Consider the following 72,089-nt stretch of genomic DNA (forward strand, 5'->3'; position numbering starts at 1 on the left):
AGTGGGATCTTACATAATGCCAGCGCTTGTGACGTCTACAAGATACACTACACGACCAAGGTACCCATGTACATGTCAAAATACTTCCCAAAGGTCAGTGAATACCACGATCACAACACCAGAGGGAGCTCCACAAATCATGTTAAACCCAGATTCGGCTCAAATAAGGGACTAAACACGTTTCGCAATTATGCCACATCAATGTGGAACGCCCTACCCAAAGCTGTAAAGGAATGTGGATCACTACCCACTTTCAAAACCTCTCTCAAGGGACACCTACGGGAGACTGCAATTCAACACTGGCCCCTGTAAATATCCTAACCCAACCCCCTCCAATGTACAGTCATTTACCTAGTATGGTTTTGTCAATAGTTCAATGTACAATTGTGTTTGTTTGTACAGTGTCTCCTCCCCCCCCCCCTCAATGTACAGTGTTACTTGTTTATACAGTGTGCCCCCCGGCCCCCCCCCCCCCCCCCCCCCCACCTCCAATGTAAATTACCCAGTATGGTTGTCAATATCCCAATGTACCCAACCCCCCCCACCCAACCTCCTCCAATGTACAGTTTCTACGTCAAATGTATATACTCCCTTTTCTTGACTCCTTCTGTATCACAAACAGTACTGTATTTGCAAATCTGGTATGTCATAAATGTATAGATGTAGCAGTACTGACTATCTGTATGTCATGTATGTCATATATGTCTATATGAATTGAAAATGGGGGACCCTGATGGAAACAAGACAAACGTCTTTCTCAGGTCTGCATCCCCTTAACAATTGTATGTATTGAGCCGTACTGTATTGTACCCATTCTGCAATCTGTTAAATAAAGTTTTCATTCATTCATTCATTCTTGTTGCCATCCCCTCACCTCTCTGGAGGGACGTGTGGAGTCTGATTGCTCTGCTTCTGCCCTGTGGGGTATGAGATTAGATGCTAGTGCACATACCTAGACCCTGTAGCCTTTTCACTGTAGCCTATGTGGTTATATGCAGAATGCATATGTGTGTTAACATGTGAACAGTTCAGCAGATGCGGTCATGTCAGGTAGCACTTGACTGTATCTTGGCTGGACGGGAAACACAGAGACTGAGAGACTGAGTGAGTATAACAGAGAGACATGGTGTAACAGAGAGACAGAGTGAGTATAACAGAGAAAGAGACTAGGGTAAGTATAACAGAGAGAGTAAGTATAATCGAGAGAGGCGGAGTGAGTATAACAGAGACAATAGTATAACAGAGAAGAGACAAGAGTATAACAGAGAGAGGGATACATAATAGTTAGTATTGTACCTAAATTGCACCTCGTCCCATTTCTCCATTTCTGCCTTGCACTATATAGTATTGTATATTAGTACACTGCACAGTATTGTATATTGTATGGTAACTACGTCTATTCTGCATCGAACATTGTACATATGTCTAAACTGAACACTGTGACCTCATTTTTTTTACTTCTAATTTTACTATGTTATTTTATTTCATACTTATCTTGTCTTGCACAGTCTCTGGAGCGCAACAGTAAGAAGCATTTTGTATAAAAGTATTCTGTACTTCTGTATGACAACTATTAAAGAAACTTGAAACTTGAAACTTGAAACTTGTATAACAGAAAGAGAGAGATAGTATGTATAATAGAGAGATAGGGAGAGACAGAGTGAGTATAACAGAGACAAGATTATAACAGAGAGGGAGAGAGTAAGTATAATAGACAGAGGGAGTATAACAGAGATATTGCGTATAACAGAGAGAGGGAGAGAGTAGGTATAATATAGAGAGGGAGTATAACAGAGAGAGGGAGAGAGTAAGTATAATAGAGAGAGGGAGTATAACAGAGAGAGGGAGAGAGTAGGTATAATATAGAGAGGGAGTATAACAGAGAGAGGGAGAGAGTAAGTATAATAGAGAGAGGGAGTATAACAGAGAGAGGGAGAGAGTATGTTACCTTCCTTCTGTTCAGCCACGTCATCCCCAACTCATTCATGGTCCTCTTCCTCCACCTGCTGGACAATTCCCTTCACCTCCCCTTGGACTACCCTCACTGGTGCATCCCCTCCTGGTGCACTGGTGGTTCTTTAATGTTTCCATGTTCCTCTGTGTCCTTCCCCTGTTACTGTGTCTCCCAGTGTGTCTCTTGCCCTGCATGTTCCCCTGTTAGTGTTATGTTCCTGTGGTGTTAGATTCCTTGTGTTGATGTTATGTTCTTGTGTTACACTTGTCTAGTGTTCAGTCTTGTCTTGTATTTAGTGTCACATTTAGTTCTTGTCAGTCTGTTCCCATCCCAGGTGTCTCTCGTTGTAATCAGTCCTCTTGTGTCTCGTTTGTCAATTAGCCGTGTGTATTTAAGTTCTGTGTTTCCTTGTGTCCTGGTCGGTTCTTTATTCTGTTTCCTGTCGTATTCGTGTTAGTGGATGTTCCTGTGCTTTAGCTGTTAGCTAATGAATTAGTTTTCATCCTGTAGTCCTTGCCTACCATGCATGTCTTTATGGTGTGGGAGGAAACCAGAGTACCTGGAGGAAACCCACGCAAACACGGGGAGAACATGCAAACTCCACACAGAAATGCCCCCTGCTGGGGTTCGAACCCAGGACCTTCTTGCTGTGAGGCAGCAGTGCTAACCACTGAGCCACAGTGCCTCCGTATAAAAGAGAGGGAGAGACAGAGTGAGTATAACAGAGAGAGGGAGAGACAGAGTGAGTATAACAGAGAGAGGGAGAGACAGAGTGAGTATAACAGAGTGGGAGAGACAAAGGGAGTATAACAGAGAGGGAGAGAGTAAGTATAATAGAGAGACAGAGTGAGTATAACAGAAAGGGTGAGAGAGAGATGGAAAGACAGAGGGAGTATAACAGAGAGGGAGAGACAGTGATTATAACAGAGAGGGGGAGAGACAGAATGAGTATAACCGAGAGAGAGTAAGTATAATAGAGAGAGGGATAGACGGAGTGAGTATAACAGAGACATGAGTATAACAAAGAGATGGAGAGAGAGTAAGTATAATAGAGAGAGGGGAGTATAGCAGAGAGGAAGAGACATATTAAGTATAACAGCGAGATGGGGAGATACAATGACACAGAGAGGGAAAGACTGATTGAGTGTAACAGAGAGTGAATCTTCCTGAGTGAGCAAGAGAGAAAGTTCTCGACTGGTGCCAGATAGAGCAGCTGGTCTGGATTATGGACGGCAGAATGGTCAGGATGTCGGATAGCAGGGCGGTGGCGAAGGCTGCATGGCTGTGGGTCTGACTCAGACCGCCTGAGGACAATCCAGACAGGCGTTCCACGCGATGCTGCGGCCGCACGCAGACCGACGGACAGCAGTGGTTCGTAAACGCGAGAGTAGAGCAGTGGGGGGGGGGGGGCAGGTGCAAATACTGTGGCCGAAACTCTGCTGCCACCGGGCCGACGGTCAGCTCGTGGATTGATTCCTCCTCACTATGTTATTGTCGAGTGGCTGCGAGTGTATGGTGGGTGGGTGGCAGATTTGGGTGAGGGGTTACGAGGTGAGAGGTTGTTCTGACTCAGCTCTCGCAGCCGTGGCGCCTCGGGAGATGTACAAATGGAAAGAGGGAAACAAGCGAGTCATCTCGTGGTTAGCTTACTCACACCGATTACCGAGAGGGGCGCGCGCGCAGCTGCTGGGAAAGCGCGCGCGTGTGGGGGTGTTTATAAACACGTTTGTGAGCCCGTGTGTGTGTGTGTACTGTGTACACATGCCTGTTTGTGTGCGCGAACGTGCCTGACTGCCTGTGTGTGTATAATGGATGACCGTGCCTTTGGTGTTTGACAGAGGCACCATTATGCTGTTTCCTGTCACACAAATGGAATGCAGGAGCCGGATTCCTGTTTTGTGAGTCGTAGCCACTCACCTGCCGTCACCATACGGATCCCATTTCATTCGCTCTGCCGGGGACTTTCCCCGCTCGTGTGGTCTCAAGATGATGGTGGAATTCACTTTGTGGAAGTGCGTGTAGAGCATGGTGCGCGTGTGTGTGTGTGTGTGTGTGTGTGAGTGAGATATGAAGTAGGCCTACTATATTCTTTATTCATGCCACCAGTCTATGTGTCTTACATGTGTTGTGGTTGTCAAGAGGGCTGCCAACACACGCGCATCTTCAGTGTTTGTCATTGCGATTTGCGTAAATTTACAGACACAAATAGATCATCCAAATATAAGTGCGTGCGTGCGTGCGTGTGTGTGTGTGTGTGTACAGCCAATAGCATAATGTGATGCAGACTGTTGACTCACAGCAGGGAGGGTATAATAATGACTCTGTCAGCGCAGTGGGTGAACTAGTCAGACTTACTGTAAAGGAGAGAGCGGCGAGGGGCTGTGCTCTCACTGACCACCTCCATCTCATAACTCCTCCGTCTCCCATTGGGTTCATACACACACAGAGATGGACTCCTGAGGGCTAACAGTGCAGTGTGGTATGAAGACGGGCGCGTGGACAGATCACTTCTCAGTTTGATCAGCGTGCGTGAAGATGTCTGAGGGAGCTATCAGTGTGGTATGTGAATGACAATTTGCAACAGGTTAGTGTTTGTTTTATTACTGAATGTAGTATATGCAGTTTGTATACATTTCTCAAGTATTTCGTGACTAAAAAGGCTGCATTTAGGTTCAACTGTTATTAAAGCAATTCATGTTATATGACATAATGTATGTGGCTCTATGAAAAGTTATTTACTATTGTTATATAACATATTTATATGTGACTATGAAAAGTGATTAACCAAATAATGTTATATTACATATTTATATGTGACTCTATATGAAAAGTAATTTACTTTATAAGTAATATTGTAATATTTAATTTAAGTTTCATGTTCAAGTTTCTTTATTAGTTGTCATACAAAAATACAGAATACTTTTATATGAAATGCTTTTTTCTGTTATGCTCCTGAGAGTGCGCTTGATAAAAGTATGTAAACAAAGTGTAAACAAAAATGTTCAGTCAATATACATATACAATATATATAATTTAAGTTATATTGCTTATTTATATGTGACTATGAAAATTGATTTACCAGTAAATGTTCGTGAATTATTTCATTCACATCTTACTGTATATACCAAAGTAGCATTGTAGGGGGGTCTGCACCTGTATGTTTTCTCTTGCTTGTTTAGTTGACAAACGCAATGTGATGGGGGCTTAATTTATAGACTGTTGAAGACTAATTTATTTGGATGTTTGCAAGCCACCAGTACTTAAGCCACTAGTTTATAAATCAGTGGTGTCCTGATATGGAAATAGTTATACTGTTACCAGGGAGGAGGGTGCACAGTGACTTCACACCTCCAATGAAAGTCAATGGTAATTAGGCTGATAGGTGTGTGTGTCTTTTGGAACAGTCTGCCCAGTGACCGGAAAATCGTAGACAATGCTGTTAGATTCAAGTCCAGCCTGAAGACATGGCTCAAAAGGGACTATACTTAACCTAGACACTCAGCAAAAGGCACCCTTGCATGTTTATGAGTCTGTTATGTATATAAATGTTAAATGGTATATGTGATGTGTTGTGATGTCATGTCTGTATGATGCATGTCTAAGCATCACACTCCCCCACCCCCCTACAAGGACCACAATGGAAATAAGCTCTGAGCTATTTTGTGTTCATCCTTGGCAGTATCTCCTGACTGTGCTTTCTGTCACATGTTATTTTTATATTGTCAAATAAAGTCATTCATTCATTCGTATTCCCAGAGAAAGGGGTGTGTATTTACCATGCATCCTCTCGGCTACGCCTCTGCTATATTTCAATCTCGTATTTTCTGCCATGTCATGGAAAGCCTGCACTCTGGACCTTTTGACGTTTCACAAACATTTGTCATGAATAGCAGTCATCAGAAACGCCTAACCACAGCCATCAACACTGCCCTGTTTTTTTTGTTAAATATACTTCCTGCCTGGTGCTAGAATAATGAGACCAGGATGGATCAGTGCTGTCATAGAAACCGCTCAAAAATGGCTTCCACTTTACCACCAGGAGTATAAGGAGACAAATTGTGCTGTCAGAGCCAGCGTTGTCTCTCCCAGTGCTGAACTACTTCTGGGAGAACATCGGGGCTGCTTGGGTCCCGTCCTCAGCACATATCGTTCTCGGTCCTGCGTGTCAGGAGGCAAGTAACCTACTCTTCTCTCCTCCCACATGTTCCACAAAGGCAGAGATACCAAGGTATTGTCCTCGCTAGGAGGCTGTCTGATGATCTCATACACAGTGACACACATACTCACACACTCCTGTCCTGAATGTATACTGTAACTTCAAAGACTAACGCGCCCCACACACACACACTCACACTTAACTCCCCCCCCCCCCCCTCTCTCTCTCTCTCTCTCTCTCTCTCTCTCTCTCTCTCTCTCTCTCTCTCTCTCTCTCTCTCTCTCTCTCTCTCTCTCTCTCTCTCTCTCTCTCTCACACACACACACTATCAGCTGTTTCCTCAGCTCTCCATTGTATACATCAACAGTATTATGAACATGTACATATCTGTCTTTACACTGTACAGATATGGAGGGGTGTCTCTTTCAGTCTTTGGTCCCCCTGGTGTCCTCTCTCTTGTCTCTTACGTGTAGCCTATTGCTACTGTCTTGCATTTTGACGATTTTCATGTTTTTACATTAATTGAAACTTGACATTGTTTTCTGAAAATGTTTACTGACCCTAAAGGTTGTGAAACTGATTCAAAACCCAATGTATCATTTGAAGAATGCATGGAGGTCGGGCAGTTTAAAAATGGGGTGGTTTTCTAATTCCTGAAAAGTGTTTCCTTTTGGAGGTATGATGTTTTCGCCTGATCACAGCGATATGTGAGTGCCAGGTGACCACACCTGGGTTCTGTCCTACATCTGCAATGTCTCTAGATCCCATAGCCAGGAAGAACTCCATGGGAATCGTCACCTTTTGATCCAGCTATGAACCCGGAACGCATCATTTTCACCTACATTGTTTTTTATTTTTTTCTTAAAAAATAAATAAACACCCTTACCATAACCCTAACCTTAAAGGGGCCCTTTTTATAACCGTTTTGCACATGTTAATTTAGTTATTAAGAGTAATTAGTTTGGATATGGCCACCAGTGATATCATCAGGGACATTGAATCCTTGTGTTGTGTTAATTACAGCACCATGAAATGATTAAAACATAGTACCTGAGCTGTAATTAATGCAACAACAAGGATTCAATGTCCCTGATGACATCACTGGTGGCCATATCCAAACACATTTACTAACTGTCAAACTAAACTAATGTGTGCAAAACTGTTTAGAGTTTTTGGATGTGTGTGAGATTATGTGCAAAATGAATTAGCGTTGTTCTTTGGTGAAGTGCCCCTTTAACCACTCCCACCACCTAAACGTTAAAAATAAATGTTCAAATATACTTCCTGGCTATAGGATCGAGACACTTCCATCTGCAATGTGGGTGTATATATATATATTATATATATAGCTACTGAAGGCACTTCCTGGAAACCTCATTCTGTCACACAAATCCTGTGTGTGTGATGCAGTCTCATTTCATCATTCCCCCGACATTAGATATTGTACTGTATCCATTTTAACCAGATACTCTGTGAGATTTACTGTAGCCATTTTAGCAAGACTTAAAGGGACATTTCTGCCCTTGTTTTGCATGTATGCAACTCGTCGTGTCAAACCACCTCGGCAATGCGTGTCTATATATAGGCAATCGGTTTCCCATTGTTTCCGTTTGCAGCAATTTTATAGAAAATGAAAAGCCCTGGGAATTCATGTTTTTTTTATGAGTGATCCACCACAATGATTGCCCGTGATTGCTTTTAGTCAGGAGAGCGGCGTTGTTGCCATGACGCTGCGCTTTGACATCCCATCTCAAGTGTTGACATTGAGGAGAATCTGGATAGAGTAGAGGCTACATTTTCCATATTCTAGTTTTAAGATGTTTGCGGATGGGTTTCTCCTGTCTGGCCTGCTGCCCGGCGCTTGGGTTTCTCACCAAACACAGCAGAGCACACCTGAGCCCAAAGGAAACAAAAGCCCTGTAGGTTCTGTAGGATGGCTTAGAGTAGACGACAGAGTACAGCAAATTACAATGGGCCTGGTCTACAAGATACACTACACCACTAAGGTACCCATGTACATGTCGAAATAATTCCCAAAGGTCAGTGAATTCCACGACCACAACACCAGAGGGAGTTCCACAAATCATGTTCAACCCAGATTCGGCTCAAACAAACACGTTTCGCAATTATGCCACAACAATGTGGAGCGCCCGACCCACAGCCGTAAAATAATGTGAATCCCTACACCTCCTCCGTTAGTGGCGAGCGCCTTGCCCACTGCGCCAATCAGCCGCCCATATATTTGTATATCTTGTATGTCATAAATGTCTGGATGCAACAGTACTGTATGTCGTGTATGTCATAATAAATGTTATGATGAATTGAAAATGGGGGACCCTGATGTAAACAAGACGAAAGTCTTTCTTTGGTTTGCATCCCCTTAACAATTGTGTGTATTGAGCCGTACTGTATTGTACCCATTCTGCAATCTGTTAATAAAGTTTTCAATCAATCAATCTGCTGACATGCGTCTGCATATCACATGCGTGGAAAGGAGGGAGGGTTTGATATTGTCAATGAAAATGAGTATTATAAATGTATTTTGTAGTACATTTGTGTTGTAAGAGAGCAGACAATCTCAGAAGAAGATACAGACAGACCCATCCCCCCAAAAATAAATGTTAATAAAAAAGGAAAAATTAATTTAATTCGATTCAAGTAGAGAACTTGAACACATTTTTGGCAAAATACTGCTAAGTGGAATGAAAATTGTCATGTTGAAGAGCATTTCAGGTGGTACCTGAGTCACCACTGTTCTGAGTCACACAGTTCTGAGGCTGACTCACATTCCACTCAACTGTTAAACTTGGATTGAATTCAACAATCAGTCAATTCAACTCGAGGTCTCATGAAGTCCATGTATTCATTAGTATCTTGCCACAGGCCAGGCCACACAGCACATGCATGCATATGTGTGTTTGTTGTTGAAAGATGAGCGAGTCATAAATCCTATAAAGACATGATAAACTCTCTTCTGGAATACGCCTCCATCAGCAGATTGACTCTCTCATCCTGTACATTGCCCACATGCTCTCTCTCTCTCTCTCTCTCTCTCTCTCTCTCTCTCTCTCTCTCGCTCTCTCAGTGCCATCATACAAATGTGCACACATCCATGGGGCTGTAGCTTATGCCATTAAGGGTAATTGCTCTGTGTTTGTCCCATGTATGAACTCTCACTGCACCACTGGAATATGAACTTGGAGCCACACAGAGGCACATTAACTTCAAGATGAGCTATGGTAAAGCATCCACAGATAGCTTCCTCTAAAGCTCAGAAGGACAATAGATTACTAGAGGGATAAGAAGAATGCGCTTTAACAAAAGGAGGGTTCCAATGAAGGGTGCTTAACCAAAAAACCAAGGCAGAAAACAACTTATTTCAGGGCACACATTAAAAGACGCCTACGCATTTCAGACAAGATACCAACCTTCCTCAGAATTTGTGATCAGAGACTCTGATAAAGGCTAGTATCTAGCGGAAACACACGTCTGCACCTTTCATAAGATGTTAGCCAGAATATAAATAGTGAAGCCTAGGTTTTCCGCCCTGGTCTCTAAATATGGGATGTGCTACAATAGATTACTATCACTGTATCCGCATCCAAAAAAAACCTTCACTGGCTGCCTTCTTCCTGGCTCCCTGATGATCTGTGCTGACTTGACTCATTCCCGCATCAGGACCAAGCTCTGCCTTCCTGGCTGCTTGCCTGGCAGTGGACAGAGATTGGAAACGATGAGTGACAAATTGGTGACTACAGTTCCCGTAACACGTCAGTTGGCCTTTGGACATCTCCTAGGACAAGCCGGCCAACGTCATCCGTCTGAACAGCCATTCTCATTTGGCATGCTGTCAGTCATCGTCCCTGAATAGTTATTACTTTGAGTGATGCAGAGCATTTACCAACAAACCCAATTGGGTAACAGATTAATTTCCTTTCTCTGAAGTTCCTCAGTGTTGCTGCTTTGTGTGATGTGGCTGTATGGACGTCATCATTTTAATGGGATTGCTGTTTTTCTTGAATGGACAACTATGTATAATTTCCTATCTCAATGTCTGTTGGATTTGTTTTTGTTGAACTGGGGAGCTGATTTCTTTGGGACACAGAACTGGCAAGAGGGGGCAGGATGAACTGTGCGTAACATGATAAACCTTCCCCCGTTCAGCTCCCTTGGTAAACAAGCCAGAAATCCAGAGCCATGTCAGCTCACCTTGACTTTGGAAACTTTATTACCAGACCTGATGATAACTGTCAGTTATTGTATGTAGATATTCATTCTCACACACTGTGCACTTTATGTAACTTGTAATTTTATTTTGTAATCTGTATCCAGTTTAGTCCCATTGAGATCAAGGTGGTTACAAGGGAGAGCTGGCCAAGACAGCAGCAGCTAGCCAGAGCAAGAAAGAGGGAGGGAGGGGGAGAGAGAGATCTTTGAACAATCCTTTTTCATTAAAGCACTGACAATTTCCAATAGACTCAACCTCCATAGTCATAACAACTGCTTTAAATTCACTCGTAATCTCAGTAACCAGCTCCTTAAATGTCACATATTTCTGCAGGCTATGATAAGAGATCGTGAAGGATTTATTTTTGTATCTATTTATTTTTGGGCTTTCTGTATTTTTCACCCATCCCAATTTAGTTGTTATGCCAATTCCCTTCCTGGTTGTTGCGCGCATTGCCCCACTGTCGGCCTGGGGAGGGTGGAGAACTACCACCACATGCCTCCTCTGATACATGTGGAGTCGCCAGCCGCTTCTTTTCACCTGACAGCGAGGAGTTTCACTGGGAGAGCGTAACTGTGCAGAGGATCACGCTATTTCCCCCAGATCCCCTCCCTGCTGAACAGGCGCCCCGACCAACCAGGAGTCGCGGTTTACAACTACCAGGACACATACCCCACCGGCTTCCCACCCGCTAACACTGCCAATTGTGTTAGTAGGGACGACTGACCAGGTAGGCGAGGTAGGAGGTACCGCCGACAGCTGGATTCGATCCCAGAGTCTCTGTGGTGGTAGGCGAGTGCTTAGTCCACTGCGCTACCCAGCCGCCCGATCATGAAGGATTTCTTACCCATCTCTGCTGTAGGCACAGTCAGCAGAAATGGCTCTTGGGACCTTAGATTTTCCTGTTCTTCATGCTTCAGTAATAAATACAGTACCCAGTATGACCACTTATTATAAAGATGTACCAGCAACTCGGCCTACCCATGAACAGAGATGGTCAACCAGCCCAGTAATACAGGAATGTACAATGATGAGTGAGAGCTTAATGTACTATTATAAATAGTATACAATATAGACATTGAATTGATGCATGCATTTAAAAACAAATCCCTATGGTCAAGTACAGGTTAAAAACAACAACAACAACAACAACAACAACAAAATAACCAATCTTTTTCTAAAAAGAAAAGGGAAATATTTAGAAAAAATCATTATTTAGAAATTTGTTTCTAAATAAAACTTCAACTTCAATAATGTACAATGCAGCTTTCTTTCTACTACAATGCATCTTTTTCCTCCAACCCCACTCTCTCTTCCCATGTACCTATCACTGTGTCATCTCTTTTCATAAAACGATAAGACCATTATGGGTCGTGTCATCATAAAAGTGTTCAAAATGGTTTCCTATTTACCACTCAGAGACAACTTGAAGTTCCAGCAACTTCCCAGTGCTGAATGTCTTCTGTGAGTGCGTTGGGACTGGCTGCATCCCATCCTATTCATATCATTCTATAACTCTTTCCCAACTCACCTCTACCTGTTCTTATCGGGCTATTGATCTCATCAAGTCCAGTATTGTCACCAAAGCTGTTGTGTTGACCAGTGGGTGACCTTGCAGACGTTCTCCCTTTCTGACTCTCCACCGAAGGGTTTGTTGTCCTGAGACAGTGACTAATGGTTCCCTATCATTAGCGGGACAACCCTCAGCCGGCCACCCTGCCTCTCTTCCTACTCACTATGTCCTCTCTGTGTCCCTTGAAGACGCCCTTGCAATGACAACACTCACATCCCAACACTTTCCCTCCCTCTTATTATTATTATTCTTTCAGGGTCTGTCATCCAATGTTATGTTTATTTGTTTATTTATTTACAGGGACAATACACATTAGTAAAAATGTCTGTAAATGTGCCAGTTTTAGCCAGTCAGCTAATTTTCAACTGCAGTCCATGATGTCATTCTGAAATCTGATATGACTTATATGATATAATGGTCTTGATGCTTAGTGAGGAGTCTGGTGTTGAATGATGACCTGGATGGGTGGAGTTGCTTGGAGCAACCCAGAGCCAGGTTTCCTCAGAATCTGAATCAGAAAAGTCTCTATTGCCAAGTAAGCTTGCACATACAAGCAATATGTCTTGGTCATTTGGTGCATCAACATTAACAGACAATTAAAGTAGAATCAAATTAAATGGAACATATAAACTAAATTGGAATAGAAATACAATATAATATAGGACAGGGCTGTACAATTGTGCAGGATTGTTGTAGAATATAATTAGAATAAAAATAAAGTGGAATAGAATATATAACAGAGCTGCAAGCTTTGTTGACACTGTCGCTTCAAAAGAAATGTGCATCTACTGCTACCGGAGTTCATTGTTGCATTGTAGCATTTCTCTCCCAGTTGGATTGTGTTTTTGGTCTTGATTTATTAGGTAACCACACCCTCTGTTGTTCATGTTTTAGGGCCGGCATGCAGTGAAAGGAGAGAAAGGACAACTTCCCTCTTCAACTCGTGACTGCACTTATGACCTCCTCCTAGCACCATGGGCCATGCCAGCACATTGCTCCCCAACACACATCAACTACAAGGATCCCTGCTACGAGGATGTAAATAACGCCAAACATATGCAATGTATCACATCATTATATTACACATACTATTATTATTATTATTATTATTATTATTATTATTATTATTATTATTATTATTATTATTATTATTATTATTATTATTATTATTATTATTATTATTATTATTATTATTATTATTATTATTATTATTATTATTATTATTATTATTATTATTATTATTATTATTATTATTATTATTATTATTATTATTATTATTATTATTATTATTATTATTATTATTATTATTATTATTATTATTATTTGTTGTATAAAGCACTTTATGTACTACAAGATAACAGAAGTTTCAGAGCAAAGGACTGCACTTGGACCCTGGTTTCATCTGGTGGATTAGATGTATGTTCCCAGTCTCTAGCACCATATGAAATCAGTGTTCTGGGAGGTGGACTATCAACATGTAGAGACAGGGCTGTGTCATGGCAACGATTATTGAAGGCACAGACAAGGGTCTAAACACGTTTTCGCAATTATGCCACATCAATGTGGAACGCCCTACCCACTGCCGTAAAAAAATGTGAATCCCTACCCACCTTCAAAACCGCTCTCAAAGAGCACCTACGGGAGGCTGGTATTCGAAACTGTCCCCCGTAAATGTCCAAACCCCCCCCTCCCACCCACCCACCCCCTCCCAATGTACAGTTTCCTCCCCCGCGTATGTATATATTATCTGTTAGGATCTCTGTTTAACAGTACTGTATATATTATCTGTTAGGATCTCTGTTTAACAGTACTGTATATATTATCTGTTAGGATCTCTGTTTAACAGTACTGTATATTTGCATATCTTGTATGTCACAAATGTAACAGTACTGTATACCTGTATGTCAGAATATATATATATATATATATATATATATATATATATATATATATATATATATATCATGATATATATCTGTATGTTGCGTATGTCATTAATGTCATTATGAATTGAAAATGGGGGACCCTGATGTAAACAAGCCAAACGTCTTTCTCTGGTCTGCACGCCCTTAACAATTGTGTGTATTGAGCCGTACTGTATTGTACCCATTCTGCAATCTGTTAAATAAAGTTTTCATTCATTCATTCATTCATTCATTCATTCATTCATTCATTCATTCATTCATTCACCCTCTGTTGAAACGTGGTTGAAACCGACTATTGCCTTTGTTCTCATAGTAAATTATTGAATTGAAAAATAATAAAGACTGGCACTATGCAACTTTTTACACGTGAAATGTCTGTAAACATTTGAATAAAAAATATGTGTGTATTTTGAATTATGGGTTACAAAAATTCCCCAAAGCGTATTAGTTATTAGTAAGTTAACAACGAATGCTCTTCAGGAGCATAATGTATCTGATCCACCCAAAATGTAAGATGGTCAAAAATATCTGAATTGCGGCTTTAAGTAAAAGGAAGTCTTGAAACATGATATGTGCTCCTTGTAACGCCAGAAAGTAGGGCATGTTTGTACAGTGCTGCCCCGCTCTGTACTTCATTCACTAAACTGGCCACAGATGCTGCTCTGCCTCTTGTTATATTCCAGCTCTCCTGTAGGTTCCTCTCTGTGTGTGCTACACCCCACCCCCACTGGCCTTTTGACACCTTTAGTCTCTGAGTCTCGGATGTTCTTCTCTATGAGTATGAAAGTTGTAGATTCAAATATGGATGCCCCATCTTATACAATTACACAAAACATACACAATTCCTCCTAAATCTTTAAATATTAGATCAGTACTTCCGTCAAAGTATAGCCTAAAAGTATAAAAGTGTTTGATGAATGTAATCCGAATTAAAGGCCGTTCTATATGACTAGCTTGTACCTCGACTGCGTAGTTGGGAGCATTCAGTCATTTACTTTAAAGTACAATTAGTACAAGTATTAGAGATTAGAGTCAATTTGTTGTCATTGAACAAGTACAAAGTACAACAAAATTAAGTTGGCATCTAACCACAATGCAAAGGAGCAGTGAAGTGCATTGTATACAGTATAACATGTGTATATATGGAGTATAATTAAAAGCTATGGAATAAATACTGTATGCTAGGCTAATATATGTAAAGTATTATATATACAGTGGTATGGATATTAGATTAGATTAGATTCACTTTATTGTCATTACACAGTACAAGACAGTGCAACGAGATTGTGTACGTCCAACCAGGATGTGACAATCAACAGTCAGTTGCAATAAGACACATAATAAAACTGTACAGTAAAGTGCAATGGTTAGCACAATGTGCGATGGAGATAATTTTTTTTTTTTTTATAATTAAAATAAAGTCTACATAAGCTATGGGCTATATACACAGGTATACAGTGAGATGCAGTGGGCTAAGTAGAGTTTTGATTCAGAAGTCTGACAGCTGAGGGGAAGAAACTATTTGTGGTCCTGTTGGTTCTGCCTGGGAGGCTGCGGTAGCGTGCCCCAGAGCGAATACCCCGCAGGCGGGTGAACAGTCCATGGTTGGGGTGAGAAGCATCTCTGATGATGTTCCGTGCTCTCCGTGAGCACCGCTTCTCATAGATTGATGAGATGGGGGTGGAGTGGGGTCTTGGTGATGCATTGGGCTATTTTCACTACCCTCTGCAGTGATTTCCGGTCCTTAACTCATTGACTGCCACGCTGTTTTCCCATCTTTAATCCCTGGCGCCATGCGTTATTGATCGTTTTCACCACAACGTTTGCGGAGCTATCGTATATTCTATATAATAGCTATGGAGACAATAGTATGGCTCATTTGACAAGCACTATTTATAGTCCAACATGGAAAAAACAGTGTATGTCTACATACCTTCGTTTGTGCCCTATCCCGCCGTGCTAAAGATCGCCTTGTTTCACTATAATCCAGGCTGATTTCCTGGAACGGGAGTTATGACGTCACGTCACGTATTATGTGCATTATGCGCAAATCGTTCTGGTTGATCGCCTGAAACCTATATTATTTCCAAATTAAAGGTATATACCATATAGATGTTTCTTCACAAAGTCCTCAAGGGGGGGGGGGGGGCATTTTACGAAGCTGCGATCGTTACCAAAAGCATGTTTTAGGTTTGGTAAAATACGACGCTGTGATCAATACAAAGGCATGTTTTAGGTTCGGTAAAATAGACCTAAAATAGACCTTACCTTTGTCAGAAGGTACTCCAAAATGAATAATCCCAGTAGTTCCATCACGATCGCCATTACTGGTGTGCATTGGGCCCGGCTATAATACGGGAAACAATAAGTTTCAGGCGAGCAAATCGGCGATCGGTGCTGCCTCACTTTGAGGGGAAGGGGATTCCTGCAGCCAGAGGCACTGAAAGACAACTGAGATACCTGCAATACTGCCACCTGTCGGGATTCGATCGGCATTGCAATTATAATGTAGGCAGCGGTGCCAGGGAGACACAGGCAGGTCCGCGCGAGTGTTTAGAATGGGAAAATCGGGGGCGGTCAGGTGGCGTAGCGGAGATTGCGTTCGTCACCAACACCGGAGACGCTGGATTCGCTAGTTCGAATTAAGCTCACAGCTCCGGCGTTGTCACCAGCTTGGCTGGCCGTTCACACTAATACAATTGGCTGTATTAGAGGGTGGGAAAGCTGATAGAAGTCAAGTACGTAGACAAAAGTGTTCAGTATATACGTATATACAATGTACAATGCAGAGTAGAAGTAACTGAGTTACAATACAATATACTATACAGTTCAAAGCAGAAATGGGATGAGGTACAATTTACAGTAAGGTGTAATGAGGTATGGGTTGTAGTGCAAATTCTTTACCACTAAATATAAAGTGTGTTTAGGTGTTCTAAAGTGGGTAAAGTGGGTGCTGCAGTGAGTTGTTTGTTTAAAGTGAATGTGTGAGTGTGGATGTGTGTGCTGTGAGTGCATTTGATGGTTGTTACATAGTGTTATTGTCATTTAGCATTCTGATGGCCTGAGGATAGAAGCTTCTTCTGAGTCTCTCTGTGCTTGCCATGAGACTCCGGTATCGCTTGCCTGACCGCAGCAGTTCAAAGAGGCAGTTGTTTGGGTGGATGGAGTCTTTGATAATTCTCTTAGCCTTACCCATGCACCGCTTGTTGTAAGTGTCCTGGAGAGTGGGAAGCCCCCCTCCAATTGTGCGTTCGGCTGAACGTGCCACTCTCTGTAGTCTGCTACGGTCTTGTGCGGTGCTATTCCCAAACCAGGAGGTGATATTGCCAGTCAGGATGCTCTATTGTGCATGAGTAGAAGTTCTTAAGGATCTTCTGACTGACTTGGAACTTCCTTAGGCGCCTGAGGAAGTAGAGGCGTTGCAGTGCCTTCTTCACAACACTGTCAACATACATGACATCATGACATTTATGGCATAGGGACATACATGACATACAGGTATATAGTACTGTTACATTTGTGACATATACGATGTGCAAATATACAGTACTGTTACCCAGAATCCTAACAGATAATATATACAGTACATATAATGGGGAGGAGACTGTACATTAGGAGGGAGTGGGTGGATGGGAGAAAATATATATATACAGTGGGGAGGAGACTGTCCATTAGGAGGGGGTGGGTGGGTGGGAGGGGGGTTTTGGACATTTATGGTGGCCAGTTTCGAATTACAGCCTCCCGTAGGTGCTCTTTGAGAGCGGTTTTGAATGTGGGTAGGGATTCACATTTTTTTTACGGCTGTGGGTCTTGTCAGAGGTCAGAATGAGATCAATGGTAGGCTGTGTTGATTCACATACTGTACCCATGTGGGTTGGGTGATTAGCTGGCTAAAGCCGTACAGATCACAAAACCTACTGAAGGACTTGAAGACGGGCGCATCTTTTCGTTGCATATTCGTGTTCCACTGTTCCAGTCTCCAATAAGAATTTTGTCTACATCTTCAACTCCAGCTAAACACCTGTCAAGTGTATCATAAAAGCCACTATGATCTGGCGGTCTGTAGATTGAGCCAACTAGTACGGATTTCGCCCTTTATTTCAACCCATACAGTTTCAATTGCTTCATGACACGTTCTAACTGCTGCTGTGACCCATTTTATATTGTAAACACTGTGAATCGGAATGTGCAATGTACCCACTGTGCCTTTATGTATACCCTTTTAAAAAAAGATTTATTTATATACTTTTTTAGCACTCGCTTGTATTTAAAAAAAAATTGACATTTGACATGACAAACATTTACAGTAGAAATCCACTATAAATCACAGGGCTATTACCGACATAATACTAACAATAATTACAGCCCGGTTTTTCAAATTAAAATAGATGTAGATTAAAGATTAAAGATATACACAGATTAATTACAATACAACACATAAATGCTTGTATTTAAATTGTAATTTTTTTTATTGAGTATTGTGTGATTTTGTGTGCGGACTAGCAAAGTAAGATTTTCATTGTACGGCAAACTGAATGTTTAACTGTGCACATGGCAATAAAATAAACAATCTTGAATCTTGAAAAGTGATTACAAACTAGCCTTCAGCCAGTCTTTGAGGTGGGTTTTATAGGTGGAGTATGTGGGGGGTTCTCTTATAATGGATGGTATGCTATTTCAGATTTTACTACCCTTTACTGACAAAACCGTTTGCCCATACTGTAAGTCCCACAGGGGTGGCTTAACTATTTACATTTACTCTAGTCCTGATGTCCTGATGAATTGAAAATGGGGGACCCTGATGTAAACAAGACGAAAGTCTTTCTCTGGTCTGCATCCCCTTAACAATTGTGTGTATTGAGCTGTACTGTATTGTACCCATTCTGCAATCTGTTAATAAAGTTTTCAATCAATCAATCAATCAGTTTCTGTAATTGAGAAGATTTCTGGGCGAAACTACTTTTTGAGGACACAAGTATCTTGTGTTTTATTATAAACTCACTAATGCCCGGGTACAACGTTGAAATAAATGTCACAGTTACATCATGACCTAGATCCCATTCAACGCACAGTCCTCATTGTTTGGAGCAAGACAGTGGACCCCAAAACATAATAATTACAATCCCACTCCCATGCTCACTGCCTCACTCCCACCTTCCTAAACGGACCTATGCTTGTTTTCTGTTTTCCCACGTGAACATTGCAATTAATGGAAGTGGTGAATTGGGTTATTCCTCGTTTATAACAACTGTTTATTGATCACAACCTAATTATAACAAATCCTCGAGATCCTACGATTCTCCTTTTCGGGAAGCTCCTCCCACCCCTCAGCGTCATAGTAACGAGGGCAAAGAGCCGTTTCCTCATTGGTCACTGTTCAAGAATCCCCCATATTCAAAGCTTAAGCTACGCCATCATCGTGTGTGGAGAGTTGTCGTCGATCCTATGTTTTCTTTGTATATATCTTGTTTACAGTCGTCTCGAGCTTGTTTTTATTGTTTACTGTTTAGCTAGGTTTTTACGCACAGCGCCTAGTAAAATGGAGGAAACGGGGGATGTTTGCCGCTCAATGGAGAAGAAAAAGCAGACGAAGAGTCGCGGCATTCGCAGGATGTCCTCGCGGACGTCCACCACCAGTATTATCAGCAGCAGTGCTTCCGAGACGTCGCCCGAAACAACAAGGAGAACCAGCTCTAAAAGGTAGGCTTTTAATTTGGAAAAACATTGCTCATCTCATTGTATGTAGTTGTGTTTAAGAATGGCTTTCTCGGTCGTTTGTATCACATTACATTTCGATAGTGATAAATAATATAGCCCGCTCGAAGTACTAGCTAGCTCATTAGCCGTCTAGCGTTAGCTGTCATACATACAGGGACGTATGTTTTCGGGATGGCTGCGCAGTTCTTTGTCCCTCCCTACCAATAGGGGATATCTGCAGAGCCGCAAGCTCAACGTCAGATATACCCTACTCCTCCCTACACTGCTGCGTGCAGATTACAGCCGACAGCAAGATGCAACGCAGCAGTTTGTTTGTATGTGATTGTGTGAAGGAAGCTCAGCTGACCTTGGTCAAGCCCACAAAAGATAACATTGTTTCTCTTTCTGTAACTGACTTGTTGTTCCTGTGCCGTTTCCCCTGCAGCACCAGAAACACATTACAGTTCTTCATATTTGTCTCTCACAAGCCCATCCCCATCTGTGGAATCGTGTAACACTACTAGTCAAATAAAAATCAACATTTAATCTGATATGCGAGGGAAATATTAGGAGGATGACACATTTCTTTAAAGGAACATGCCAACATTTATTGGACATCTTCTTCAGAGTCGGAGACGGATACCAATTTGTTCTCTGTGCGTCCAGTAGAAAGCTGTCTGGCTGCAAACTAGCCTATCTTTAGAGAGCAAATTAATGGAAGCAGATACAGATACTTCCCAAAGGTCAGTGAATACCACGATCACAACACCAGAGGGAGCTCCACAAATCATGTTAAACCCAGATTCGGCTCAAACAAGGGACTAAACACATTTCGCAATTATGCCACATCAATGTGGAACGCCCTACCCACAGCCGTAAAATAATGTGAATCACTACAACACTCTCAAAGAACACCTACGGGAGACTGCAATTCGAAACTGGCCCCTACAAATGTCCTAACCCAGTTGTACAGTAAATGACCAAGTATGGCTTTGTCAGTATTCCAATGTACAGTACAGTGTACAGCAGTCGTGCCCAACCAGACCGGTAGGTCGCGCGCTGGTTTCAAGTAGGCCGCGAGATTATTTAGGAAAATCATTTAATTTGATTTGATTTGGAGGGGAGGACAACACACGTTCGAGCAGTCCTGTGTATAAAAGGCAGCCTGGGCCAATCGATACCGTCTACATTCCGTACATTCCGGACAGCGAGCTTCACCCATAGGGATGCAAATTGATGCCTTTGTTTTCATGGAGTGGCATGAGTGGGGGTCGGGCCCATCACCTGGCAGGTACAGTATAAACGTGGCTCTGAGACCAGTCTTGAGTCACTCGAAACTGCAAGATGAATGGAACACCACCAGCTAAAAAGAGGTTCATTCAGAGGACGCTACTTTTCAACAACGCAAGCAAGACTTCACTGCCGCCAGAGCCAGGACCCTCTGACGAGCTGCCACCGCCGCCGCCAGGGAGCAGCTCCAACGCCGCCTCCGATGAGCTGCCGCAGCCAGGGATCAGCTCCAACACCGCCTCCGATGAGCTGCCGGATAGCACCAGCGTCAGCGCCGCAAGCAGAACCGGAGCAGCCAAAAGACCAAAAACATATCATTTCCATGAAGAGTGGGAGGAGGCTTACTTTTTTGTTTATTTCAACGCAAAATCAGTCTGTCTGATTTGCAAACAAACTGTGGCTGTGCCGAAAAAGGGTAATTTGGAGCGGCATTATACAACGATGCACAAGAAACACCGCACGGATTTTCCTCCAAAAACAGTCCTACGAAGAACAGCACTCCAGCAGATGAAGTCTTCACTAGTGGGACAACAGTCTACTTTTACGAAGCCCAGCACCAAGGCAAAAGCTGCAACAATTGCTTCTTATCGTGTCAGTCACATTCCCGCTAAAAAGAAAAAATCCTTCAAAGATTGCGAATGTGTAAAAGAGGCATTGACTGCCGCTGCCGATTCACTCTTCGGTAATTCCAAGTATCACACAGAGATTATGGATGCTGTTAAAGACCTTCAGTTGTCACGTAATACTGTGACCCGGCGCTGTGAGGAAATGTCAGAAGATGTCCACCAGCAACTAGGGATGCACCGAATGGGAAATTCTTGGCCGAAACCGATACCGAAAATAGAAAACAGTTGGCCGAAAACCGAAAGGCCGAAAATGATTCATAGAATAGATATTTTTTTTACCAATGTTGTGGAACATTATGATTATGGAAAAATATATGATTATGGCAAAACTTAACTTAAATAATAAATAATCACTATTATGGGTCCATAAAACATTTATTCAGCACTTCTGAATGCATACAGTACATTAATTCCATCTTTTCTCTGGCTGCCGCAGCGGACATCTGTGCTCTACTGAGCGCACATTTCTAGTCCCCAGCTGAATGTGCGTCAATGTGAGAAACACAACCCCCCCCCCCTCTCGCTCTGAATAATATGCATATTAGATCACTCAGTGATTAACCGCGACGGGCATATGGTGAATGTAAAGGCATGTTGAAGACGCATTTGTTGGACGCGTTGCGCGCAGAGTTTACATAGGGGCAGCGCGACATCATCACATTAGATCCAGTGGTGCGTTGTTAATATGGACTGAGCCGGCACGCAGGATAATGACGCCGCGCGGGCCCGCGCGCATGCGCATATGTTCCCTCGCGCACATGTATAATAATACACTTTGTTTGTATAGCCTTTCATACAGAAACTGCAGCTCAAAGTGCTTCACAACAGAAGAAAGACAGGCATAAAATGAGCACATAAAGTGCAGACATATAAAATCAGTTTTTCACATTAGGATCTAACATCCCAACAGGCAACCTTGTTTATGGTTTGATTCAGTTTTAATATAAATAATAAAAATAAAGATAAGATTAATTAATTATCTACTCAGTCCCAAAGTTTGTGATGTGGGTATGGAGTGTCCCGGGTTGCTGCTGTTTGCAGAGTGTGTTGTTGTCCAAAGGTGAATGATGGTGAATGAAGGGTTAAATCAAAACAGTTGTCAATTCCAAACGGTGCACTCTGTGAACAGCAGCAACTTGGGACGTTCCATATTTACATCACAAAGAGTCCAGACGTGGTTGAAGACACCGGCCTAGCGGCTATTGTTATGATAATGCGAGGTAGCGCCGGGAGGCAGGTAAACAGACGAGCCGAGTCGAGCGCAACGCGTTCTTGAGTGCACGCGCATGCGCGCACAACCATGCATGTGCGTGCACGCGCTTCTGCTCAAATCTTTAATACTCAGTGAGCTTGCACACCGTGCTACCCCGTCCCATGAACAACGCATGCCTGATTAGATCACTCCTACCGCGACGGGCATAATAGTGAATGAGGATATGGAAGCATGTTGAAGACGCATTTGTTGGACGCGTTGCGCGCACAGTTTACATAGGGGCAGCGCGACTCCCGACAGCGCGACATCATCACAACAACACGCGAGGTTGTTTCTGTTTCGGTGATATATTTTCGGTGAAAAAACTCTTTCGGCCGAAAGCCAAAAGGCAATTTTTTGCCATTTTCGGCCGAAAGCTTTCGGTGCCGAAATTTCGGTGCATCCCTACCAGCAACTCATGAGGGACATTAATACATGCGAGTGTTATTCCCTGCAGTTCGGTGAATCGACTGATATGGTAGATGTGGCACAGCTATGTATTTACATTAGAATGGCCTTTGACGACATGAGCGCAAAAGAAGAGCTGCTCACCATATTGCCTCTTAAAGGATACACTAAAGGTGAAGACATCTTTCAAGCCTTCATGGAGTTCGCTAAGCAGAGCAAACTACCCCTCCATAAACTCATCTCTATTACAACCGATGGGGCACCAGCCATGGTTGGCTGTAATAATGGGTTCATCGTAGGGCTGGGCGATATAACGATAACGATAAATATCGCGATATATTTTAATAATCGATATCGAATATCGAAATTAAAAAAAATCGAAAAATCGTGTTTTTTTTTAATTTTTTTTTTACCTGCAGTGGACAGACTTGTCTTTCTTGCCTGCAACTTAAAGTAATGGCTTTGCTTGTCCAAATGACAATACTGACCAAATTCGATTTCTTTTTCTCTTTTTCTCTTTTCTGTACACAGTAGGCTATGTGTGCTAGCAGAACTAGACTCCAGTCACGGTCCACCAAAAAAGCGCCAAAAGATCGAAAATAAACTAGCAGAGCCAGAACTGTTCAACTCCTCTGGAGCCACAGCCAGCAGAGAAGCCGGTTTACTTTAGCCTTTAAACCAGCTGCAGCCTGATAACTGGAGTGTGAGGGGATGTAACACTAAAGATGGCGGCAATGACAAAGAATTGCTGCAAAATAAACATACATCTGTTGTTAAAAAAAAAAAAAAAAAAAAAAAAATTATTTTTTTTATACTTATAACAATTCGATAATTATCGATATCGAGAAATAAAATAAAATTATCATATCGTTATCGCGATAGGATTTTTTTCCATATCGCCCAGCCCTAGTTCATCGGACTGTGCAAAAAAAGCGACGCTTAATTACCTTTCCTTAATTACCACTGCATAATTCACCAACAAGTGCTGTGTGCAAAGATTTTAAATATGAAGGAAGTTATGGATATCGCTATGAAGATTGTGTGCTCTGTCAGGGCAAGGAGCCTACAGAGGAGGCTATTTCGTGCACATATGGAGGAGACGGGGGCGGAGCAGAGGTACATTTCTGGAGAGATTCAGCGAGTTGCTGCCTGAAATTAAAGAGTTTCTCAAGCTTGCTAAACATGCCGAATATACACATCTACAGGACAACGACTGGCTTTTGAATTTGGCATTCATAACCGATGTCACTGGCATGCTGAATAACCTGAATTTAGAGCTGCAGGGAAAGGATAAATGTGTAATAAACATGATCAGCTCAGTGAATGCTTTTAAAAGCAAGCTCACCATGTGGGCGAGAAGGCTGCAACACAGTGACCTACGCGACTTTCCTCACATGCAAGCAGAACTTCAACGTCAGGGTGAGGACACCGCAGTTTGATTGCACACATTATGAGGAGCAAGTTCAAAGCATCTTGTCAGAGTTTGATAAGCGCTTCACAGACTTTTCAATACTTGAACCTGTTGCAAGCTACATGTGTTTTCCATTTGGAACTGTAGATGTGGATGACATCACATCCAAAGTGGCCACACTGTTTAATCTGGACAGCCATGCTGTGGAGAACGAGATCCTCACACTTCAAACTGACATTGAGATTAAAGCCAGGGCAACACAAGGGATGAAGGCAGAGTTCTGGGAGCTACTGCTGCCTGAGAAGTACCCCAACCTCAGGAGATGTGCCATGAACTTAACAGCATGTTTTGGATCAACCTACCTGTGTGAGTCTGCTTTCTCTCACATGAAGATCATCAAGTCCAAGTACAGAACCACATTGACAGATGACCATCTTGTGGACTGCCTGAGGCTTGCAACCAGCTCCTACAACCCAGACATTGAAAAACTAGCTACCTCTTCCCAGTGCCAGCATTCTCACTAAGGTAGAGACATTTAATAAAAAAAAAAACAGATAAAGGAGAACTATCAGTGACTGTTGACAGACCTTTTTGTGGAATTGTTTTTTGATTGTATTCCATTTTGCAATGTGACAGCTCTGTTTACACATCATTCCTATTCCTTTTTAATTGTACATATATTTTTATTGTATTGTTCCACTTTTGCTTTGGAAATGTAAACGCATGTTTTCTCATGCCCATTGAACTGAGTGTGTGTGTGTTGTCAGTGTGTATGCAGAGTGTGAAATAAACTTGAGAAGTTACAGTTACAGTCTTGTCATTCTTGTAAGTCCTACACTACACTACACTGTCACAATGATAGCATATTATAGCAATAGCATATTATATACCCATTCAATATGCACATGACAGAAAATATTATATGCCATATTATATTTTCTGTCATGTGCATATTGAATGGGTAATACTATTACTACTAATACTAGCCTTATGCACCTTATTACACTGTGAATATATTTTTCAGTTAGTTAGATAGTAAATTATATTGACATTTGTGTTGTTTTTACTACCTGTACCCCCCCCCCCCCCTTCCCCCATGCTGCTATTATGCCTGAATTTCCCCAAGGGGATCAATAAAGTAACATCTTATCTTATCTTAGCCGAGAGTAGGACAAATTTGGGCTGGTAGCTCTCGGCTAGGTGGCAAATTAAAAAGTAGATCTTTGTTCAAAAAAGGTTGGGCACCCCTGGTGTACAGTGTCTAGGGATGGGTACCGAATTCGGTACTTTTGAGGTACCGAACCGAAACACGTCGGTACTACCGAGTATCGAATCAAGTGAGAAACCGATTAAAAAAAAACTTTATTAAATTTTTTTTTTACCTTTTTTTTTTACTTTTTTTTTTTTTACCTTTTTTCTTTTCATGTCAACGTTCACACGCACAATATATGCTTACCTAGGATTTGACTTGATTCAACAACAAAGCAGTCGGAGCAATGACAAGCCGAAAACTGTCGAAATTTAATTTACCTACCTCGTAAAAAAAAATCCAAACTTCAAATAACTACAATTTCGACAGTTATTTGAAGTTTGGATTTTTTTTTACGAGGTAGGTAAATTAAATTTCGACAGTTTTCGGCTTGTCATTGCTCCGACTGCTTTGTTGTTGAATCAAGTCAAATCCTAGGTAAGCATATATTGTGCGTGTGAACGTTGACATGAAAAGAAAAAAGTAAAAAAAAAATTATAAAAAATACCGTTGGGTACCGGTATCGATTCACAGGTACCGGTACCGGTATCGGTTCAAATGTGAAAGGTACCCATCCCTAACAGTGTCCCCCACCCACCCCCTACCCAACCCCCCCCCCCCCCCCCTCCAATGTACAGTCCCCCACCCCACCTACCCAACCTCCTCCAATGTACAGTTTCTACGTCAAATGTATATACACTCTTTTCTGGACACTTTTTGTATCACAAACAGTAATGTATTTGCAAATCTGGTATGTCATAAATGTATAGATGTAGCAGTACTGTCTATCTGTATGTCGTGTGTGTCATATATGTTATGATGAATTGAAAATGGGGGACCCTGATGTAAACAAGACGAAAGTCTTTCTCTGGTCTGCATCCCCTTAACAATTGTATGTATTGAGCTGTACTGTACCCATTCTGCAATCTGTTAATAAACTTTTCAATCAATCAATACAGACCAGCTAACCTAGCTGTTGGCCAAATACACCTCTCCAGAGTTTTAAAGCAAGACTAGTGGTCCGTATCCACTTTCATTAATTTGTGCTAGGCTAGCTTACAGCTTGTATAGCTTTCTACTGAGCACACAATCATTTAAATAGAGGAGCGTTTAATCTATTTTCTTGTCTGAGAAGACGGTAAGCGCATTTCCCATACAGATTCTTCCTTTAACTCATTCCGGGCCAACAGCGCCCTCTGCTGATGGCCCTTCTGTGCCAACGCTATATCCAATGGAGAATAGGACTTATTTGCGAGTGCATAAAACATATCAAATATAATAGCAATAGATCTAATAACACAGTGATCGTCAATGAGTTGCTTCCAGTCAACATGTACGAAACGTATTGTTTTTTCATTGGTACATTTCCGTTTTATACCGTTTTGAATATGAATATAGTTTTGGAGATTTCTAGTAATTCCAGAGAAAGACACGATAATAGCCTGGAATACACAAAACACTGTGTCATTTTCCAGCTGATTTATGAATCGTTCAAATAAATGCCAGATTATCGATAGTATATGTGTCCTCATGTACGAAGAGAAGCGGGGTCTGAAAAATCGCTTCTCCGTACTTTGGTCGGCGCGAACCTCACACACACACACGCTCCGATGGCGGTGATAGGAACATCTGATTACCCCAAGATTCGTAACATAAAGGCCTTACCTAACCTCACACATCTGATTCTGATGTCATGCAAAAAGATTAATCCAATTCCTGAACGCCATTCCAAATATCGATTGCGTCCATTGATCCAACGTTATAGTCCAAAACACAATGATCCACGATGCTCCCAGTGGGGGGACTCAATGCAATAGTATCCAGCTGCATGCCCGAGAAGTAAAACCTGGACTGGACTAATTTTTTTGATGCACAGTCCCAGCCAATCCAATCCAATGATGTGCAATACCATCCGGGAGACGATAGGTGGCGGTATTTGCCCTTTTGCGAGCTCAGACCCATTCCCAACGATAACATCAGGTTGGATGGATGAAAATGAATGGATATCGCTAATAAAATAAATAACGATTAAAACCTGACTATACTCGTGATTGGCACGGAAGCGATGGCGAGTTAACCCGACTATACTCGTGGTTGGCCCGGAATGAGTTAAGACCCCAAGTTGCCTTTTATAAAATTGTATAGAATATTTTCATGATTTTAGTGTATGAATAAATCAGTTTGTTTAGTTATGTTGGGGGCATATACAACATAAATATATAATAAGAACCTGTGTTCATTGTGGATAACCATGGCTATTATTACCTGATCTCTAATCTCATGTAAACCCATGTTCATTGTGGATAACCATGGCTATTACCTGATCTCTAATCTCATCCTCATGCAGACCCCCACTTACGAGAGGAAGCTCCTTCACCTTCCTCACTCCAGGGACACCATGGGACTTCAGTCTGGTGAGTCACCAGGGACCGCTCTTCAGAATCCTCTGAGGTTGATCTTCTTGGAGTCAAGCTGTTGAATAAGCCTTAGTCATCATGTTGTTTAGAGCCATATGAAATCTGCGTTCACGGAATCACGGAATTTACCAATAAAAATGGAATCAACTGCAAAACGTGGAATATTGCAGAATTTGGCCTAATCTGGACTGAAATTCCGTTTTTGGGTGGAACATTTGTTGCAAGGCGGGGACCGCTGCGTGTTACACAGAACACAGCGGTGACCAAGCGCCTCGCTGCTTCGGTGTTAACGCCGTCAAGAAGCTAAGAAATTCCGCAATAAGCTAAATTCAGAGCAGAGCAGTATCCTAATGACTTTTATGCTTCAGTCGATAAGGTGTTTTGCAAATTCTGTCAACATACCGTGGGGACTGGACATGCAAAAACACGTGCGAAGATCACTTCAAAAGCCATGTCAGGAACAAGGACTGTGCTTCCCAAAACACACCAACTCTCCAACGATGATCTCTGGTGATCACAATAGATACAGCTAGAGGGCGAGGCTAATCACTGACACTATTGTGATTTAAATAGCTATGTAACGTTATGGAAATTATAGCTTCTTGCTAAATCTGGGGCACCCATCTATTTGCAAATGATTGTCACTCAGTAGGCCTACACACTGTCCTTTATAAATGAAATAAAATTGAACTGTATTTCTGAGTTGCAGCACTTAAAAACATTAAATGGACTGTTATATCTTATTAAATTGTGGACATTTATTCATTCCCACTTATTAGACACTATTTCTGATGGTAAAATGGGCGTAAAAGGCAAAATACAGAATTCTGAAATATTAAAATGGAATTTGGGAAAAAATAAAATGGAATTTGGAAAATAATAAAATGGATTTCATATGGCTCTAATGTTGTTTCAGTGAACAATAAATGCAGTGTAGTTTCTCACCTTTTTCTTCTTATGTTTAGTTTAATGGTGGTTAGCAATGCATCCATAATCTGTTGCATTACCACCACCCACCACTGGACTCATCTCTGATCTGCAATACTCAGGTTATTTCCTGATGTTAAGGAACCATGAAAGGCGATTCTGACGTCCTACTCAAATAGGTTGTCAAGATGCACTTCTGTTGAATCATACTGGGGCCTTGCACATTATTAATGTGTGTACTGGATGAAAATAAGTATGTGACTGACTAGGGCTGGGCGATATGGAAAAAAATCATATCGCGATAACGATATGATAATGTTATCATATTTCTCGATATCGATAATTATCGAATTGTTATAAGTATTATTATTTTTTTTTTTTTTTTATATAACAGATGTATGTTTATTTTGCAGCAATTCTTTGTCATTGCTGCCATCTTTAGTGTTACATCCCCTCACACTCCAGTTCTCAGGCTGCAGCTGGTTTAAAAGCGAAAGTAAACCGGCTTCTCTGCTGGCTGTGGCTCCAGGGGAGTTGAACAGTTCTGGCTCTGCTCATTTATTTTCGATCTTTTGGCGCTTTTTTGGTGGACAAACCACCGCACATGTGCACCGTGACTCGTGACTGGAGTCTAGTTCTGCTAGCACACTAGGGCTGCACGATTTTGGGAAATTATCTAATTGCGATTATTCTGACGGATATTGCGATTGCGATTTGCGATGCGATTATAACATATTTAAAAAAAAAAAAATACAAGAAGAATGTTGCTGCTTTCTGTAGTCGGGTCCCAACTGCAAAATTACTGTATTACCCTGTATTATACACTTTTACTATCATGTAGACTATTCTGCTTTGTGTTTACATGTGATGTATTGTATACATGCACATTTATTATGTTCTTGTGTGATGTATCGCACATTTTATTGCTGTGTGATGTATTGCAAATGTTATTGCTGTCATCTTGGCCAGGTCTACCTTGCAAAGGAGATCGTGTATCTCAATGGGACTTCCTGGTTAATATTTTTTTTTTTTTTTTTTTTTATTGCAGGCTTGGCGATTTGATAATAAAAATATATAGAATTATTATTTAATTTTTTACCTGCAACAGGGCAGTTTTAAAACCAGAGACCGTGGACAGACTTGTCTTTCTTGCCTGCAACTTAAAGTACTGGCTTTGCTTGTCCAAATGACAATACTGACAAAATTGAGATTTATTTTTCTCTTGTCCATTTATTTTGTTTACTTTCTAATTTAAAATACAGTTTGAACTCCAGTCAGGAGTCACTGTGTTTGTCCACCAAAAAAGTGCCAAAAGATAGAAAAGAAACTAGCAGAGCCAGAACTGTTCAACTCCCCTGGAGCCACAGCCAGAAGAGAAGCCCGTTTACTTTCGCTTTCAAACCAGCTGCAGCCTGAGAACTGGAGTGTGAGGGGATGTAACACTAAAGATGGCGGCAACGACAAAGAATAGCTGCAAAATAAACATACATCTGTTGTTTAACACTTTGATTGCCTAAGGCTAAATTCATGATATACCATCCCTTGCCAGCTCTATTTGTCTATGGAGAAGTTCCCCTTCTTTGCAGGGCTATAACTTTTTAAATTCTATTGCTAAATTGCCATTATTAGGGCCCATTCAATGTCCTATATGTATTGTTCAGGGTGTATGAACGTTAAACTTTTTCATTCACATTCATACTAAAATATGATCTAAAGTATAAGTGTTTTCATCTCTTTCTGCAGCTTTCTCCAGAACGTGATTTATAGCCCCAAATGCATTATATTGATGATCAAATACAGTTTGATAGCAATCGGCGCGATATAAAAAAATCCAACTGGACGGACTTCTGGAAGTTACTACACGTCATCTGATGTTGACCGGATGGGCGAGGGGGCGTTTATAATTCCGTGGGCAGCGTTATACCATTCATCTAATGTGGGTCAAATGTTCATCATAGCAGTTAGTGTCGAACACGGTAATATTACACGCTAAAACTCACCCCAGTCTCCGCGGGCCGTTGGGCGATCAGCGTGGGGTAGACAGTTTTCCATTATGGGATGTCGAAATACCCGGTCCATTTCCAGGTTGTATAATACTATATACGTCCAAATCATGTTGTTTATCGAGTTATTTGCAACCGATCTATGTCCAGTGTATCAAGATGGAGTCCCGGGACCTATAGCGAGTGCCCGGAAGTAATATGGGTGATCAGCACTTCATCCACATAACTTCCTGTTTGGCGCTTCTGCCGATCGGCCACCAGATGGCGCTCTTGAACCGCTAGAGGATTGAGAGGAGCTCAGAACTGTGTGTGAAGGCTGCGGATGGAAAATATGATTCCGATCACAGATTTTTGAAATATTGATATTAAAGACGAGTTACGGCGTCCTCGGCAACTTGAGCATGGCGGGGAAGGACGCCTAAACACGTTTTCGGCACTTAAAGTGTTAATAAAAAAAATTATATTCGATTCTTTTATCAAGTGATATGATATTGTTATCGATATCGTTATCGCGATATCATTTTTGGCCATATCGCCCAGCCCTATGCCGATGTCATGATCGACGCATCGTATTGTTGTTACTTGTATTTGCGGTGGAAATGGCAGACGTTCAAAGTCATAACATGCGCAATGTATAATCTAACTACCAGTAGTGCGCAATGAATCAAGTTCGAAATATAAATAACTTCTCTTAACACATTGGGTGCCATGCAGTATGCCCATCTTTACCACTCTCTGCCAGTGCTGTAACCCTATGGAGTGGCTCACCTTCTTTGCAGGGCTATAACTTTAAAAATATTATAGCTATATCGACATTACTATGGCCCATTCAACATTGGGTATCTATCATTCCGGATGTGGGAACGTTATATTTTTCCATTCATACATTGTCGTGTTAGTACCGTCAAGAATATAAGTATGTTTTTAGACTGTATAGCAGAAATTCCTAGAATGCGCGCTATAGGACCCGACGCGTATTATACATTATCGATTGGCGTTTCGTCCCTATACACGCTATATTAAAAATGTCAAATGCATATGATCGCTATACATTACATTATGCTCCATCATGCGTGAAGGAAAGGGGGGGGGGGGTCGTTTATGATTCCTTGATTGTCACTAACGGCTTTCTTTAGTAAGACACCATACGTTGATTGGACAGATTGCAATGAAATAAATGGAATTTACGTTACAGTACCGAAATGTGGCACCGGCGGATCTCACGCGAATCTGTATTCTGTAGTACCGACTTGAGATGGGCATTTTAAAGAAAAATCCAGATCGATTGATCGCATTCTATACTCGATTGATCGTGTATTACTCGAAAAGGGGGGAAAACTTTAAAAAAAGAAAATATATATAATATTTGAATTTATTTTTTTATTTTTATTTTTGTACTTATTTTTGTTCATTCACGTATATATGTTTAAGGAAACCAACAAACAGTTATAATCGTACACATGTGAAAAAATATAATTTAATAATTTTGATTTTTCTCATAGCTACGAGTAATCGATTACTCACGCCCATCCCTAGTACCGACGTGATTGTAGTGGGACTTCCGCTTCACACCCCTAGTTGCTCCATTCCAAATGAATGACTATTGCCTCTTTTCTCCTTTTTACTTGTGAAAGTAACCAGTTTGCACTGTTGTGTCCCCTCACAGAAGAGAAAACGCAAAGAGAAGGAGGATGACACCGTCAGTCTGTCCAGCTTTGACCTCAAGGTGAGAGCCAAGGTTTCCCATTTGTTTCTCTGCACCGGGTACTACAGAGAAAGACACTTTAATCCCCCTGCATGGGTCAGATCCTAGCAACAGACAAGTCACAACTCCCCTATTTTGTGTTATGAGAACAGGATAATTCCACTGTCCTCCCGACGGGCTGGGTGAGTGTCTTGTCTGTGGGTGTGAGGGGAAATTAATAGGAGTGTTTCTACCGTAGCATGCCATGCACTCGGTCAATGTTGAATACAGTGGAGCTGAAATCACTTCTCTATCTCCAGGAGCCCAGTAACAAGCGGGTACGGCCGCTGTCCAGGGTGTCTTCACTGGTCACCCTGATCTCTCCTTCAAAGAATGGGGCAGTGCGACGCTTTGGCCACACCATCCAGGTACAGTACATATCACACCATCCAGGTACAGTACATATCACACCATCCAGGTACACTACATATCACACCATCCAGGTACAGTACATATCACACCATCCAGGTACACTACATATCACACCATCCAGGTACACTACATATCGCACCATCCAGGTACAGTACATATCACACCATCCAGGTACACTACATATCACACCATCCATGTACAGTACATATCACACCATCCAGGTACACTACATATCACACCATCCAGGTACACTACATATCACACCATCCAGGTACAGTACATATCACACCATCCAGGTACAGTACACATCACACCATCCAGGTACACTACATATCACACCATTTTTCTTGACATTGGACACATGTCCTTTTATTGTCCTTTACCTTCCCCCCATGTGTATGATTGTCACAATCAAAGGTCTATAAGTGTTGTTTATTATGATGTAAATGTTTACAAACGTATCAGTTTAACTGATAACGGTAACTGAACCGGGTTGCTGTGAAAATCAACCTGTCCAGCAGGTGCTTTTAGCACGGGTCCCGGCAGGAAGAAATAATAAAGACGTTTTCCAAAAAGTAAATGGTGGTGTTTTATTTATGTATCAAAAGGAAGGGGAACAAAACCCACAACATAACTTGACACAAGGGGAGGGGAGAACGGCAAACACAAACAAGCAGTAATAATAATAATAATGGATTGGATTTATATAGCGCTCTTCATGACACCCCAGTGACCCCAGAGCGCTTACAGAGTCCATTATTCGTTCATACACAGTCATACCGGTGGTTCCCTTTCTAACCTCCCCAGAGAGCAGTCGCATTTTTTATCTCTCCTCCCTGCCCTCCAAGGCCTCCTCTACCCTCCTCCCTGCACCCGCTTTTATCTCCGTACACCAGCGCTGTCTTTCTGCTTCTCGCGACGGTGTGGACTCTAAGCTGCAATTAATAACGGTGTGGATCCCTAATTACAACTGCCTTACAACTGCCTCCTTGACGGTGTGGACATTCTACTTTTTCTTCAACATACCTGACTTCCCACTCAGTCAATCAATGGATCAACTAATAAGCTGGAGTTTTGCAGCAGTGGATCGAATCTTCTCTTCAAGAAAACAAAGTGCGACCGAACCATTATGTCCGATAGGGACATTCCAGGCCGGGTTTGCAATTGACAGTTGGAATAATTGGCGATCAATATGCCTATATTCTATTGAGATTGAAGATGTTGAGGATCTGTATCTCCTCGTCATCTTCCTGATCGGTTGGGGAGCGATCGCAATTTGGATTTGGATTTGCTGCCGTCAAGTAGTAGCACGATTGGAAAATGCCCACATTGAACTGACAAAGCGGCTCGCTCAACATACAGCCGATGAACAATGTAGGGGTCAAATAATGTTGGGGGTCGCGCAGGACATTAGGACCGCGACAAAGAAGATGCAAGATCTGGATTAAATTAAAGCATTACAGGAATCATTGTAACCTGTTTCAACCCACCCCCCCCCCCCCCATGCCACGTAACTCAAGTCTGTGGAAGAAAAGAAGGAATGTTTCGAGGTCAATGAAAGAGGCCGAGGAGAAGAAGTCAAGATAAGACCTGGTTTATGACGTCCGTACCCATCGCAACCAAGGACGGGACAGTATCTGACTGTCTGAAGATAAGATGGATGGCCTCCCCCCCCTCCCCATCCTCACGCAAACCTCCCCCCCACGAGCACGACTGGCGACGTGCACGGAAGGAGGGGTGGATCCCTCGACTGCCTCACACGCCCAAAACCCTAAGCCACTACCCTATCCTTAACTCCCACCCCCCGCTCTCCGCCCTCCCTCCCATCCCCCAAATTCCCTCCCCCGAGGGTGCTTCCTGAAGCTCACTGACTTTCGACATAAATGAACATTGTATCAACAAATGTGCTTTGTTTGTATTAATTTAGGGTTGTGCCATTATTATTATGCAAAGATAATAATTGTGATTAATTCTGTAATGAGTTGTGTGTTTCTAGCATCCTTGACACCCAAGGACAACGATGGAAATAAGTCAAGAGGCTTTTACGTTACTATCCTTGACAGCAATGTATGCTGGATTAATGATCTGTATATGTTGTGGAGTCTAAATAAAAACCTGAAACCTGAAACCCTGAGGCAGACTCACGGAAGCGTGGCGAATAATCATCGCCTACGGCCCCTCCGACCACCACCAACATTAATTCACATGCATACACATTCATACGAGGCAAGTAGGTTAAGTGTCTTGCCCAAGGACACAACGGCAGTGGGATGAAAAAGGTGCGGGTTTTCCCAAACCAGAAACCGTGGGTGGACAGTACTATCAGAGCAGCTCTGAACTCTCGCACCACTGCTTACAACCTGGCCAGAGAGTCAGGAAACATGGAGGAGTACAAGGCTTCAGTCTATACTCTGCGCAAGGCTGTAAAACTTGCAAAACGGACATATGCTGACAAACTGGAGACACAAATGGCACAAAACGACACAAGAGGCTTATGGCGGGGACTGAGGACAATAACTGACAACAAAGTCAGCGCCCCCTCAATGGGGAGCGACGACGCCTCCCTCGCGGACAAACTCAACTCTTTCTACGCTCGGTTTGGTGTAGACGGTGGCGCCGCTGGCTGTTGTGGAGGGGGGGGGGGCAACCGCGGGGGGGCGGGGACGCTCTCTCGTTGTCGGAACACAGTGTGAGAAGAGCATTTATGCAGGTGAACACCAGGAAAGCGGCTGGCCCAGATGGTATAACAGGACGCATACTTAAGTCCTGTGCCAACCAGCTAGCCCCTGTGTTCACCGCCATATTTAATCAATCCCTGGCGGAGTCAGTGGTCCCTGCCTGCTTCAAGATGTCTACCATCATCCCTGTACCGAAGAAACCCTCCCCAACATGTCTCAATGACTACAGACCGGTGGCACTCACCTCTGTGGTCATGAAATGTTTCGAGAGGCTGGTCAAGGATCACATTTGTGCCTCCCTCCCCAGTGATATGGACCCTATGCAATTTGCATACAGGACAAACAGGTCCACTGACGACGCGGTCTCCCAGGTACTGCACAGCACCCTCTCTCACCTTGACCGCCAGAAGGGGGGCTATGTGAGACTGTTGTTCATTGACTACAGCTCAGCGTTCAACACCATAGTCCCCACCAGACTGGTGGACAAGCTGATCGAGCTGGGTCTGAGCTCCGCTCTGATCGCCTGGGTACTGGACTTTCTGAGTGAAAGACCCCAGGCGGTCAGGGTGGGGGGTCAGACCTCCAACACCATCACCCTGAGCATAGGGTCCCCCCAGGGCTGTGTTCTGAGCCCCCTGCTGTACTCACTCTACACACACGATTGTGTGGCCAAGTTCAGCTCCAACTCCATAGTGAAGTTTGCAGACGACACAGTGGTGGTGGGGCTGATCTCTGACAACGACGAGAAGGCCTACCGGGAGGAGGTTGAGGTACTGGAACGCTGGTGCCAGGACAACAGCCTGCTCCTGAACATTGGTAAAACCAAGGAGCTGATCGTGGATTATAGGAGAGGACAGCAGGAGACACACACCACTGAGGATAAACGGGGCTACCGTGGACAGGGTGAGCAGCTTTAAGTACCTGGGGGTCCACATCTCGGAGGATCTGACATGGTCAACACACATAGACACAGTCGTAAAAAAGACGAAGCAGCGCCTCTACCACCTGAGACAGTTAAGGAAGTTCAGAGTATCTGGGAAGATACTCCAGTCCTTCTACTCCGGAGCTGTAGAGAGCATCTTGACTGGAAACATCACTGCCTGGTATGGAAACAGCACGGCACAGGACAAGAAGGCCCTACAGAGAGTGGTGCGCTCAGCCGAGCGTACCACGGGTATTGCACTACCTCCCCTGCAGGTTCTATACAACAAGAGGTGCAAATCCAGAGCCTGCAGAATAATGAAAGACCCTCACCACCCCAACAACAGCCTGTTCCAGCTGCTGAGGTCAGGCAGACGCCTGTGAACCCCAGCTACTAGGACAGAGAGGCTTCGGCTCAGCTTCTTCCCCCAGGCCATCAGAGCCTTGAACACTGATCACTGAGTGCCACAGAACACTGAACTCTCCACACACAAGCACACACACGACACGCACGCTGTACACGCTCGCACACTAGCAGCCACTTTAACATGCGCAAGCACACACTCATGCTGCACACGCCCACACTTATGACCACAAAGGAAAGGTCACTTTAAAAATAGTATAGCAACAGTAACAGTGTATTGCACTACCAAAGGACCTAGCATGTCCTCCATGCTCTGTAAATAACTTATGTACAAATACCGAGATGCCCCACTATGTTACCTGTTTATTGCACAATGTTGTTTTATTGGATTCTATTATATGTTGTACTACTGTATTGCACATCGTTGCGGGCAAGACCACCCGCATTTCATTGTATACTTGTATGCCGTGACAAATAAAACTCTTGACTTGATGGGCTTGAGCGGGATTCGAACCACCAACCCTTCGATCATTGGACGACCCGCTCTACCCCTGAGCCACGCCGCCCCACAGTAATTAATAACCCTACACTACTAACCCCATCAGGATGGGGGAGAAACAAGGCCATCCCCAGGCTATCCCCAGGCCATCAGGATGCTCAATGACAATGACACTATGGGCTAGATCCACAAAGTATGGATTGCACGGTGCTAATTGCACCCTTACTTACAATTCATTATGAATTGAAAATGGGGGACCCTGATGTAAACAAGACAAGTCTTTCTCTGGTCTGTATCCCCTTAACAATTGTGTGTATTGAGCTGTACTGTATTGTACCCATTCATTTTCTGTAACAGATAGCAGGATCTAGCCCTATGTAACAACCCATCATCTACACTCACTGCACACACATCCACATTGTTAGATGTTTCTGTAGTCAGCCAGTATCACCTTTAGCATCTGTGTTTGTGAAGTTTCTGCGTTGTGTTTATTTCTATCTCTGAAGTCGACCTTCTCTCTTTTTTTTTCTTTTACTTTTTCTCTTTTTTTCTATTTTTCTCCCATCCCAATTCCATTGTGCCAATTCTTCCCTCCCCTGTCTTGAACGTTGCTCGCATATGCCCCCCACTGGCCGGTTGTAGGGAGGATAGAAGCCGTGCATCACGTGTCCCCTCCGGCGTCTATGCCTTCTACAACGCTGTTCGGTTTCCGGGTTCCTCTGATTGGCCACTAAGCCCACGTGACCCTATCGCCGCCAGTTCGCGCGACAAGCCCCTTCAATGACAGAGCTCTCATATTTGCGAATGCATAAACTATATCTTAAATTATGGCTATGTGTCTAATATGGCCATCGCTTATCAATGACTTGTTTTGTTTACATCAGGGTGAACGCTGTTGCATTCGCAAATATGAGAGCCAGCAATACGCAGCTCCAGTTAACCTAATTTATACCGTAATGAATCATTAAAAATATATACCGTTAACTGGAATATGTTGTTTCTTTACACATGTTGGATTATGTAATTGGTTTGTCATGACAAACAAATAAAAAAATCGCTACTTTACATCAGGGTGAGCGCTGTTACGCTGCCACCACCCACTTCAATGACAGAGCTCTCATATTTGCGAAGGCATAAACTATATCTTAAATTATGGCTGTGTGTCTAATATGGCCGTCGCTTATCAATGACTTGTTTTGTTTACATCAGGGTGAACGCTGTTGCATTCGCAAATATGAGAGCTATATCTTAAATTATGGCTATGTGTCTAATATGGCCGTCGCTTATCAATTGACAGAGCTCTCATATTCACGTTCACCCTGGTGTAAACAGGGTGATAAGGGGGGGGGGGGGGGCTTGTCGCGCGAACTGGCGGCGATAAGGGGGGCGTGCTAGCGTAGGGTCACGTGGGCTTAGTGGCCAATCAGAGGAACCCGGAAACCGAACAGAGTTGTAGAAGGCATAGACGCCTCCGGTACACGAGGAGGCAGTCTGTCACATCTTTTCACCTGCCAGCACGGACTCATTGGCGAGGTGTAACGTGTGGGAGGCTCACACTACCCCCGCCATTTCCTGTCTCTGCTGTGCAGGCGTCCCCAACCGACCTGTAGGAGTCGCTGTCCACAACGTCCAGATTACCACCCATCGACTTCCACCCCCTAACTCTGCCAATTGAGTTAGTATGAGGGCTTGCCCAAGCCGGAGGCAACGCCGACAGCCGGAGTTGAACCCGGTGTCTCTTGCGTTGGTGACGAGCACAATGTCCACTGCGCCACCCAGCCGCCATTGAAGTCGACCTTCTCATACTGGCTGTACATCTTTGTCATCCCCCTTAATGCAATCCGTAATCATAAGAATTCGACACTGGCAGACGTGGTACCTTTCTTGGAAAAACGTTGTTTATTCCATAAACAAAGCCTCGTAATCAGATGTAACCCTGTTCTGTAATGTCCTTATTCAGTCTTAATTCATTATTCTAACGATCTCTCTCCTGTCAGCCCGCCTTGTGTTTATTTCTCTCTCTGAAGTCGACCTTCTCATACTGGCTGTACATCTTTGTCATCCCCCTTAATGCAATCCGTAATCATAAGAATTCGACACTGGCAGACGTGGTACCTTTCTTGGTAAAACGTTGTTTATTCCATAAACAAAGCCTCGTAATCAGATGTAACCCCATTCTGTAATGTCCTTGTTCAGTCTTAATTCATTATTCTAACGATCTCTCTCCTGTCAGCCCGTTCGGTGGTCGTGCGGCCTAGCTGTCCCAAGGCCTTCCCTGTCAGCTGAAGCCAGTGATGTTGTGGCACTCCATTCCCCCCCCTACCCCTCCTCTGCTCGCGTCCGCTTCGTGTCTGAATCTTAACTTACACAGCAAGAAACACAGCTATAAACGATAGTCGTTAGCAACGGCTGACCAGGCCTAACAAAAATAATAGTTGGTTTCAGGTTGGTTGTCAGTTTGGCCATGGGTAGGTAGGGAATTTATTTTTATTTTTTTTTTATTTTATTCTTTCCCACGGCGACTATGGATAGGGAATTTCTTTATTTAATTAACCCTTTCACTGCCACACGACAGAAGGTTAGCCCTTTACTATCACACAACCGACGGCGATGCTCCATCATTAGCATCATTAGCTCCGCGGATGCGGAGCTAATGATGCTAATGATGGAGCATCGCCGTCGGTTGTGTGATAGTAAAGGGCTAACCTTCTGTATTGTCACAGTGAAAGGGTTAACCGGCTGTCGTGTGGCAGTGAAAGGGTTAAAATGTTCACAACAACATGGATGCATGTACTCTGCCAGCATGTTTAATATCCATAATACTAAATGTTTGACTAAGATTTCTATGAAACTTTATTCTAAAAAAAAAAAAAAAAAAAATTTTTTTTTTTTTAATATATAATTTTTTTTTAAAACTCATAAAATATATTGGGTCGCACCTAAATCGGCAGGGTCGGTCGGCAACCTGAAACCAACCATTATTTTTGTTAGGCCCCGCCCCTAGCAACCGCTACTTCTCCTGACCTACGACCCAGATTTCTCTGTCTCTATCTCCCATCCCTGTGACAACGGCGATGTTGATATTAAAACACCTCTCAGCCTCTCACCCCACTGAAACGCACTCCTCTGCTGTGGTGATAATGACCTCGGCAGCTGATAAAGGCCCTTTGTCTGCACAGTCTGGCTGGAGACACACACACACGACTGATACTGTCCTCTTAAAACTAATATCTATATAGGTTATAAACCAAATGCAAATCATCGATTTCCTTCAACATGTACACACTCACTTTAAACAAACACTCACCTTACCACTCACTTTAGACACTTTAACACACTTTATATTTATCTATTATTAAAGAGATTTGCACTACGTCATACCTCATTTGCACCCTACCATAAGTTTTGTACCTCATCTCATTTCTGCATTGTACCTCACTGTTACTCATTTTACTCTGTATTGTATATATTGTATATTGACTGAACATTGCCTTACTTACTTCTTAATTACTTTTTACTGGATGTAGCACACTCAGGGGCTCATACAGAAACAAGCATTTCATCATAAAGTATTCTGTATTTTGTTGTGACAAATAAACAAACTTGAAACTTAAACAAGGGTGAGGCGCTGAGACACCGTCAGTGCCACACAGAAAACACACAAGCAACAGTACCCCTATGCTATTAAACCCCAACACATGGGAAAAGCACGGGGAAACTGGACACGTACAAGTGTCACAGTAACACAGGAATATAGAGACACATAAAGTATGGTTGGTAAAACCGGGAAAACCACCCAGCCACACAATACCTACGCCACAGGCTATTCACCAAACGCATATGAAACCTCATGTTTCTTATGCTCACTTCCACCCCACAGTGGAACACGACCGACACAATAATGAGTCTGATCTCATCCATTGCAAAAGACGCCCTGTGTGGTTGCATTCTCACAGGCTTTATCCACCCGCCCCTTGATGATTGATTGCTCTCAGCTGAAGTCATCATTGGGCGCTCAGCAGTCTCTACAGAAGAGGGGGTGGGCGGTACCTAAAGGGAACACGAGGGAATTATTTCCCGGTGACACCACCATACACAAATAACAAACAACATACCATAATAACTTACCTATACTAACCTGATGTTCACATGGTGTTACAAATACAATAATAATGGTAATGACCAACCCATCTACGTCACAATGATTATAACTGCAAGTTTAAATGTCTGTTTCCAAGGCAATGTCATTACGCGGTGAAAGCAAGTCTCCGGGAGTGTCCCTTCGAGCCGGCAGCAAGGCGGCAGGCCCCACTCCCACCAAGCGCAGGAACAGCACACTATGGTCGGAGACCCTGGACGTCCAGCAGAAGAGCACCTTCTCCACCAAGGAGATCAAGAGACAGGAGGTACTGAACTTTCTCCTCCACTGGAGTGCGGGAAACAAACATTGTGATTGGAGGATCTAGAAAAGAGGGCGTGTTTGAGATGGGTCAATTAACTGAAACCCCAAACCTTCTGTTTTAAAGGGGCACTTCACTGGAAACGCAACACGGATTTATTTTGCACATAATATCACACACATCCCAAGGCTCTAAACTGTTTTGCAAACATTAATTTAGTTTGACAGTTATTGAGAGTAAATGAGTTTGAATATCCGCTCATGTGATGTCATCAGGCGACACTGAGTCCTTGTGTTGGTTTAATTACAGCTCAATGAAATCTACATAATTTCATTGAGCTGTAATTAAAACAACACAAAGATTCAGTGTCTTCTGATGATGATGACGACATCACAGGAGGCAATATTCAAACTCATTAACGGTCTAACTGTCAAACTAAATGAATGTGTGCAAAATACTGTAAATCTGTGTTTTTCTGTGAAGCACCTCTTCAGTGTAGCATTTGTTGGGGCTTTATTTTACTTACACATGACTACACTGTAATCATAATAGTCTTAACTACCCACCTCATACTATAGTCTACCTATATACTCTATATGATAGCATGTACAACAGTGCTGTATATACAGCATATTTACATTTATATTCTTATATTTATAGCATATACTGTAGTGTATATATATATACTTGTCTGAATATACCTGCATATAACCCCTCTATATACTTACTTATACACCTGCATATAATGCGTGTACAAATGCTGTATATACCATATATATTATATATTCATTCTCACTGCATATATATCTATCCACACCTGTCTATTTACCTGCACATAGTCCCTTTACATATCTGTAGACACTAGATCTATATCTGTACATATCCTACTCTCACTAGTTACGCTGCTGACCCAGTATTCAAGATTCAAGATTCAAGATTCAAGATTCAAGAGTTTTAATTGTCACGGCATACAGGTATACAATGAAATGCGGCTGGTCTTGCCCGCGACGATGTGCAATACAGTGGTACAACATATAATAGAATCCAATGAAAATACAGTGGTACAACATATTAATAGAATCCAATAAAACAGTGCAATAAACAGGTACATGGTGTGCCATCTCGGTATCTGTACATTAGTATTTACAGAGCATATAGGACATGCTAGTTAGCTTTAGTAGTGCAATACACTGTTCCTGGTGTTATACTACTTTAAGTGGCCTTTCCTCTGGCCATAAGTGTGCGTGTGTGCGGCATGAGTGTTAAAGTGGCTGCTAGTGTGTGACTATTACCATACTGTCTTTACACCTGTATCACTGTACATATTATACTAAAACTCTGTACATGCATCTGATTAGCACTACACTCAGTAGTACTAATCTGTATGTTTTGTACCCAGTTTAATCACCTGTACTTTGTATATTGCTGCTGCACTTAACTGCTACATTTGCACTCTGGTTGGATGCCAAATCTCTTTTCGTTGTACTGTACTTGTGCTGTATAATGACAATACATTTTAATCTAATCTAACATTGATGTGCTCTCCCTCCAGGCTATCCATGAACTATACAGAGGAGAACAGGACCTCATTGAAGACCTCCAACTTGCACGGAAGGTGAGAGCATTAGATTCAGTTTAGTTTAGTTTATTAGGATCCCCAATTAGCTACAGCATTGCAGTAGCTATTCTTCCTCGGGTCCACAACAAAACCGTACATTGTGACCATACAACATAATACTTGCATCATAACATGGCATTACAAGTAAACAGGACAAAGGACTAGTATACACGCACACACTTTAAATTTTTTTTATATATACTTATCCCCATTACGCCGGCTGGTGAATGGGGCAGCAACAAAGTTTCTCCACTTGCATCTGTCGAAAAACTTTGTTGCTGCCCTATACACACACGCACACACAGACATAATACTAAGACGAGCGCCAATATACAATAATCAAGTTATGTGAAATAACTAAGAATACTTCACTGTACACAACTATATGCCCACACATTTGTTCATACACGCCTAATTTAACAGCTAACTAAATTGATGTTGATACATAATGATGTTGTTGCAATGCATAGTCCCAATACAGATTATTTGACCTGATAATTGTAACTCACTTTTACAATCGCATTTGAAAAGCATAAAAAAACAACTTTCATACATTTCAATAGTTTCTATATCTGTTAAAATATCCCTTGTCAAAATATACTGTTTTATACAATTTTAAATCGTACTGTTTTCTCATGCGATGTCTAGGGAGTGAATTCCATTCATGCATAGCTCTGTACATAACCACTCATTTGATTGAGTTTGTTCTTGCTTTTGATAAAGTTTCCTCCTATAGCAAAAGATAAATTGTTATACAAAATAAACAGTTTTTTTTGTTATAGAGATGTTTCTGATAAATACAATTAAAGGGGAGATGAATCGTTAAACAATATGTTTGTTGTGTACCTTGGGTAAGACAGGGTCCTATAATCAAATGTGAAATCCTGCTTACCGTAATTCCTCTAATAGTAACCCCGGCTTGTATTTGTTTCAACTGTAGCGGGTACCAGGCTTGTATTAGGAGGAGGCCTGTATAAGAGGGAGGCCTATATTTCAAATTTTCAAACTGATCATAATGAATAAATCAACATTTTGTGTCAGTTTGAACCCAGTAAAATGTACTGGGTTCATTTATTGAAACCAAGTACTGTATGAAATAGTAAACAGTGCAATTACAGGTGGTCATTTCAACGTTTTCAAAGTGAAATCAAGTAACTAGCTCAGTATGCAGCTCAGTATATTAGTAACCCGGCTTGTATTAGGAGGCCGGCTTATAATTGCTTAGCTCAAGAGCGCACCCGGCCATTTTTGAGTATTTGTATTTGAGACCCGGTTACTATTAGAGGAATTACGGTATTTGTCTGAAAACTTAAATGTAATTTCCCCGTTTTTGCCATGGGCGGCGCCATTTTAGAGTTAGCTAGATGGTGACGTTACTGTAATGGTTTGGGCTGGCTCCCGGTTTACACTGCTGGTTAGATACGTAAACATGAGTGTCGTGAAAGTCGGTCAGTAAATTGTCAACCAAATGTAACGTTACCTACCGAAAAACGGAACCGCAGTGGTTCTTTTTGCATTGCTCCCGGCTGTTCGAATAAATTTTACCACGTGAAAGAGAGAGGAAAGTCAGTTCAAGAGACAGAGCCCCTGTTTATAATAGTCTGATTTTAGCATTATAGTCTTGTGCATGTAACAGAAGTGCAAAATAACTATTATTAGCAGTGAAGTGCAGTAGGCCATGTTTTTGGCTATATTTATATGTAAATTGTTTGTTAATTAATCATTTTTAATAGACCGGTCTAACTCTCTCTCTTGATAGACCGGTCTATCCTACATTACGAGCAACCAATGAGTCTATCTGACGGCCACGGATAATAAACTATAGATTTATATGGAATTCGTTAAACAGATCCGTTGTCTTACTTATTATTAAACATATTATTTATTTTTCCCAAATGAAGGTTGAAAGTCTGTCTCCATCACAAGCGTAATGTAGGATAGACCGGTCTATCCTATACGCGCAGAGAGAGAGAGAGAGAGAGAGAGAGAGAGAGAGACAGAGAGAGAGACAGAGAGAGAGAGAGAGAGAGAGAGAGAGAGAGAGAGAGACTCATTGACTGCCTTAAATTAGCACACAAATCATCTCCAACTAACGTTATTTATTTAAATTGTTCCTGTTAATTAATAATTAACATAAGTTCATGTGTTCATGTAGGAAGTCACTTTAAGAGCTTTTAATTAATTCCCCTTCAGAGGGTTTTCTTTTCCCCCAGAAGAGAGAAAGAACCTGGAATGAAAATATCAAAAGCTGTCGGATGAGATATTATTATTATATTAGGGATGTCAAAATAATGCGTTCCATTTAATTAATTATAGAAATGAATTAATTGCCATTCTAATTGGCTCAAAGGCATAGGCCACTGGGTTTCGGATACTCTCTGTGGGTCTGTCCACCTCGTCAAACATGTCCAGATCCATTCTACCTACAGCCTCTAGGTCAATAGCTACAGCGTGCAATTCTCTGAGGTGGGAGGCTCCGGGCGCACACCATCTCCGTGACGGCAGCATTTAACGTGAACAAACATGGCGGCACACTGGTTGATAAATTCTACACAAATTTTTTCTTAGAAACGGCTTATTTTTATAACTTGATTTTTTTTCTGTGGTTTATCTAAATACTAATTTGATGCTATGACTATGTTTATATCGCTATTCAACATCTCCCCTTTAATGAATAGAGTAACCTGTTTTTAACATATAACCAAGCAAGACGGTTATGCATTGCAACAACATTCATTCTGTATAAGTCGCATATAGTCACACAGAATTACTCAAATGTTCGCTTCCCACGTCTTCAACTCTATTGAACTCACACTGCTGCTTTGCATTTAGGCATATCATGACCCCATGCTAAAGCTCTCCATTATGACTGAGGAGGAGCTGGCTCATATCTTTGGGGACCTGGATGGCTATATCCCTTTGCACGAAGGTAAGCCGTCACTACCTTTGTCCAAAGTCCCACTGTCAAAGCTGGTACCAGTTCATATGTAATTGTTGACATGACAGGGGGATTTCTGATAAGGTTTTGTTTTCATCTCTGCAGACCTGCTGACTAAGCTCACAGAGGGCACTGGCCCCAACGGGACCGTGGGTCAGATTGGACAGATAGTCATTGACTGGGTACGCAGTGGGCACTGCCGCTTCGACACAGCACACCAGGAGAGTGTAGTCTAGATGGAAACACGGGTCCACCTGCATGGTCTGGAGTTTTTTCTTAATCCTTGAAGTGTCTATTTTAAGACTTTAACAGGTAACGGGTTGAAATAATGCCCCATGGGGTTTATTTTTAACCCTTTATTACACCTATCCTGAACGAAAACCTGAAAAAGAAAACAGCATAACCTTTGAAGTTAACAACATATACAAATTAAAACATTTCCCCAAACAATATTGACCCAAGGAATTCAGTTAAATTGTTATTTTTAAGATTCAAACGCATCTTGATTCTATTTCAGAACAAGAAAATGCAAAAAAAGCGGAAAATGTTTAGATCACATCTCTATTTTCCCACTTTACTCACAAGTAGTCCATCAGATGAGATCAATATGAGGTTAATATTGGAAATACAATGTTAATAATGATTGTATCATGCTGTTATGCCCTAAATATTGTAGATTTTGTGTAAACAAGGTCAAAAGTGGAAGACTAATGTGAAAAGACTAATTTGTCCTACATAGACCAATTAACACATTTTCCTATACTATTTGAAATCCAGTGAAATATGTTTTGTTAAGGTTCAAACAAAGTACTATTACAGTACATCTTCTCTGTTGGCACAACATTAAAACCTAAACTACTAATCATCATCAAAGAGATCGTCAAAGACTATCGCTCCAATCTCCATCCTCATCACACTCGTACTCTCCATCCTCCTCATCCACGTTATGTTTTGCATAATCTGCCTCCTTATTAAGAGCTTCTTGCTCTTCTGACTCCGCTTTCTGGGCCAGTACCTCAACAAGAGAAGGAGGGAGGATGGGTCCAATCGTCCAGACAGGCTCTAACACCCCCTCATCTTCTCCCAGCCCATATCCTGATCATAGGGTTTGGGCATCTCAAATATTGGCTGGTCTGCTCTTTTGTAGCAGGCAACTCTGAAGTTGACTCGCTGTACATGTGGGATGAGACGGACCTTGGAAGGAGGCAGGTGTTCAAGGTCTACTTTGGATTTAAAATAGACACTTCAAGGATTACGAAAAAAAACAGGCGACGAGAAAAAATCCAGACCATGCAGGTGGACCTATGTTTCCATCTAGACTAATGTATTCATAGAATTGAATGCTTATCATTGCAGATGTTGTGATGGAATAATATAAATGTTTTTGATGCTCAGAACACACACACTCCACGGCAGGACGCGTCACACAATGTCAACAAAGTGTAAAGGGGAGTATGTGTTGCTCTGTGCGTCCTCTTCAGTTGCCTGGTCTGAATGCCTACAAGAAATACTGCAGTAACCAGCTGGCAGCCAAGGCCCTGCTGGACCAGAAGAAGCAGGACCGGCGGGTCCAGGACTTCCTGCAGCGCTGCCTGGAGTCGCCCTTCAGTAGGAAACTGGACCTCTGGAGCTTCCTGGACATCCCGCGCTCCCGCCTGGTCAAATATCCCCTGCTGCTGCGAGAGGTCCTCAGGCACACCCCTCCTGAACACCCAGACGTAGCCAATCTGGAGAGAGCTGTATGTTGCTCATTAACTGCAATTATTATTCTCACGTACCGATGCTGATACTGATGGTTGGAAACATGCCTATCGTTAGATAAGGAAGTGGTGTCAGAAGTGTTGGGTTACAACACTTCTTGTAACCAAAAAAAGGGCACGACCACATCAGTTAAAGGAGATATTAATTTAAATCTATTTGTTGTTTAACAAAAGTCATTCATGTTCATTTTGCACATGCATTAACTCATTCATGGCCAACCACAACTATAGTCGGGTTATCTCGCCATGCGGTGAGCGCCAAAACCCGAGTATAGTCGCGTTTTTGATCGTTTTCATCGATTTTCTTTTATTCATTACAGTCTCACGGACCTCTGTGTATCATTGGGACTCATTCTGAGACGCGGAAAGTGCAATGCCGGCCGAATCCTGCTAGGTGGCAGTATCGCCCACCCTTTGAAACCTTATTTCACACTGTGTTACATTATATATATATATGGTCCGAGCGGAGAATTTAGACCAAGCCAAGTTAATCACTTCATCCGAGCACTTTGAAACGTGTTCAGCTGCATGCATATTTTTTGCCAGTTCATGTCAGGGACCCGATGGACATCAATACTGGAAATCGCGATCAGACAATTGGAATATTCTTTTTGGGATACCTCCTAGTAAAGGTAAGGACTATATGACATCAATCCTACTTTGATCCAACAATTTCACATTGATCGCAATGATCAACGTATGTAGTATAAAAAAAATGCCGTTGCTAACGATCAGAGCATCAAAAAATTACCCCCCCTTGATGCATTCATGATGAAACATAATACCTATTATATACCTTTGATTTGGAAAATAGTAACTTTTCCAGGCGAGCAATGCAAACGCCTTAAGCAAAATTCACATATTTTTACATAACGCAGCTTCCAGGAATTAGCCAGGATCACTCTGAAACTATACAATATTCACCACGGGATAACACGCGAACGTACACATGAAATTTTTTTCTCTTTTTTACATGTTGGACGAGAGATAGTGACTGTCAAATGAGTATAGTATTGTCTCCATAGCTATAATATAGATATAGCCCTGCAAACATTGTGACGCACAGTGAAAATCCCTATCTTTTAAAGCGTGGCCCATTGACTACAAGGATGGATAAAACGGCTGGCGCTGAAAGTGTTAAGCAAAACTGTACCTGTATAAAGGTCACTTAATCTATCTGTGTAGACATTTTCAGAGGAATTCCGTTGTTAGGGAAACAGCTTATTTCCTGTCAGCTATAGTATTGACACATTGCAACAGGAAATAAACTTGGGCCCATTCGGAGGTCAATATCTGCTGTAAAGATTTAAATCGGAACAATACCAATTGTACTTTCTAAAGCCTATATCGGCCGATGCTGATCTTTCATATCGGTGCACCCCTAGATGATGATATATTTTAGTAGCAAGTCGTATTTTCGCTAAACAGCCAAATGTATCTCATGCGTTAACTCTCCAGATAACCATAATCCAGGGAGTTCTGTCTGACATCAACGTGAGGAAAGGAGAGTCGGAGTGCCAGTACTACATTGACAAGCTAGAGTACCTGGACGACAGGCAGAGAGACCCTCTCATAGACGACTGTAAGAGCCTCCTGTGTCATGGAGAGCTGCGGAACAAGAGCGGATCGGTGAGTCTCTCCAACACAGACACTTTCTATTGTCTGTTTATTTTTCCACAATTGCACAATTTACGTTACTCTGTTTTCATGATTTTAATATTTTGTAATGAGCTTGCAAAGGTAAATACAGTAGATACAAATGCATAATACAATATTGTGCACAGTTTCCTTTGTTTTTCTAACTGTGAACCATGACAAAATGATGTATAGAATATAGAATAGGAGGATCATTTTGAAAGAGTTAAATGGTTTTGTATGACGGTAGCAAATGTATGCTATATCACATTACAACTTGCACTGGAAAACCAAACCCGCCCCACTGCCAAACACATTGTAACACAGCATGTCAACCATCAGTCTATACTAATACTACGACTCTAATGTTAATACTAACACACTCTGCTTTCATGTTACATTGCAGAAACTGCACGTGTTCCTCTACTCTGAGCTGTTGGTTCTCACCCGGCCGGTGACGCGCAACGAGAGGAGCTGCTTCCAGGTGTACCGGCAGCCCATCCCGGTGCGGGACTTGGCCCTGGAGGAGCTGCAGGATGGTGACGTCCGCATGGGCGGTTCCTTCAGGGGGGCGTTCACTAACGGGGAGAAAGGTGGGTTGGCTGGGCGGTGCTCCTCCTCACCTGCAGCACTGTGTCTGCAGTGGGTGTTTCAGAGGTTTCACAGTATGTTCAGATACAACTCAGTTTGACAGTTGATAACTAGCTAAACTGACGTGAAGACATGCTAGTGCGTTTGGCCTCAACAGTGGCATTGTTGACATTTACAAAAATAAGATATCTAAATGTAACCTATTCCATATCTAATCTATACAAAGATATACCTGTATTTGCTCCATCACGCCTGTCGAATCTCTTGCAAACGCCTAGCCCCTTACGTGACTGCGATGTGCAAGCCTGGGGCTCTAGTGACCGCAGTCACTCTCAGCTGTGCCGCGACCAGGCAAAAAAAAAGTACCAAGCGGTGATCGGGGGCTGGGGGTGGGTCAGAAATATATCGGATATGAATTTCAAAGATACCCAGCGTACAATATGGGTTTAACACAGCTTTACAGTGGGGTCTGGAAGCTTGGAGTTGCTAATAAACAGTTTAAATCATTGTTACAAAGCGAGTGGTACGTACAGAGCGAGCCGTGTATTTCCGCCATTGGTGTCACCGCGCAGGGGGAGCTTCCAGACCCCACTGTAAAGCTGTGTTAAACCCATATTGTACGCTGGGTATCTTTGAAATTCATATCTGATATATTTTTGACCCACCCCCAGCCCCCGATCACCGCTTGGTACTTTTTTTTGCCTGGTCGCGGCACAGCTGAGAGTGACTGCGGTCACTAGAGCCCCAGGCTTGCACATCGCAGTCACGTAAGGGGCTAGCAAACGCCATTCACACAACCTGGAGCGAAGCTGCGTCTGTTCGCCTCCATTCGCACCTTTCAATTGATTTTGTATGCATTCGTACCACCTCTCAATTTAACTTTTCTTTTTATTTGAACGTACAGTAAAAAAGTGTGTCTTGATATACATTTAAATGGAATTAACATTGAAATGTGTAACTTATCGGCATCAGAATCACTATTGGGTAAATTCAATGAATGTACAGGAATTTGTCTCTGTGAAAATGGCAGCGAGAGACATCAACAACTCAAAAGTTTCACAGTATGACAGACACACGTAGTACAATGACAACAGGACAACTTGTGGACAGTGACGGGGATAGTATGACAAATAGTCAATACGTCACTCTCCATACAAATTTGTTCCGTATACATCAGTTTTAAAATTAGCATACAAACATAATATACAGGTGATGATTTCCCCAAGGAAAGCCCTTTTCATTCAAATATGGTGTTCCTCTGCCCCCCCTCAGCTAAGAACATGTTCCGCGTGAGCTCTGTGGATCCGTCCCATGGCCAGTCCCATACCCTGCAGGTCAACGATGTCTACCACAAGCAGCAGTGGCTCAACTGCCTGCGCAGTGCCATTGCCCAGCACCAGAGGGCTCTACTCGGGGACCAGGGAGAAGCCGTCGGAGCCAAACGCCGATCCTCCATGGTCTCAAATTGCATCTGTGGCGAAGAGACAGACGAGAACTGTCCACCCGTCTCTGGGTCCTCTAACCTGGGCCCTCGGACACACTCCAGCACCAGCCTGGAGAGAAAGTTCTGTGGGTCACTAAAGAGGAAGGAGACTGGGGTGTAGCCGTTCTAACATGAGCCTGCGTCTGGCGGTTCTTTCAGACAAGCACATTTCTCTTGGACTTGGTCGTGTGACTCTACCAATGTATTTCCGTGCATCCCTGTTTATATGTGGTCCTTTGCTTAACAAAGCATTAACACTCAAGTAGTGGTAGGAATATAGCACTTAACAAAAATCCATCCAAACATTTTTTAAATGTTGTCCCAGAAGGAAATGGTTTACAAAAGAATGAATTATATATGTGCCATTGTGACTGGACATGTTTGTTTACAGCAGTTGTCTGTATGTGGAACTATTTTATAGCTAAATGTTTTATACCACTGTTTTTTCTGAGAAATTTATTTTTGTTGATTTCAAACATTTCAAATCATCAATCAAGAAATTGAGAAAGTTGTTTGACAGTATAAGTTGTCTTGTCACGTCACCATGTGTGATGGTGGAGGTGAATGAGTTTAAGAGAGATCGGGGCTCTTTTGAAGACTGGATGTGGGAGTAATAGGCCCTTTTCATGGTGGTCATTTTGACGGGTCATCATAGGGTAAGCACAGATGTAATTAATAACATTAATCATGTTCCCATTCCATTTAGGTGTGCAACATGCACAATACCAGGGCCCTGGCCCACGTAAATAGAATGGGACCATAATTAATGTTATTAATTGCATCTGTGTTTACCCTGCAATGAAATGTCCAAATGGCTTCTGTGAAAAGGGTTTGAGTGGAACACAAGTGAGAGACAAGACGGCTTTTATGTAATATGCTGTGTGTAAAGATGACGTGAAACATTACTAAAGATGGCTGAAATAGAGGAACGTATGTACAATAGTCGTGTGTGGTGCATGGATTTGTATGAAAAGTAAAGAATCTTGTCATCTATCATTGGTGATCTCTTTTCCTGAGTTGTGACACTGACTACAAGCAGAGTTATACTTAAGCATCCTATAGTATCAGAACATCATGCCAAGTGTAGACTGCTCACTTCCCTTCTCTGTCGACATTGAATCACCAAATGTCATCATGACACGTGTCATGTCAACATTAGATGCTCAAGAAAACCGGTTCAATTAATACATTTAGCTACTTAGTAAGTATTTCAAGATATGCCTTGTCTCCACTAACTATGTTCAGCCTGGCTGGCGCTAACCATGGTCTAGCATGATTGGGTTGGGTTTGTGTTTCCCATTACATATCTTGTAAACTTACCGGTTGCTTGGAAACCTTTCAAAATTCACACCACCAACTGCTACACAAGCTAAACCATGATACAACAGTCTCAGCCGGCTAAAACAGGCCACAGCACGGCTAAACCCTGACTATTGGAGACCAGGCAATACTGTATAATCCTATTAGTGGAGCATAATCCAAAACTGTCAAGACAGTTGAGTTACTCTACTGTCTCTTGTAGATGTTACATTGATATCCCTCATACAATATGTCAACCATTTCCATTTTTAGTATTCCATGTATGCACTCATGGAATTTCTGGAATGTCATTTTGAGACATGTATTCCAGTCAGGGACTTAACACATTGGGTGCCACGCCCCTTCCGGAAAGTGCATCTGGCCTTGCCGTCCATTAACCCCATGTAAACGCTCACCTTATTTGTAGAGCTAAACCTATATTTTATATTATAGCTATGGGTCTAATAACACCGTCAATTGTCAGTGAGTTGCTTCCGGTCAACGTGCAAAAAACGGATTATTTTTTCATCCATACATTTCCGTTTTATACCGTTTTGAATATGAATATAGTTTGGGTGCTTCTGAGTAATTCCAGGAAAAAGACATGAAGACGCTAGATTATCATTATTATGTCTCCTCGTGCATACATGAAATGGGCCCTGAAGCGCGGCGCCCCCCCCCCCCCCCCCCCCCCCTCCTGCACCCAACAGTAAACAGCCACACACAGCACACACAGACAGCTTCAATCGCGGAAGAAAGAAATATCAGATCAATGCAAGATTGGATATGTAGAGTCCTTACCTGGTCTCTGATGTAATGCAAAAAAAATAATCCAATTATCTGATCGCCATTCCAGTTATCCACAGCGATCCTGTCTCCGACGTTATTGGGCATTGCACATGGGCGGGCGGGGTCAGTTGTCCAAGCCATCCCTACAAGCGCATGTTTTGCCGGAGTGTTTAGGACCCGCCGCAGCTCGGTAGAGAAAATACTCTACATCGTTTCTAATGGAGTGCAATAGTGGCCGAAGGCGTTAGAGGGCGGTATAAGACCGTCTGCCAGCTCAGACACATTCAGTACAGCATGCACAAGGTGCCCGCTGAATTATGAATGGCAATAGCGAATAAAAGAAATACCGTGAGAAAAACGTAGATCTACGTTTCCAGCACTCAACCGTCGGGCTACAGAAACGTAGTTCTACGTTAACGGCACCCAAAGGGTTAAAGGGATATTTCACTTTAGTAAAACTGCATTCTTACCTCTTAACTCAATCAGCGCCAGACCCGATGATAGTCGGGTTATCACCCAGGTGGCAGTATCGAGCACCCTTTGAAACATTATATCTTGGCCTGTGCGTCGATCAAAAGTCTCCGGTCAGACTTTTCTTTGTCGCGCAAGTGGACCGGTTGGCCCGATCGGATTGAGAAGCGTGAAATGCTCCCGGTGCTTCTGTTGTGGTGGATTATGTTGGTGACCCGATCGACACCAATACTGGGACTCGCGATCAGATAATTGGAATATTCTTTTTGGGGTACATCCTAGTGAAGGTAAGGCCTATATGGTATCAATCCTGCTGTGATCCAACCATGACTTCACTTCGATCACAACATATGTCTGTAACATTACTCCACAACGTGTGCCATTGGTGACGATCAAAGCATCAAAAACGTATTATGATGAAACATAATACCGATAATATAGATTTGATTTAGAAATAGTAGCGTGTACAGGCGTTTTTTTGTGAAATGCACGTATTGCTGCATAGCGTCGTTTTCTGCGATTAGACAGGATTACTCTAGTCTAAACTATACTCATATTCACCACGGTATAAAACGGGAATCTATGGATGAAAAAAGTATTTCTTTTTTTTGTGACCAACTTTTTTATTTTGTCTTTTTTTAAAACAAGTTCAGAGGAAAGACATTCACATCAGCATTTCATATTAATTCACACAGTGGCATAAAAAGTGTCTTTTTCAGTATAGATTGTCCGTCAGTATATTCATATACTGTGTAGCCTGCCTGTTGCAGTTGTGACAGTCTTTTCCTCCGTTCTGGCGGTCCTGTGGCTGCAAGACAGCCCAGGTCGCTTCTTAACCCCCCTCCCAGCCCCCCGGGTTTGCATAGACATTTTAGGAAAGGGGGAAACCATGATGCATACATGTATACTGTTCTCTATTTATTTATTGCCCCTTGGTTCCATCCTCAGAAAGCACGGCATTCCTTTTCACTGCTACGCTGATGACAGCCAGATCTATATGCCACTAAAAAAGTCTGGCTCTTTTTCCATAGACCCGCTGACCAAATGCCTCGATGACATTAAATCCTGGATGGCATTGAATTTTTTAAATTTTAATGACAAAAAGACGGAGGTCATGGTTTTTGGTGGCCCCGCTGTGACCTCACTGCTAGATCTGGGTTCGCTGGCACAACATGTCAAACCAATAGTAAAGAACCTAGGTGTAAAGATCGACCCAGACCTTAAATTTGACAGCCAGATCAAGGCCGTGGTTAAAACAAGTTTTTTCCAGTTGAGGCAGCTGGCCAAAATTAAGCCCATCCTGCACGCCCAGCATTTTGAAGCAGTAATCCATGCATTTGTGACTACCAGGCTGGATTACTGCAATGCACTTTATATAGGGGTGAGTGGATCCTCAGTGGCTCGCCTTCAGATGGTGCAGAACGCCGCTGCCCGTCTTTTAGCTGGCACTCGTAAATACGACCACATCTCACCGATTTTATTTTCACTCCACTGGCTCCCAGTGCACTTTAGGATTCATTTTAAAATTATTTTATTTGCTTTTAAAGCTCTTCATGACCTTGCTCCACCCTACCTCTCTGAGCTGTTGCAGGTCTATACACCTTCTCGCTCTCTCAGGTCAGCTGACCAGCTGCTCCTAGTAGTGCCTACAACTAGGCGTAAGCTCAGGGGGGACCGTGCTTTCTCCGTTGCCGCCCCCAAAATGTGGAATGAGCTGCCACTGCAGATTAGGCAGGCCTCATCACTGCCCCGTTTTAAAGGCCTCCTTAAGACCCACCTTTTCTCTCTGGCTTTCGACACCATGTAGCTTGTTGATTTTATGATCTTATTGTCTTACTGTGTTGTTGTTGTATCGTTTTGTTACTGTGTCCTTTGCTTTTAAATATTTCCTTTTTTAAGTACTCTGATCTATTTTAACTTGTATTGCTGCCTATATTTACCTAATGTTTTTTATCTCTGTTTTGGTACTCTTGTTTTATTTTAATCTATTTTTAGTGCTGCTAATAGTTTTAATATGCTCCTCTGTACAGCACTTTGTGCCCCTGTGGCTGTTAAAGCGCTTTATAAATAAAGTTGGATTGGATTGGATTGGATGTATAGGATACTATTTTTTTTTGTATTTTATTTTTTTATAATTTTTTAAACAAACACATAAACAAACATGACAACACACGATAAGATATACAAGCATTAGTTGACAGTGCACATCCAATGAAATCACCATTTAGTTAATTGTCTTATACAGGATATACCCCTAATACCTGTTATCTAAAAACCTATACACATATGCTCTAGCTCGTACCCCCCCCCCCCTCCCAGACCCCCCATTGGATAATCCAACCATTATAACTTGTTCCTAACCATACACTACCATTATATGCTAGCTTTTATTCTCTCCACCACTTCTAACCATATTGTCATTTTGGATTCATTGAGACCCAAAATTCTTGCTGTAGATATTTCTTGATAAATCACATTGAGATATGTAAGATGTATAGGATACTATTAATTAGAAAAGAAATCATAATTATGTTTGTTAGGTAACCTCTGATTCTGTTACAAAGTAATAGGGAAAAATACAATTTAGAAACAACCACAAAAAATTATAACAGTAAACAGGAAAAGAAAAGATAAAAAAAAAAAAAACAGCAACATGATTTTTGTTCATTCTCTGGTGTCAAGGTACAAGTGTTCAACCTAGTGGAGTACTGATTTTACCTTCTGGGCCGCAGTAAGTAATGTTTGGATCGATTCTGTCCTTGCTCCCTGTGCTCTAGCACTGGATGCCTCTAGTCTCAATACTTCGTAGAAGGACAGTTTCCATCGGTAAATATTGAGACTATGAGGTGGTTTCCATCTCATTACGAGCATTTTCTTTGCTGCCGTTAAACCGGCCAGAAACACTCTTTTTGGGAGGTGTTAATTTTAGAGATGAATCATCATTTAATAATAAAATGTGTGGCAAACAAGGTATGTTTATCTCCGTTATATTAGTGAGAAATAATGCAACCTTGGCCCAAAAAGCTAGTATTCCTGGACATTCCCACATCATATGTATGTATGTTCCTATGACTTTTTGCGGACATAAAGCACATAGAGGACTTTGTAATATTTTTATTTGACAGAGTTTCCTGGGTGACAGATAAAATCTTTGTATCATTTTGTAATGAGTTAATTGGTTATTATAATTACGAGAGGTTAACGGAATATTATCCCATACATTCTGCCAATTTATGCAGGCGTTGTAATTCTTTAAATCTATGTTCCAGACAATGGTATTACCAGTAGTTCTGTTTAGTTTTCCTTGTATTTTATTATATAACCCAGAAACAAAACCATTTTTAACATTTATGCCATTCACTATATTCATTAAAGGGTGACCTGGTAAAGGCTGATTCCATGGGACACCATAAGTGCGCATTGCAGTGCGTAACTGTAAATAAAAAAAGAAGGATGTACTAGGGACATTATAGATTTGTTTGAGCTCTTGAAATGATCTGAGACCGTATTCACTGTATATGTCAGATAGTTTGTGAATACCTTGTCTTTGCCAATTGGGAAATGTAGCTGGTTTCCCTCCCAACAGTAAGAAGTTGTTATAAAAAATAGGGGTATCTATGTGCCATTTTGTGTTCCACTGTCCCGTTTCTGAAATATATTTCCAGACGTAAATTGAATGTGCTATAATTGGGCCGAATTTAGTACGGCAAAAGCTTTGGGATAGACCAGAAAAGAGGATATCTTTGAGTGTATATGGAGATACAATGTGCCTCTCCATATTCACCCATGGTATGTCAGAATCATTATTGAACCATCTTAGCAACGGTCTGAGCATAAAAGAAAAATAGTACTGTTCGAAATTAGGAACCGATAGCCCTCCTGCTTTCCTACTGTTTTGGAGTGTGGAATTGCTGATTCGTGGATGTTGTTCACGCCATATAAATTTGAATACTAGTCCCTGTAGCTTCTCCCAAAATCCTGGATGTGGCGGTAAATGAATCATGCTTACCAGAAAATTGATCTTAGGGAGAATATGGGTCTTGACTACTGAAAGCTTGACTGAAAATGGGATTAATAATAGTGACCAACGGTTTAACTCGTCAGATATTACCTTCTTAAGGCTCTTGTAATTTTTTGACAAAATTTTTTGACACAGTATTTCTTTAACACATATTGAACGATAGTCGATGTCAAATGGGCCATAGTATTGTATCCATAGCTAGAATATAGTTATAGCCCTGCAAACACCGCCACTTATTCCTATCTCTTAGAGCTTGGCGTGGTAAGTACAAATGATGCTCAACTGCGTGGCATCCATTGAGTTAAGCTCATCTACAAGTAAGCTAGGGGCCACTGCTGTTCCTGTCATCCACTGTCAACACCACCATTTCTCCCAGAAGTCAGGCTCCTCATTCACTTCCATTCATTTTGAGGACCTGGTCTAAATATACTTCTGTGGTAGTAAAGGAGAGTGCCACTCATACTTACACTGTGTCAACAGTACTTGTTTATATGAGTTAATGTTGCCATTTTCCGAGGTGTAGTTTGACCAACTATCAACTTTTCACAGAATGTCTTTTCCAGCAAGGCAGCAGGTAACCATTCAAACATTGTATGCAAGTGAAAGATACACAGCACATTCAAACGTACAACTAATTTGTCAAATCTGCTTTTATCTTTCAAAGGTAAATAAATATGTAAAGATGCATTAAATGGCAAAACAAATGTGCAGATTTAAATAGAACTGACAATCCTGAATCAGGTACATGGCAGTACAAAATGAACAGTGGTGGTCACTAGCATACTTGTAGATAACTTAAGATGGAGGCAGGGGTGTAAAGTACTTAAGTAATTGTACTTTGTTACAATACACTGTTTTTGGGGATTTGTACTTTTACTCAATTACATTTCAGAGAAAAAAAGCATACTTTTACTCCTTACATTTAAAATGCAGACCTACAAAGTACAAATCTCGCAGGTCCAACTATTTGAATTAGTATATTTGTTTATCTGGCTGAACTATCTGGCCGAATTAACATTATTAATCCTGTGGCCGCACTTTATTTAAAAACAGCTAATCAAATCCCCATCAATGGAAAATTAACCCGCCCATACCCATGCTGGTCCTTGTGCAAGACTAGAAAGCGGGATCTTTGATTACAGTTGTTTTTTTACGACTGCTTTGATGCATTTTGCACATAAGAGTTTCAATGTGCAAAACCCTTAGTTAACACACATGCTATACTGCAAATTTTGGGTTCAAAATGCAATATAGCATGCAAAATTTAAATACCAGTGTCAAATCAGAGAATAGTATATGCAAAAGCTTATAACAGCACCAAAACTAACGAGGGATCAATAGATGATAGTGGCATAATGTGGGACACATGTAAAGCATATATGAGAGGACGACTCATACAATACAAAGGCAGAGAGACAGAAAATGACAGCATTAGACCAAGAAATTAAAACACTCTCGAAACAGCACAGCCAAAGACCAGACCCAGAAACATGGAGGAAACTGAACTAATCCAAATATGAGTTGAACAACATATACCAAAAAAGGCTGAGTTTGCTCTATTTAGGACCAACCAAATATATTATGAACAAGGGGAGAGAGCGGGTAAAATATTAGCGAATCGGGTAAAACAAATGCAAAATCAAAATATTATATCCTCAATTCATAATAAAGACGACAAAATTATTACAGACAAAAAGGAAATTAACAATGTTTTCAGGTGCTTCTACCAGGATTTATATACCCCACAAGCAGCGGTAAAAATGGATGCGTTCTTCACCAAGATTAAGCTACCATCGCTATCGAAACAACAAGTGAAGTCAATGGAGGGGGACGTCTCCATAGAGGAAATACACGCTGCAATCAGTAGCCTTACATTAGGTAAAGCACCAGGAGACGATGGGTTTACTCCCGATTTCTACAAATAATTCAGTGATATAATTTCTCCAAGATTATTAAAAGTATATCAAGACTCGCTATTAAAAGGGAGTTTGCCCACTAGCTAGGTCGGCCACTATTACTTTGCTACAGAAAAAGGGCAAAGACCCTCAATATTGTGGGAACTATTGGCCTATTTCCCTGAGTAATTTAGAAGAAAAAGTATTAGCAAAAATACTAGCAAATAGAATAGAGGATGTATTACCGAGTTTGGTACACTCAGACCAAGTGGGTTTCGTGAAAGGAAGAAATTCAGCTGATAATATTCGCAGACTCCTACACATAATGTGGAAGGTTAGGAACGATGTAGAGCCTACAGTGGCCTTCTCATTAGACGCCGAAAAGGCCTTTGATAAAGTGGAGTTCGCGTTTTTGTTTCACACGCTAGAGCGTTTCGGATTCGGACCATCGTTTGTTGGATGGGTAACAAATCCGATGGCCTCTGTCCTGACTAACGGGATCGTATCCTCGCCCTTCAATAGGACGGGGGACGAGGCAGGGCTCTCCGCTTTCTCCCCAAATGTTCATGCTTTTTCTCGAACCACTTGCCATCGCACTAAGAACAAATCAAGACATCAAAGGGGTAATGGCGGGACAGGTGGAATATAAACTATTTTTATATGCAGATGATATTTTATTGGTGTCCAGCAACCCCCAAACAGCAGCTGGGGTCATTGGAACAGTTATCGAGTCCTTCTCAGCAATATCTGGATACACAATCAACTGGAGCAAGTCAGAAGCAATGCCTCTCTCTAAATGCTGCCCCTCTGATATCAGGAGGGAGTGGCAGTTCAGGTGGATGCCGTCAGGATTGATATATTTAGGAATAAAGCTGATCCCAGGCCTGAAAGAGATAGTACAAGCTAATATTGCCCCTATAATCGAACCCAGAATTGGGCCAAGATGAATATGTCCCTTCTTGGTAAGATAAACTTAGTAAAAATGATATTGGCTCCCAAATTAAATTATATCCTATATATGCTTCCACTAACCCTCCCAACTCAGTTACTCAAACAATATGACAAGGTAATTAATATATATTTGTGGGGGGGCAAAAGGCCGCTATTCGGTCGGGCCAAAATGTATGCAGCTAAAGAAGATGGCGGCTTATCCCTGCCTAAACTATAGACTGGTATCACTATGCGTTCTCACTCTCCCAGCTCTCCAAAATGAACCACTCGGCTGAAGAAGCACCTGCTTGGGTCAAGATGGAGGAGGAAATGGTATATCCCTCATCTCTGGAATCCTTCCTGACACAATCAGACGACCTATACCTTTTAAGAACCCTCTCCTGGCATTTACCAGAGAAACTTGGAATCAATCACACAGGCTAACTAGAGCTAACCCATATCTAACTGCAAGAGCCTCTATATGGTTTAATAAAAAACGAAAGATTGGTAAGAAATCAGTCATATGGGATGACTGGGTTAAAAAGGGGATACATGTACTAGGTGATATAGCCGGGGAGGATGGGGTATTACCGTTTGAGGATATTAGAAATGATTTTGGCATAGATAATAAAAACTTCTATAGATTCCTGCAGATTAGACATTGTATATCGTCATCAGTAGTTGGGTCAAAATGTGCCCCGATTACTGCAATTCAAGAAATATTTTATAAAGGATGGCGTAGGAAAGGCGGTACATCAAGGTTCTATGATGTTATAAGGGAACACAATGCACCCAAATTGGCGGGTCTGAGGTTGAGCTGTGAGAACGATGTACGTGAGGATATTACTGAGGAAGTATGGGAGAAGCTGGTGTCCAAATGGGGTAAATTCTCTCGGGAGGCACAGTCACAACTTATCTTTTACAAAGTCTTAAACAGAAGCTATTGGACGCCTAGTAAACTATAGCCAGACTAAAATTAAGAAACAGTGACATCTGCTGGAGATGTGAGAAGGAGACAGGTACTCTACTACTATGTTATACGAATGTGAGAAAGTTCGGAAAATGTGCGATCAAATTGTGATATTCCTAAGTAAAGTTCTGAATGTAAAGGTGAATAACTCCCCAGCGGCATATAGTACCGAAAGAGATTAAACTGTCTAAGTACCAAGGAATGTGGTATAGAATGGCCATGATATCAGGATGTAGAATTGCCTTACGACATTGGAAATCACCCATTGATATTACTTTTAAGGAATGGATGGAACTAATGTTCCGGACAGCATCATATGAAAGGGTGACATATAGAGTCGCAGGGAGAGAGGATATCTTTGCTGAAATATGGGATAATTTTCTACACCTAACTGAACGGTCTGGTGATGAATGATTGAGGCGGTGTTTCAGTATTATCGATGATATATGTGAAAAGTAGGATCTGACCTGATGGTACCTATATTTTATTTTGTATTATGTATGTATATACATATATTGTATGTCCGAATGGTGTATCTATGGCCACTTGCTCTATCACACTCTCACATATGCATATCTAGCCACATATGCATGTCTAGGACACACACACTCTTATGTACACATAACTGAGCTACACACACTCACATGCATATGGCTGAGATATACATATCTAAGGCACACATACACTCATATACTCACATAGGAAGCAGGCATACACACACATACTTACACACATATCTGAAGCATACGCTCTCACTTACACATATCGGGGGATATACACATGCATATGGGACACACACATACATAGCTGAGACACACATATATATACACGTCTGAGATACACACTCACACACGTCAGAGACATACATGGGTACGAGACACACACAAAATGTAGATTCACAGTCACATATCTGAGAAATACACACACATACACATATGAGACATACACACACACATACGTGAGACACGTACCCACATACACATATCTGAGACACACATACACATTCTCACACACACTTACATATATCTGAGACACATCCTCTCACATGCACTATGGAGAAAGATGGCATCCCGATAGAAATGCAGCACATACTTGCATCGCAGGTAGAATTGGACTACATGTAACATATATACGTCTTGGTTATATATGCACAATATATAATAATGTTTTTTTTCTTTTTTTTCTTTTTCTTTTTTTTTTTTAATATTTTTTTTATTATTGCAAAACAAAAATTATTAAAAGTCAGTACTCAACACATAATGCATAATGAAACTAACAGTCAAGGTGGTTAAAATTACATGCAAGTACAGAAACAAGATAAAAAAAAGTCTATAATAACATTTTAACCGTATACAGTGTATATCCAGCGAAATTACAATTATATAAATGTTTATATAGAACATACCCCTAATACCTATTTTCTAAAACCCTACACACATATGCTCCAGCTCGAACCCCCCCCTCCCGGACCCCTCCTTGGATAGTACCTCCATTATCCCTCACTCCTAACAGACACCACCATTATAAGCTAGCTTTTATTCTCTCCACCACTTCTACCCACATTGACATTTTTGATTCGTTGAGACCCAGAATTCTTGCTGTAGATATTTCTTGATATATCACATCGAGATATGTAAGAGACCAAACTTTCCGGCACATTTTTTCCGGTTGAAACCAGCGTGATGCGATCAGTTTTTTAGCTACTGTGATACCCGATAAGACCAATCTCTTTAGCTGTGGATTTACTGCAAACTCAAAAACATCATTTAAAAGCAATACAGAGGGGTGTACTGGTATATTCCAAGATAAGAGTTTTGATAATTGATGGGTCACATCTTTCCAGAATGCCTTAACTGGTGGGCAGTCCCAATACATGTGCATAAATGTCCCTTCGTCTCCATTTGTACATTGGGTGCATTTTGGGTCTTGTTTCAGGCCCATTCTGTTCAGCCTTATAGGAGTCAAGTATGTCCTGTGAATATAGTTAAGATTGATTTGTTGATGGTCCGGGTTCCTCGATGTAAGACGGACATTTGCCCATGCTTCTTGCCAATCAAAGTCACTTTCCAGGTCTGGAATATCCCTCCTCCAGACTAGTTTTTTGTTTTTTTTGTAAGTACTTTTTTAATTTCCATGTCTGTTTTTGGTATGTCTGTATAAGTCCTATGTAGGTTTTGTATGTCTATAAGAAAAAGAAAAAGACAAATCTTTGACTTTGCATGTTATGCTGTTGAAAGTTCTTCCATGAAGATGTGTAAGATTTGTGCAAAAATATAAAAAAATTAAAAAATTAAAAGAATAACCAAAACATTAGATATTTAAAGCAATTAAGTGAACAACTGAACCAAATTAGATTATATGTCCTGCAAAAGTGTATCATAGTGTCAGAACAGTGGATATGTTCATTGTTGAAGTTTAATTATTGTCATTATCAAATAATGCGGTCAAACACAATATACTTGTTACCAAAATAGACTATGCAATGGTCATTTCCTCATAACCCCTGACTGTGATAGACTGCAGTATTAGTCTATTTGCCATCCCATAGAGCCCCATTGTGAACCCGGAAATTTCGGAACCACCAAAGTTTTATGATGGATATGGATAGTACGGATCCCCAGCACTCAGAAACGGCCGGATGCTAAGTTGTAAATGTTGGGCAACTTTTTTTATTTGCATAATTAGCCTACTTTTGCATAATCGCCTAAATGGGCAAATCTCAGAAACTACTTGATCAATTTCAACAATGTTGGAGTTGTTTTGTGGGTTATTCGGGATGTTGAATCTGTGTATGATACTCAAGAGTTTCGAAATTGCAATATTTACTGGAATTTACCAAATTTCAACAAATTTTGGTGCAATTTTTGTGCATTTTCAGTCAATTAGAAAGTTTTAGAGGACATTGAAATGATTACATTTGGACAGCACAGACATTATGTATTCACAATATCTCTACTGACCCCAAATAGTTCCTATGGTAATGTCATATTGTCATAGTACAGTAGATAGGCAGGTGTATAAAGATCTGCGTTGTCAAGAAAAATACTCAGATGTGAAGGGCATTCGCTCTTTTATTTACTACCTGTAACGTCACAGCAAATTGGAAAAACACTAAAACTGTGTTCCTTAATACAATAACATAGCTTAATAAAACAGAAATAACAAAAGGTATTTACATTACTCAAGCATATAGGCCACAACAGTTGAAAGTAATGAGACATTAGTAGTAGTACAAACACCTGTTGAATTGATTTAGTGATCTGCCTGTGTAGCAATAAGCAATTGAACATTGATGTAGTATTATACTATTCTGAGACTGGAGCATATGATTTAGAGTTTGGCACTTTGTATTAACAGTTTTGCACTTTATATGTAAGCATAGCATTTAGTATCTTAGAGTATGAATTTTGAAAGTCAGTTTGGCAATTTGCATTTTGAGTTTTGCACATTGAAACTCTGATGGGCAAAATGTGTCAAAGCAGTCGTAAAAAACTGTAAACACCTGCTATCAAAAGAATAGACAGTCATAAAAAAAGTTTTAACATACATTTAAAAGTAGAAACTTTTACTCAAGTGTGTTTTTAGCCAGATACTCTGACTTTTACTTGAGTACGATTTTGAGACGGTACCCATACTTTCACTTAAGTATAATTTCTGGGTACTTTTTACACCCCTGGATAGAGGTTAGACTGCTGAAACATGACAAGTTCTACTAAAGTGAAATATCCCTTTAAATAAATTATCTGAAGTCATGGACAATTATATTTTATGAGCAGCTTCACAGGATATAGGGGAAAGTGGAGTAAGGTGAGCCAGTGGGTAAATTGCCCCACCCCCTGTATGTACACACATTTTGGAGGAACCCATCCTTTTAATTAGGCTTTGATGGAAAACTGGTTAGCACATTTTTGCACTTAAAAAGTATATTTTCTTTAATGTGTCAATGCAAATTCAGCAAGGTTTGAAAATATATAGCATTCATATACATGTTGATGAACTACCAAGGTGTAACAGCATGTGAACTAAGTTTATTTTATTATTATTATTATTATTATTATTATTATTATTATTATTATTATTATTATTATTATTATTATTATTATTATTATTATTATTATTATTATTATTATTATTATTATTATTATTATTATTATTATTATTATTATTATTACTGTACAGGGCAATTTCTTTCAAAATGGTGGCTGTGGGGTAAAATGAGCCAGTGGTTCAACCTAGGATACAGAGGCCAAGAGGATCTTAAGATGAGTTAAAGAAAAAGCTGAATGAATGAATAATAATAATAATAATAATAATAATAATAATAATAATAATAATAATAATAATAATAATAATAATAATAATAATAATAATAATAATAATAATAATAATAATAATAATAATAATAATAATAATAATAATAATAATAATAAACTTTATTTGTATAGCACCTTTCATACAGAAACTGCAGCTCAAAGTGCTTCACAACATAAAATAGACAGGCATAAAATGAGCACAGACATATAAAAGTTTTTTACATTAGGATCTAACATCCCAACAGGCCACCTTGTTTATGGTTTGATTCAGTTTTAAATAGACAATAATAAAAAGAGTAAGATAAAATAGACAGAGTAAAATAGTGCAGTGAAATAAAATAGTAGAATAGAATAGATTAAAAAATATATATATTTTACAGTGCAATAAAATAGTTCTGGATTACTGTTCAACAGTTCAAAGTCTCTGTTTGGTATCCACAGTTTAAAACTTGACAGTCTTCCCTTCTGTTTTATACCCACTTTGACCCTTTGAACCTCCCACCCAGGGCAAACCTCCCTCTCAGGGTGCAGTTCCCTCTCTCAGGGTGCAGTTCTAGGCCTGGGTCCTACACAGTTTTAAAGCCTGACAGTTTCTTGTTTTGATACCCATTACCCACACAGTTTTGAACCTGTAATAAAAAGCAATTGACAGAGTAAAATAATACAGTGCAATAATAGAATAGTAGAATAGAATAGATAGTAAAATTATGCAATAGAATGGACAGGGTAAAATAGTGCTACAGTACAATCAACAGCGGGTGTATTAGAAGGCTATGGTGAAGAGGTACGTTTTTAGCTTATTTTTGAAAATATTAAGAGATCTATAGCTTCCCTAATGTCATAATGTGTTCATTAACTTTGGTGCATAGTTTGCAAAGGCTCCATCCCCGATTTTCCTTAGACTGTGGCTTGGAACCTTCAATAGACCAGTAGTAGATGATCGCAATGTTCTAGGAGGCACATAGTTGACTAGAGAATTTGCAATGTAGCTTGGTCCTGTTCCATTTAGTGCTTTGTATAAGGAGGAGGACCTTGAAATCAATTCTAAATGTTACCGGAAGCCAGTGTAGGTTTAAGCATTACATCACGCGCAGGAGTGGTTTGTGAACAATAAACCATGCCTAGGGGTGGTCGTTAGACCCCCCTAAGCATGGTTTATTGTTCACAAATCACAACTGCAAGTGGTGTAATGCTTTTATACAACTGCCACATTCATCCAACCTTATTGCTATACAATAAACACACATTAATCGAAGATTTATTGAAAAAACCATCCGCCAGAAAAAGTAGTTCCCACAACTACAAAAAAGACAATTTGCCTCCATGTGGAAGCAGCTCGGAAGTGCATCCAACCAACCCAACACATCCAACTGTGTGTTATTGGAATGATTGAGAGAAGTTGCCTCATGTGGAAGCAGCTCGGAAGTGCATCCAACCAACTAACACATCCAACTGTGTGTTATTGGAATGATTGAGAGAAGTTGCCTCATGTGGAAGCAGCTCGGAAGTGCATCCAACCAACTAACACATCCAACTGTGTGTTATTGGAATGATTGATTGAACATTTTATTACCAGATGCAGAATGGGTACAATACAGTACGGCTCAATACACACAATTGTTAAGGGTATGCAGACCTACTTTCTATAGAACTTCATTCTTAGATGCTTCTATAGAAAGTAGGTAAAACAAATTAAAAAGTTTTCTTTGCCCTATAGGAAAAAAAAAGTTTTCTTCGCCCCATTTTTTTATTTATTTTTTTAGCCTAAACGTAACCAGTTGGAAACCAGGCGTACAGTAATAAAATTAGCAATCAACCAATCAATCAATTCAATAGACCATGCTCACTTAAAACAGCGCAGCACTCAGCTGCTTCTCTCTCAGTCTGACTTTCCCCCGCTGTTGCAGACAAGAGTGTGTGTGTGTGTGTGTGTGTGTATGTGAATGTGTATGTGTGTGTGTGTGTGTGTGTGGGTGTGTGGGGGTGGGTGGAGAGCCAGCGTCGGACAGTGTGAGAGTGAGCGCTGCAGTCAGGGGGAAGGAAAAAGAAATCGAAAAAAAAATTGCAAATTAATCAATCAATCCGCGATTTTTCTTTTGTTACACAATGATTCACGACCCATAGATTACACAATCCAATATTGTGTAAGAGACTAAGACATTCGCCGTGACAGAATCGCTTGATATTTAGTCGTTATGACGCTATCAACATATCCATTTGTTAAAGATTATTGTCCGCCATCTTGTGATCCGGCGGAGTGATGTGATGTGATTCGGTTGTGGGCGGGTCCTGGGACCAGCAGCGTGGAGTGTTCCCTATACATACGTGTAAATGGACTGTTTCAGCCAATCAGAATCGAGAAATTTGCATGTTGTTGTATAATAGCTAATACAGGACTGATGTGGTCTCTCCTCTTGGTTCTATAGTTAGTAGTGTGGGATATTCGTGGATATCCTGAAGAAGAATGTTCTCAGTCAACCAAGGTTTGGATAATAACAAAGGTTTATTAACCAAACAGATAGAAATATACATAGTACATAGAGAGAATGGCTGAGGGGCTCTCCCCAGGTGATCAGCTGAAATGACCCAGGTAAAGACCTCGATTGTGGTCGGGAGGAGCCCTATATAGTTAAAAGGGGGGGGGGGGATGTGGTCCCATTTGATAGGTCAATTGGGTGGGGGAGGGGCACACAGGTAAGGGGACACAGGGGAGGGGAATGTCTTTACATGAGGGCATTATATTATTCCACAGTTACTCACTTTTCTCTGGTTAATAAACCTTTGTTATTATCCAAACCTCGGTTGACTGAGAACATTCTTCTTCAGGATATCCACGAATATCCCACAATTGGCGTCTAGGAACTTGTGACGGACTCTTTGCGTCCCCCCGGCGTGCTGTATTGTTTCATCTATACAGAGAAAAGTGAGTATAATAGACTGGTTGACCAAAATGTATGGCAAGGAATTAAAACCTTCCCGCTTTTCTCTGTGCCAGGTGAATGTTACAGAATGTTGTCAAATATTGAGATCATGGCTGAGTAAGAATAGCGTGAATTAAATCTGATCTGTATTGAGAATCGTTACCGGGGAAACGCGTGTACCCGGGTCTTTATCAGGCGGTTCTGAGAGGATTTGCGGGGTTGTAGTGCTATTCCCGGATCGAGCTGGTGCAGACCAAAAGCTAAGGCACACCATATAGGTTGTTGGATTGCTAACCCAAGTCTAGCTGATGCAGACTAAAATATAGGCAACACGGCAAGAAACGTAGGCTTATTAGACGTGATATCCTTGGAAAAACGCTACTCTGTTAGAAACGTTCTGTGATTCCTCTGCAAAGAGGCGGGAAGTAGGACCGAGAAGCTGATAGAATCATAATTAGATTTACCAGAGTAACGTTGCAATATTCATAGTTTCAACCTCAAAACTAAGCCCACAATCTCTTCCATTCCTGAAAACGATGTATTCGGATTAGGTGAACCAATTGATCATATAGATAGCGGGAAGCTGACTACGCGACGTCCCGGTGTAGTACGCCATACTACATTAAACGGGACATTAGTCGTGGGTTGAAGAGACCGAGAGTGTGATTAAACGGTATATTCAAATCTAATATAGCGCTGTTAAATTTCGAAGTTCAGGTTCGGTCGTTATGCGTTAATAACGGTGTATAGTGTATATCGAGGGTAATCAAGCCTTGTCGCAGCAGATGCTGGTCGATTAAACGAACAGCGATCCAATACAATCAGGTATACAAACACGTTAACTTATATGTATTATTGTTTGTTTGTCTGTTTAAGTCTCGTTTGTATGTGCACAGTATTAGAACCCGCCGCGGTGCTTTATTGAGTTAAGAACCGGCTGATATCGCGCCGAGCATTGGGAGACGAGTTAACGTTATACAGGGAATAACATTGGGGTGCAACTCTCGCTACATGCTAGGAAAGTGACGTCCGGTTGGGAATTGTAGGTTTATCGTTTCTGTTTGTTTACGTTTCACATATGCACAGGCGCGTTCATTCGGTTACAAAACGCTGGTTTTAGGTGAATTCCAAGCTATTGAGAGCTCGCGGAAGAGTACTGCATGGATTGCAAAGCGTAATTTCCGAGGCGAATGGGAACACTTGAACGTCGCTTGGAGCGATGACGTCATACAAATGTGCGCCATGAAGTTATGATTTTGATATGAAGCTATCCATGGGCGAACATAAAGTTTAATATGCCCGAGGGGAAGGGTGTATGAAACCCACGTGTAGTATCTGTTATTAATAAAGGTTATTTAATAACTGAACTAAACTATGAAGACGATGTCAGCACAACAACTTTTTCCGGTGAGTATGAAAATCCTAAATATAGATGCATGACACAACTATCATCTCAGTTACAGTAAATTACAACTATCTCAGATCACTTGAGTGTTTATGTTGCTTTAATGTACACGTTATAAGTCACATAAAGCTAGTTTTAAATATGATTCTAATCAATTGGATAGATTTGATCTAAAAGCTAAAGAAAGAATAACAACCTTTCTTTAGAGATAATGAATAAATGCAGATAATGTTTAGATGAGGCCAAATCATGCCTCTTTTCCACAGTAACATTGATGAGTGAGATGATGAAATAGAGAAGGACTAGCTAATGTTTGTTGAGCACACAGGCAGTCAAAGAGGATTCTCCCAGACGAAAAGAAAAGAGTGGGAAATTAACATGTTTTTGTGTTTACAGACAACCAAGAGATCTGGCTCTGGGTCAAGATGCAGAATGGGGTGTGTAAACACAAATTGTATCACAAAAGACGGAAACTCCAATGATTTGCATCTGAACACAGACATAACACAGACTGAGTGATAATCTACATTTGAACACAAAGCAGTTTGGAGCTAAAGGGAAATCAATTGACCGTTCAAAACAAATCTACATCATGTAAATTGTGAGATGATAGAAGACACTATTCAGAAAACCGCAGGGCAGGAGACAGACAAAGCTATGCAACAGCCTGCACTCTGACCACACAAAGTATCATGATTAGATTTACCACACAAAGGGACTTGACTTAGCACCATGAGCTCTACAGAAACCAAGAACACTAAAGTATCGCTTTAGATGCCGATTTTCTCTTTGTTTACCACCGAGACTCACCTGACAATGGATAACAACAGGGAACCACAAAATGCATCGAATGAAATGTTTTAAACCACACATGCCCCCTTCATTTAATTAACAATGATTATAAAAAACACAGGTGATGAATCTGCAGTCATGAAAGGCTACCATATTTCCCATAC

General features: G+C 41.4%; 1 protein-coding gene across 1 annotated transcript; it reads left to right on the top strand.

Moving 5' to 3' along the window:
- Positions 1 to 19,258: 19,258 nt before the first annotated feature.
- LOC311245094 (neuroepithelial cell-transforming gene 1 protein-like) lies at positions 19,259 to 53,221 on the top strand. The gene is made up of 12 exons (XM_084334874.1): positions 19,259 to 19,536; positions 28,117 to 28,183; positions 32,783 to 32,842; positions 33,121 to 33,228; positions 41,933 to 42,100; positions 43,647 to 43,709; positions 46,545 to 46,641; positions 46,756 to 46,832; positions 48,132 to 48,389; positions 49,869 to 50,039; positions 50,452 to 50,638; positions 51,909 to 53,221. The coding sequence occupies exons 1-12, from the start codon at positions 19,376 to 19,378 to the stop codon at positions 52,238 to 52,240; spliced, it is 1,749 nt and encodes a 582-aa protein (XP_084191000.1). The 5' UTR covers positions 19,259 to 19,375; the 3' UTR covers positions 52,241 to 53,221.
- Positions 53,222 to 72,089: the final 18,868 nt, after the last annotated feature.

Source organism: Notolepis coatsorum (assembly GCF_963971535.1).
Source record: "Notolepis coatsorum genome assembly, chromosome: 18".
Classification (NCBI taxonomy): domain Eukaryota; kingdom Metazoa; phylum Chordata; class Actinopteri; order Aulopiformes; family Paralepididae; genus Notolepis; species Notolepis coatsorum.

Bases quoted from the DNA above. Each gene is read 5' to 3' on its own strand.
- LOC311245094 (XM_084334874.1), top strand. From the start codon at position 19,376: ATGGAGGAAACGGGGGATGTTTGCCGCTCAATGGAGAAGAAAAAGCAG. The intron at 42,101-43,646 runs GTACTGAACTTT...CTCTCCCTCCAG, and splicing joins AGGAGATCAAGAGACAGGAG to GCTATCCATGAACTATACAG. The intron at 50,040-50,451 runs GTGAGTCTCTCC...GTTACATTGCAG, and splicing joins TGCGGAACAAGAGCGGATCG to AAACTGCACGTGTTCCTCTA.